This window comes from Magnolia sinica, chromosome 18, assembly GCF_029962835.1.
Source record: "Magnolia sinica isolate HGM2019 chromosome 18, MsV1, whole genome shotgun sequence".
Lineage (NCBI taxonomy): Eukaryota > Viridiplantae > Streptophyta > Magnoliopsida > Magnoliales > Magnoliaceae > Magnolia > Magnolia sinica.
The window spans coordinates 4142466-4214554 of NC_080590.1; the positions used below are offsets into that span (position 1 = coordinate 4142466).

The 72089-nt window shown below is 40.1% G+C and overlaps 2 protein-coding genes, 1 long non-coding RNA gene and 1 other non-coding gene across 5 annotated transcripts; 2 read left to right on the forward strand and 2 right to left on the reverse strand.

Moving 5' to 3' along the window:
* Window positions 1-9030: 9030 nt before the first annotated feature.
* Window positions 9031-18392, reverse strand: LOC131233104 (uncharacterized). Its single transcript, XM_058229706.1, has 2 exons — window positions 18006-18392; window positions 9031-9305 (listed from the first exon to the last, which is right to left on the reverse strand). Exon 1 carries the CDS (start codon window positions 18295-18297, stop codon window positions 18025-18027), a length of 273 nt encoding a protein of 90 aa, XP_058085689.1. The 5' UTR covers window positions 18298-18392; the 3' UTR covers window positions 9031-9305; window positions 18006-18024.
* Window positions 18393-22067: 3675 nt separating this feature from the next.
* Window positions 22068-22640, forward strand: LOC131233105 (uncharacterized). The gene is made up of 3 exons (XR_009165093.1): window positions 22068-22137; window positions 22250-22323; window positions 22459-22640. It is a non-coding gene; the product is annotated as an uncharacterized LOC131233105 (long non-coding RNA).
* Window positions 22641-41209: 18569 nt separating this feature from the next.
* Window positions 41210-53696, reverse strand: LOC131233082 (homeobox-leucine zipper protein ROC3). Of its 2 annotated transcripts, none has more exons than XM_058229685.1 (12): window positions 53554-53696; window positions 53082-53310; window positions 52806-52978; window positions 52582-52699; window positions 52012-52200; window positions 51409-51867; window positions 49245-49346; window positions 48709-48927; window positions 47559-47727; window positions 45986-46254; window positions 45277-45372; window positions 41210-42312 (listed from the first exon to the last, which is right to left on the reverse strand). In XM_058229685.1, exons 2-12 carry the CDS (start codon window positions 53223-53225, stop codon window positions 41887-41889), a joined length of 2364 nt encoding a protein of 787 aa, XP_058085668.1. In that variant the 5' UTR covers window positions 53226-53310; window positions 53554-53696; the 3' UTR covers window positions 41210-41886. The 2 variants fall into 2 exon arrangements, with proteins under 2 accessions (XP_058085668.1, XP_058085667.1); XM_058229684.1 differs by having other exon boundaries at window positions 53082-53321.
* A 7837-nt stretch (window positions 53697-61533) lies between these two features.
* Window positions 61534-61640, forward strand: LOC131234119 (small nucleolar RNA R71). The gene has a single exon (XR_009165529.1). It is a non-coding gene; the product is annotated as a small nucleolar RNA R71 (small nucleolar RNA).
* Window positions 61641-72089: the final 10449 nt, after the last annotated feature.

The following is a 72089-nucleotide window of genomic DNA, read 5'->3' on the forward strand; positions in this document are numbered from 1 at the left end:
AAGGTTACACCCCATCCACGATCCATATTAGGTTATCACAACCTCTGTGGGCCCCACTGCTATTTGTCCACTTGGTACGAATTTTGCTGGGGCTCACTGTAATGTTTGTAAGAAATTCTTTCAAATGTTCATTAGAACATAAAATAAAAAATGAAACATATCCAAAACTCAAGCACGCTGCATGATAAGAAATAGTGGAGATTAAAGAACCAACCGTGAAACATTAGTAGGCTATGGAAGTTTTGTATCAGGCTAATAATTTTATTTTTCAATCCATCCCAATAAGAATTACATTATAAACAATTTGAATAGCACCTGAACATCTGCATGAACTCCAAAAAAGTTTCATCAACAAATGAGCATTCCCACGTATATTTTTTTAAAATCTTGCGACTAACTTGAATTTTGAGTCCACCTCGTTTTTGAGCTCATGTTCTTATATGAACCAAAAAAAATGGACAGATAAAGTGAATTGATCACAAACATCGCGGCGCACTTAGCTTCCCACTCCAAGAACTCCGCCCATCAGATGTAACCGATGTATGACGTGCAGCGTTGAATAGGTCATGAGCAATAAATAAATAAATCAGATGTATCGGAAAATAAGGTGAGCCACACCACAAGGAACAGTCGGTTGGAGAGAAAGAATAAAACTTTTAAGATTGTTTTGTGAGGCCTACCATTATGTGTATATGCGATCTCATCTGTTAATCAGACCCAGCACAAAAGGACGAAAGTACACGTCACACCTCAGATCCTTCCAGGAGTAAGGTGGATCACACCAACTAATTTTAGATTTTTTAATAATGTTTTTCAGAGTTCATTCAGGTGTGGCCCACCGCAGCGTTTTGCCGGGCTGATTTTGGAGATTTAGACGAACTTGAGCCCATTTGCCTGATAGACCGAACAGATATCATCCGTTCATCAAGGATATCGCCAAAAAAGCTGGCACTACCATAAGTAGCGATATTGTCGTCCGGACGCAATTCCGGATCTTGTCCCTTAAAATAAGAAAGAGAGAGAGAGAGAGAGAGAGAGAGAGAGAGAGAGAGAGAAACCTCTCTCAAAAAGCAGACTTGAGTTTATTCAAGTACTCCAGACGGTTGATATAATGGGCTCAATGACAGATACACCATGCCTCGAGTATCTTCCTTGATGGGCCAATCTTAGCCTTCGATTAGTGGAAAAGAAAAACTATCGGTTGAGATCGGATAGCTGGTAGGTCTAGTAAAAATACAAACTATTCTTTTGGTCTATAATTGGTGGGCCGCATCATCTCAACGATCCAGATCACCAAAACATGGGCCCCGTTTGCAAATACTTGGGCCTGGATATATGGCAAAATGGATGGACGGTGTGGATAAAACCCGTGCATCACGGTGGCCCTTAGTACCCAATCCGCGTCCTTATAAGAGCGGCTTGGCTATGAGCCGTAGCTTGGCTAGAGGCGACCCGAGCGAGGAAAGCGTGAATTGCTAAGACACGGACAACGGTCGGCGTTCTTGCCAGTTTGGCATGCGTCAGAGCTCAAACGCTTTACGGATTTATTAGGAGTGGCCAACGAATCTCATGGTGATGGAAGTGTCCACGTCACCTTTCCTGGGGATGAAAAAAAGTTCACTCACCTTTTTCTCATGTGTAGCCCCAATTCTCTCGTTTTCACACGTATAAGATGCTCTACGGAATTTAAAATCATGAGAAATGGTCAAGTGCATGTATGGCATGTGAATTCCACATCCATCGCCATCTGTCCCTTACACTTGTCATTCTTACAGGACATCTGAATCGTGAGAAAGATGGACCTCACAATAAAGACAACCTTCTGTGAAAACTAGATAAATCCTCTTATTATATGGGCCGGATCTCTATGCAATGTCAGACATCGTCTGTCTATTGATTTCAATTTTTTGGCCGACTAAGGATTGAAACATATTAATTTTATTCCATGTGATATTCACCTCGTTTCCTGCCTTTTGAAAGGCTCAGATTTTTCATAGATTTTAAAATATAGGTGGAGAGATGGGACTGTGCGTGAAATTCAAAAGGGTTTCGAGAACTTACGGTATATTTCAATGGTCAATGCAAGCGGCGGAGAGGGAGGACTAGAATCCTCCGCGACAGGTGTTGTACACCCGAGATCTATGGGGTCCACTGTTTCTGTAAGTATGACATCCACTCCGTCCATCAGATGCGCCTTCTATATTAGGTCCAAATATTAAAAAAGATGGAGTCTGATCCGGTATTATATGGGACACAATATAGGGAACAATGGGGATAGGAACACACCATGGAAAGTTCCCAGATGCTTTTTACTGTCCACCATGGATTTTAGATATCATCCAAACCATTAATAAGGTGAAACTCACGAGGATGAAGAGATACTCAAAAACAAAAATGAGTCTGATCCAACACTCGGATGGACTACAAATATTTTCGAGGATTTAATCGTGATCTTTCAGTTTACTACTGGTGTGGCCCACCTGATTTTTGAGACCGTCTGATTCTTGAGATCAACGGTGAAGATAAGGGGAAAAACCTTACGGACAGACCGGGATTGTAATTATTTATGAAAATGCCATATCTCCCACGTGGTAGAAGAATGATCTAGCCTAACTTTGACCGCGATGTGGATTGGACGTAGACGGAACACCTCAAAGACAAAGTCAGCCCCTGTAATCTAATTGGCCCGACTTCCATTGAATCTTGTTTGGTTTGGTGAATTTGATTAGACTCATGGACGTTTGGCGTTTGAACGAGATTCTACGCATGACGGTTGCGCCCATAGATACGAATGGTGTACGTAGGTCTTCATTTTGTACAAGTTGAACAACTTCTCGATCATCCAGACCGTTGTTCTAGGTTCACCATCTTAGATAGTCTATGCCCTAAAATTTTCATTGATCTGAAAATTCTGAACCTTCAATTGGTGGCCTGAAAGTAGATGGTAAATAAATGAAAGAAAGTGAAGTTTCCTTGTAAAATAAGGATAGAGAATGGCTGAGATCTTCCAGCACTAGAGATTTTTGAGTTATGGTTAGGGCTGTTAGTGGGCCCAAAACAATATCAAAAGTTTGAGTAGGGCCAATTGGACAGGCTCATCGGAACAGATCAGGCAAAACCCTACACATGACTAGGTTAAAAGTCATGGGTCTTGGTCAGTAGTCCCGGTTCCAATGGGTCGGTTTGGCGGGCGCGTCATTGGGTCAATAGGCCTGACCTACTTTTGAAGGAGGTTTGGGTTAAAACCAAACTCACAATCAGTCTAGCTTAAGTAAATGGGTTAAATGATCCAACCAGATCAATGGCACGGGTTAAATGACCTGACCTTATCCCAAATCCAAATCCAATTAATAGATTATTAGTATAAATACAAATGTAGAACTCAGGGCGTAGAAGCTGAATCAGAAGGATAAAAGTGGTCCACTCATATGAATGTCATGGTACTAAAAATAAGCCAACAGGTTAGAAAGCTTTAGCCGATTTTTACAATTGTACATCTGTACAGGTAATTGCAAACCACTAAACTAGTGGAACTACCTGATTCTTGAGATGAGTAGTCTATATAGTGGTTGATGGATGGCTTGGATATCTCGCATGTGTGCCATGCTGGGATATGTGGTGGCGTGTGCATTAGCTCATCTGTACACGCGCGTGAAATTAATTCCTCCACCCTATGGATGGACGAGGGCACCCGTTGAACCCGATGTTTTTACAATTCGGGCCCATCGATATGCAATTTGTCTTGTTGATCCGGTGGATCCGACGATGCCCGAAGAATCTAGCCACACAAATTTGCCTCCTCTTGCTGAATTTTCTTTCTCGACCGTTAATTACAATCTGACGACCGGAGGGTTAGCATTGTCACATTAGGAAGAATTTTGTTGCATGGTACATTCACGGTGGATTCCACATCGGATCAACGGACGAGATCTCCAAAGACAGCTTCATTTTACAAATTGAGGGCCGCAGGATGACATATACCTTGTTTCGTTGGACCTTATTATTTTGGTGAAATGATTAGGTCCACGATCGGGTGCAATGCATAATGACGAAAAAGGTTTGATACTCTGGTCTAGGGTAATGGTAGATACTCTTGCATTAAGAAATTGAACACGTAGCAGACAAGTTATTCAAAGCAAACCGCCCGAATCCGACCACAACTTTAGTTGGATGGTGAAATAAAAGTAACATTAATTTGATCCCCTAATCTGGCTACAGGTGGACATTCAATGGACGGTTGAAATGAAACGACCCAAATCCAACAAAGGATTTTCCAATTGTCAGTTCTTAGTGTCATTAATCAATATGGTTTTGGGATTCTAGCCTATCTACGATGTGTCCCACTATTCGAACGGCTTGATATAAGTTAAAACATGGCACGTGTGGTGTTAGCAAGTGATCACGTGTCAACCATCACACTATTTCATTTGATGGAAATGATTAGGCAGGCCTTACCCTTTTCCCAATCTTTCATTTCTTTTGTTGTGGATAAGCTGGGATGGATCCTGGGACCACAATCCTGTGGTCCACTTGCTATTTCTTATTTGGTAGGAGTTATAGGCAGTTAGAGATCTGACCCACCATTACTTTGGTGGGTCATATCTCGTCCCTTAGCAGGTAGAGAGATAAGGTAGGAACCCCACCACTACATTTGATAGCCCCACAAAGAGAGAGACAAGAGGGAGAGTGAGAGAGAGTGTTTGTCGGGTCTATCAAATGGCCCAGAAGTTATTGTGCAATCCCTACCGCACATTCAAAAGGGGCTCCGACACTCTTTTCAAAAAGAGGTTGGGGACCCTTTTTTGGTTTACTGTGGCAGATCTTGGTATTACATTATTTTGTGTATCAGATCTGCGGTTGTCCACTGTTTCCTTTGATGTGGTCCACTTGGTGAGTGGACCCATCTGATTTTATTTTTATTTTTATTTTTTCATTAAGTGTTCCTGACGGTAAGGATAACGTTTTGGACGGTTGGACACACTTCACACCTAAGCATTTATGTGCTAGTTGGAGAGTAACACTATCATCCAACTGATTGTGTGGGAGACTTAATAATGGGAAGTTATTAGAGATGGATGATGGGATTTTAGCATTCTACAAAATAGACAAAAACAGATAGGATGCAGTAAAAGCATTTACATGAGTATGTCTCAACTCGACAATAGACATTAATCATTAATGTCTAGACATGAATCTTAGATGCAGTGGGCCATTCTATTTAAAGGACTCACCTGCACGTTGGTTACTGTTTTGTAAATGTTACCATCCGTACAACAGATTGGTGCATGTGGAGATGAATCTGAGCCGTTCCATTTGTGGACCATTCTATTGGCTGAGCCATACTCAAAGAGGTTTGTTCGACTACATCCCAACCCAGTACAACTAGACACGTCATGATTTGGGTCATATATATATATATATATATATATGTATGACACACACACACACACTGATGAGTATGGACCACAACCTTCTCTGTCGCTTTATGGGCCATTGATTCAAAAGTCTAAAGATTTCCCAATCTTGAAGATTTTTTAGGTCGCCCAACATTGTGATTCGTCAAAACAAGAGCTTGAATTATAGACACGGCCCCAAATCCAAATACCTAAGGATGTATTCAATCAAACTTATAGATAAAAAATCATGTGGATCGAAGCATACAACCATCTGATCTATCACTCATTTTTTAAAATGGTATTTTACATCAATTTTCTAGATTTTTCGGGAAATGGCCCATCCATGAGATGGAATGTTGATTGCACGGTCTGGATTGATTGCCTTGTTGGCGCAGTAAAATTGTGGATAGAAAGTGGGAATGTGGAGTTTTGGTGTGACCACCAACGAAAGTGCCGAGCACCGAAGGCGGGTTTTCTTTGGGATAAAAGTTCCTTCTTTCCATTATATTCTGAGAAAGTGGGGGAGTGCTCCTTTTTCAGAGCCACTAAGCATGTTTTTCTCTAGAGCTCTGTTAATGGGGCACGAGGGAGAAGGCCACACCATCCATCTGCACTGGCTCCAGAATCAAGGCAGTCCGTTCATCAAGTGGCCCACAAATGTACGATAAGGATGGACAGTTATAAATGATTCAGTCACCCCAAGTATCTCCCTATTCACTTATTTGAGGGAGATGTGTATTTATAAATGTTTATTAAAACGATTTAAAACAATTTACAGAGTTTTTGATCTATTTCCAACTGAAAATCGGATGTCAATCATGAAAGATATGTTGTGTGATACGCCCATTTCAATCTTTGAATGAGAGGCACCTTTCTTTTCTTAGGCTCGTTTGGATGCAACTCTTGCAAAAAACAAAAAAGGCTTTTGGCGAAAGGGGGGTCCTCCTGCAAGTTTGTTGATTCATGTGTTGGCCCGTGGGCTTTAGAGCCTGTCTAAGCAAGTGGAGGATCATACACGGGTTACAAAAGTGCATCCAGATGCACAAGAACTGGGGTTTGGCTCAAAAATGGCATTCACACATCAAGCTTTCCTTTTGAGGGTGTGCCCAAAGGGGACCTTAGGGTCCGCTTGGACACACTTCGAAAAGGTTAGAAGCCGGCTTTTTCTGTCGACTCGGTAGAGATGAGATGGTGGTTTACAAAGTGCATCCTAGCACATAAGATCAAGGGTAGATAAAAATAGTGTTTATACCTGAAACCCCGTTTGAGTGGGTGCGTCCAAATGGACCCTTAAACCTTTCTTTTTTTCCCTTTTTATATGAAAATGGGAAGGTGCCCAACAGGCCTAAAAGCTGGGCCCATGCCCCATGAGATCATATTCGGAGCTGAATAAGCTTAGGTTGGTCAGACCCAAGAACTTCATTAGCAGGCCCAGGTTGGGGGGGTCTACCCGGACCTTTGCCATATATTCGGATGTTTTATCTCAGATAAAGAGATGTGTACTCTTTGGCAGGCAGCATAAATGGGCCAAGCTAGCTGGGACGAGGATTGTCTAATTGTAGGGTGCGAGGCTATGACTAGGCCAAGAACAAGCCCACTAGGAATCTATCTAGACCCAGGCCATTGGCTAGTTACCCATTTTAATAGTTTTAAATAAGTTGAGCCACGCCAACCTGCCACGTCAAAGCAAGGTCTAGCGTGATTAGCAATCAGACCTCAAACTCACACCCAAGCACAGCCCACAGGCCTTCAGCATCAACCCAAATCCAGCCCAAAGCAGGACCGTTCACTTTATTGGGGTACCTGGGCCCATAGGAGGTCCACTTCTGCAAGCGATAAATAAAAACTGCAAAAAGATAAACCAAACCACAAAGTACAAAAATGCCGTAGGCCAAATGCCAGAATGTTGATGCCATGGGTTTAATTCTAGATTTACCTGAAAAAAAATAAAAAAAAATAATCATATTTACCTTTTGCAAGCACGGATAGACAAACAGAAGAGGGGGCTTTTTCATTTCCTCCTTTTTCTAGCCACCATACTGGCAACCATTACACCATCCCTTTCTGTTTGGAACATGTCTGAAAACTCACTTTAGTTCAAGAAGGCAAGGGTGGAAACCCCATTAAGAACTGAGCAGAATGGTATAATATCTGTCAGTGCAATAATTCTCAAACACACTGACATGACTCAAAACTCGGCCAACTCAACTCAGTGAGTTTTCAAGCTGTGTCATCAGGAAACTCACTCGGTGCAAGGTTTGACTCGCTTCCAACTTGGGAAGATTTGTCAAGTCGGCCCGAAGACATGGTCAAATCGACACGACTTGAGTTGACTCAAACCAAGTCACTCTCCTTGTCAAACCAATTTACCGAAAGAAAAAAAAAAATTTAAAAATAAAAAAAATCACGAGGGGGTAAAGGAGAGTTGGGACTTGAGACCTCTGCCTGGATATGCAACCTCTTTGCAAGCAGGCTACACAGTACATCTTGTTGTTTGTTATTGTATTCTATATTCCATATACAAATATAAAAGTTTTAAATATTTACTACTAATTCTATAATTTTAATTTTACATTAAACATCGTGTCGAGTCAGGTCGAGTCTTCAAGTGAACCTCACCTGGCTGTACATCGAGTCCAGTGAGTTCTAGGGTTTTTGAACTATGGTTAGTGCAAAAAAAAGCCAAATTGAGCACAATTGCCTGTTGTGCTGGATACAAATAATAGTATCTTCCAAACGCAGCCTAAACATGTTTCGATTTTCCTTTTGGATTGGAGGTGAAATGGTTCTTTTCTTTTTCCTTTTTCTTTTTTAAAAATTATTTGTTGTTCTTTGCAGGTGAGGTCAAGTTGGACACATTAACCTCACATTGCACATCTTACATGGTAACTGATATGAAATAAGGTTGGACTGCAAGAATTATGATTTTATTAATTGGATCTTTCTTAATTCTCTTTGTCCATAGACGTTCAGCTGATGCCAGGCAAAAACCAGACCAGTCTTGTCAAAGCAGTCGAGCCAAAGACCAAACATCTCACTATCTTTTTTGTCAGATTCAAATTATTAAAACACGAATTCCAAGATTACTGTTGTTTAGTTTTGACAGATTACCTAACTAGTTTTCATCAATTTCAGAATGCAGGTATGTAGACCAAATACCCTCTGTTTAATTTGATGGGCTCCAAAATGTATGTTTCTTTGACTTTAATACTCTCTTAGAATTTCTTGGAATCAATCAACCTTTATTTGTGTTTTCTACTGTCCAAATACATATAGAAAAAATGTTGGAATTTAAAACAGTCACCATCCTGAAATAAGACAAGGAAAAGATCGCCTTGGTCTTGCTTAGAAACAATACAATAACACTTACATACTGGTCTCCTGCCAAATTGGGATGATCCCATTTTCAACCACAAATGATGATTTGAATCAGAAAAACAAAACAGTGGTGTGCCCTCCTGATGAATTCCTTGAAGCCTTATGAATCCGGAGCAAGTTGTCCACATGGTACGTGGCAATGAGGCCCATAAAAACCGTATAGCTCCAAACCCATATGAGAGACATTGGACATACCAGAAAAGCTTGATAAACTAGACTTTTATGCTACATAAAGACAATCCATTTAAGGACAATGTGAAAAACATAATACTAGTTTACTAGATAACATCTCCCAGTTTGATATGGAAGCAGCTAGATTACAGGCATTTGGAATGATAACAGTCAAACTTTTTAGTAAAAAATTGAAGATTGGCAATACCAAAATGATCACCTCTCATTTCATCAGATAGTTGCCTTTCTTGTCCTCGAGTTACTAGTAAGTTGATAGGGAGTTTCTCGTACCTGACTGTTAGCTTAGCTTCAGTAGGCCCTTTCAATGCAGCACAAAAAACTGATCTGATAGCTGATTATCTAAAAAAAAAAAAAAAACACACCAGGAAAATACAAAGACAAGCTGAGAAACATCATGGTGCTTAGAGAAAAAAGGCACCAGAGCAATAATGCTGCTTAAACCAACTAGACATACCCACATACAGGCAAATATTAATTTGAACCACAAATAAGACATGAAACTCAGCCGGGGGCACGTTTCTGGATTGAATAATTCTAGTACTGGGGTAAATTCAAACCAACGTAGAAAAAGAAAAAGAAAAAGAAACCAATAACTAAAATTGCCACTCTTTGAGTTATACCCCTCAGAGCTGTTGTTACATTTCTCATGACGGAGCACGGTTCCGATGCTTGGTGGCACCTCAGCTTTTGCAATGCCAGGATTTCTTTCTTTCCTTTTTCTTATTTTCTTAGTTTATTATTTTTTCCCCATAACTTGGGATTTCCATATGTAATATATACAGAACAAAAGTTGCTTCTGGCCATAGCCCCAAGTGCACTATCAGCTCCACAGCAGCACAAAGACATACAAATACCCTCAAACCACACCATTGAGTTTGTAAGAAAACAGTAAAGAAGAAAAAGGGGGAAAACACCATTACTTCAACAATCCTCCAGAAAAAATCAATTAATTAAACAAATATAGTGAAAGAAGAAATGATGACAATGAGATGACCTGAACTACTTTCTGGACATCCACAAATCTCTTCAATTGGGAGGCATGAGACAAGAAACTTCTCATAGATGAGATGAGGCGAGCCACTACAGGCTTACTTTGTAAGCAGAAATCAAGGATAGATATCTTTCAACCTTTTGGGTGACCATGCTGTTTTCTGTCCAAAACATCATGCCACATGTACAAAGGAATTTTTAATTACAAGATGGTAGTTTCATGTCATTACTAACTCATGTAATGTAGATTTTGAAGCAGTGACTCCACAAAGTAAGAAAAGTGGAGGCAGGCTTCGAATTTCCACGGTTCTTCAGAATGTGGAGAGTCATAGGCAGTTAGTTCTTTGAGAAGAATGGATTTGATGGGGGCAACAGCAAACTTGAGCAAACAATAAAAAAGAGGACTGCAATTATATCCGGGCCCAGATGGATTGCGCTTATTGTAATAGCCTTACCTTCACTTGACCATCAGCCCTTACCATTGGATTGCTCAGAGCCTGAGGATAAAGGACTTGAAGCATTTGCTACTCTGAAAATCTATGGAGTGTTTGCTCTGATTCCCAAAACATTATTGAAAAAAAAGTATTGGTGTTCAAGCAAGGTTACAAGTAGAGTCATGTTGGCTCCGCTTGTGGTCAACCTGAACAACTCAATTATTAACCCGAAGCTGGACCCAAGCTGACTTTCTGGATTCGGGTAATGAAACTTGATGTAGACAATTGTAGATCCCCACCACAGATTACCACAAACTCTTCTATATTGGAGTCGGTTTGAGTCAGGTCAGGCTATGACTCACCCTGAATCTGATCAGTATTTAAATCAGGCTATGAAAATCCAACCTGAACCTAACCTAACCCAAGTTAAAATCGGGCTGTGTCAGTTAAGATTCAGGTTGAGTCCAGCCTATGTTGCAGCTCTACATAAACTAAAGAAATGTGTAGGCAGCTTTAAATATTCGTAATTGAATTGTGTGACTTGACTAGCTGATTGACGAATACAGTGCTACAGAAGGCCAAATGAAAGTCGATATTAAAGTTTTTTCAGTGGACAATTGCAAGAATCGAGAGGAAACCTTTAGGCCAAAAATAAAAAATAAAAATCATCGAATAGCTAAATGGCTACCTAAAGCATGCGTATTTCATTATCACGCTCCACGTGAGTACCAAAACTCGAATCCAGGGCATCAAAAATCAAGATAGAAGTCTGAAAATTTGTTGTCACATGGTTTGAAATTGTCGTTTGCATGCCTTAATATTGCTAGAGGAAGATGAACTGCAAATGAAGAAGACATAAAATCAATGGTCTTCTCACTGCGTGCTCACAGTAAACCAGGAGTGGTTATTCCTACATATTTCTATCATCATCATTGGGATATTTATATGTGAAAACAGAGATTTCTGGACTACTATGCAGTGAGAGATCATTCAACGTAAAAAGCCTTCCGAACTTAATCATCACTGACAATTCATTATCCATATTTCCATTGAAAAGGAGATCTCAGAAATCTCAGCATCTAATTAAATGAATTTCTCTATAAAATGGGTATTCAAGACATCCAATCAATCCTCTTTGGATGCTAAGAAGCCATCCTAAAAGAGGTATCATTCAATGATTGACCTGAGAGTTTCTAAAGTGCATTTGAAATTTCAATTTGTACAAGCAGAGCCCCATGATTCGGTGATACAAACCATTCATATGATAGCCAATGTTTAAAATAACAGTATTGGTAGGTGTATTGGCCAGGTCCAAAAATGATACAGTACGGCTCATATCGGCTGAAATTTTTTAGCACAAAAAATCTTGAAAAAATAAAGGAAAATAGGAAAAAAAATGTAAAACATCATAATCTATCTTCTTTTTCTTGTGTTTTTAACATGTATTCAATGGTGTAACAAACCATCCTCTGATAAGAATGATGTCTATCAGCTTGACTGCTGAAAGTCAACCAAATAGGTCCTAATCGAACAAAAATCAAGCATGATTTGGTGGGCTAGGGCCCATAATATACGAATACAACAAAAAGAAAATGAAAAAAAGAAAAAAAGAAAAAAGGTGATGGACCCTTCTTCCAATATTTCCCAAAATGGTCCATTCCACTTTGGTTCATCGAATCCCCACTCATGGTTTCTAAGCTTCCTTCATGATTGAAATAAAGATAGAAGTGGAAAAATGAGAGAAATTTTGAAAAAATAAAATAAAATAAAATGGGGCCTTTATGGTTGTATTGGTATGTGTTGCCTATAATGGCCAGATTGGAATTCAGTTCTAGTTGAGTTATCAACTTGAGAGGACGAATTAAGTTCAAGTTCTATTGATTGGAGCTTTCTGGATCCTTAGTCATTTTTATTAATCGTTTTAAACCCTTTTTGCTTTGCTAGATTAAAAGCCCAAACAAACCCCGATTTCTTCTAAATGTGTTCTCACCAATTTCCTTGTAGATCGACATCGGTCTCACCAAGTTATTGCTGCATCGCAGCCCTGCGCTTGTAGTTGTCAACCATTGGGTTCAATCATAAGCCCCACCATGGATGACCCATGCACCAAAATTTTCACACATTTGGAAGATCCTTTCCATTGAATCTTTGGCCTTTTCATGTGAATAGATCTAAAGATCATTCAACGTTTAAGCTTGTTTGGATGTGCTATTCAAATCGAATTATGAATGAATGACCTTCCTAAGTACCTATATTAAGGAAATAATGCTCATAATGCAAATTCAATTCCTCTCTATTTGACAAATGCAGAAATTCAATTCACTAGTGCATCCAAACGTGCCCACAAAAAATCCAAATTCTTAAAATTTCAAAAATGCACATAAGTAGGGGTGTACATCGAGTCAAACCAAGTCGAGCTGGCCTCAGCTCGACTCGGCTCGGCCACTTGCTGACATCAGCTCGAACTCGGCTCAGCTCGGTCGTCGAGCCTGACTGGCTAGCTCAGCTCGGTTCAGTCAGCAACTCGGGCCATTTTGAGCCAAGATCGAGCCGAGTTAGCCATTGCAACATTTTCACAAACACTTGGACTGCACCTTCAAAATCTCACTGTATTTAAGAGAGTAGCAATGGTTTTGACAGGTATTTTATCAAACACCTTCTAAGCAACAAAAAAATTAAGAAAAGAAAGGTGTTGGTTTCATATACATACCTTCCTTGCCACCAGCCACACTTCTTTGAGTCATTTCATCAAACACTTGGTGAGCAACATCAATATCAAAGTAACCAAGTCACCGAACTGGTTCGATCCGAGTTGGATTCAAGCTAGGTTCCATCCAAGTCGAGTCGAGCTGGGGCCAGCTTGAACTCGGCTCGAACTCAGCTTCGAACCGAGTCGAATCGAACTTTTTCGAGTCCATTCGAGCGAGCTAACCGAGCTAGCTCGGTTCGTGTACACCTCTACACATAAGAAATGGGATATAAGGTTTTGTCACAAAGAGAGAGAGAGAGAGAGAGAGAGAGAGTCTCACTGTATGTATTTGGGAATTTTGCCTTTCCTTAGAAGGGAGAGAGAGTACTCCACAGCATCGACTAGATTGGCGATGTTGTGGAGAGATCGTTCATCGGACCCGAGCATGAAGATGGTACGGATCTCTGCTTTCTTCGCCAAACGTGCGGCTAGGTTTAGAGGGAGTTCGAGGGAGTTGAGGCTCCGTAGGAGTTGCCGGTTGAGTGACAAAACCCATCCTCGGTTCCTCGCCATATCCTCGGTCGTTGCCCATATCAGGCGTCGCCCCATTTCCAGCACGGAAAAGATCGGACTGAAAAAATCGGCTTCCAAAGAGAGACTACGACACGTGTGATCGAAATTAGGTGAAAGTCAACACCCCTTTATCGGCAGGGTTCGTTTTGCCTCCGTCTCGCATCAGAACCCAGCGTATCTCACCGCTCACTGGGGTCCACATGATGAGCATTAAGATGATATGAACCGTCTGTATTGTGGTATATATTCCATAATGGCTAACGTGAGAAGATTTTTCTAAACAGCTGATTAAGAACATGACTATTTAAATGTATTTAAAGCAATGAAAGGAAAAGTTTCAATGGACCAAATTTGACTATAAAAATCAAAGTTTTTAATTATAAATAAATAATGATTATATTCCAATAGCTTATCTATGACAAGAACTAGAATATGGACGGTTCGGATCATTCAACCATCCCAGCACGTGGGCTCCAGTGGGTGGCGAAACACGCTCTATCCCTAGTCGCAAGAATCCAGAGGAAACCTTTAGGCCAAAAAAATAAAAAATAAAAAATCATCGAATGGCTAAATGGCTACCTAAAGCATGCGTATTTCGTTATTGCGCTCCACGTGAGAGCCAAAACTCGAATCCGGGGCATCAAAAATCAAGAACGCGCAACATGAGAAAATCAAGATAAAAGTCTGAAAAATTGTTGTCACGTAGTTTGAAATTGTCTTTTGCATGCCTTAATATTGCTAGAGGAAGATGAACAGCAAATGAAGAAGAGATAAAATCAATGGTCTTCTCACTGCATGCTCACAGTAAACCAAGTGTGGTTTTTCCTACATATTTCTATGAACATCATTTGGATATTTATATGTGAAACAAATAGATTTCTGGACAACTACTCTGCAGTGAGAGATCATTCAACGTAAAAAGCCTCCCAAACTTAATCATTACTGACCATTCATTATCCATATTTCCATTGAAAAGGAGATCTCAGAAATCTCAACATCTAATTAAATGAACTTCCCTATAAAATGGGTATTCAAGACATCCAATCAATCCTCTTTGGATGCTAAGAAGCCATCCTAAAAGAGGTATCATTCAATGATTGACCTGAGAGTTTCTAAAGTGCATTTGAAATTTCAATTTGTACAAGCGGGGTCCCATGATTTGGCGATACAAACCATTCATATGATAATGATAGGCAAGGTTTAAAATAACAGTATTGGTAGGTGTATTGGCCAGGCCCAAAAATGATACAGTACGGCTCGTATCGGCTGAATTTTTTTAGCACAGAATCTTGAAAAAATAAAGGAAAATTGGAAGAAAAATGTAAAACATCAGAATCTATCTTCCTTTTCTTGTGTTTTTAACATGTATTCAATGGTGTAACAGACCATCCTTTGATAAGAATGATGTCTATCAGCTTGACTGCTGAAAGTCAACCAAATATCCTAATCGAACAAAAATCAAGCGATTTGGTGGACTAGGGCCCATAATATATGAATATAACAAAAAGAAAATGAAAAAAAAGGTGATGGACCCTTTTTTTGATATTTCCCAGAATGGTCCATTCCACTTTGGTTCGTCGAATCCCCACTCATGGTTTCTAAGCTTCCTTCACGATTGAAGTAAAGATAGAAGTGGAAAAATTAGAGACAATTTGAAAAAATAAAAAATAAAAATGGCGCCTTTATGGCCATATTGGTATGTGTTGCTTTTAATGGCCCTTTCTCATTGCCTATACAGGCATATTGGTCTCTATCAGCTGATAAGGACCTTTTTCTTTTCATAACAGACCAATTCACCCCCATAACACGTAACAGGGTCACAGATATTGTCTCTATCAGCCGATAAGGTCCTTTTTCTTTTCCTAACAGACCAGTTCACGCCTGTAACATGTAACTGGTTCACCCCATAACATGTAACAGAGATCATCGATACCATTACATAATGGTTGATATGGTTGTAAATATGATTAAATTCAAAACCATGATGATAGGCTGATCAAGCCGAAAGAGTATATTTATCCTCTCGACTGCACTAGTTTTAGATGCATTCAAGTACTAAATTGATTACTTAACATATGTTTTCTACATGAGAGATAATTCGGAAGCCAAAGGTGAAATCATACTTAAGAAGGATGAATTAGAGCTCAAAGAATGACCAAGTGAAGGATTGGATGTTTGGAGGATAGTATTGAAGAATTCAAGTGCCAAAGATTCAAGAAAACCAAGAGCCAAAGATGAGGAAAAGTTCGGAAATCACACAGTCAAGTAACATAAATAATATACTGTTTGGTCTCAGCTAAGGTAGGTTCGCTGCCACTGAAAGTGCCAAAAATAGTCCAACAAGAAACAATGATTTCCAGAGTTAATTCGGCTCGATAGTTAGGTGCGGCCGAAGTGATATTTGGTGCCACCGAAGGTACGTTCTGTGCGACCTAAAGGATACAGAGAGTTCAAACATAATTAAGAGAAATTCAGTTGCAACCGAAAGTTAATTCGGCTTGACTTCGGTGCGACTGAAGGCCCACTTCAATGCGACCTAAGCGTAACAAAAGTGTGAAAATTTGAAGTCGGTCCAAAGTTGGTGTGAAAATTCTCCATTTAAAGAGGTGTTTTAGACCATTCTAAGCATGAATTAGGGCTTAGGAAAGAGACCAAGAGGCAGTAGAGCATCTACGGAACCGTCCTTCTTCAATCCTTCGGTTCTAGTTTGTTTTTTACGTTTTTCTTTTGTTTTTGTTTAAGATGTTAGTCAAGCTTGGCTAATCTCTTAGCTAAGGCTAAGGGATGAACCTTTTGGTAGATATTTGATATTTAATCCTTTTTCAATGAAAGTTATTAGTTTTATATGTTGAATTGAGATTGGATTCCTAGATTAGGGAAGGAATCAATCTGCAAAATTGATTGATCTATTGCTGCATCCGGTACATTGGATGCTTTTGATTCCCTGCGATTGATTAATTAGATCTTCACGAGAGATCATGCCTATCGCGGTTCTAATTTATGTTGGTTATTTGTGATTAATTCTATTGCTTTATCTTCCTACCAAAATAGATTGGAATCCAGTTCTAGTTAACTTATCAACTCAAGAAGACAAATTAAGTTCAAGTTCTATTAATTGAAGATTTCTTAATCCTTAATCGTTTTTATTAATCGTTTTAAACCCTTTATACTTTGGTAGTCTAAAAACCTAGACAAACCCAATTTGTTCTAAGTGTGTTCTCACCAATTTCCCCGTGATCGACATGGGTCTCACCAAGTTATTACTGCATCGCAGCCCTGCACTTGGGGTTGTCAACCCTTGGGTTCGATCATAGGCTCCACCATGGATGACCCATGCACCAAAATTCCCACACATTTGGAAGATCCTTTCCATTAAATCTTTGGCCTTTTCATGTGTAACCATCAAAATTTTGGCCACCAGTCGAAGGGTTAGGTTTTTGCAACCTGGCATTTGTTGGCGCTCGGGCTCTCCATGGTAGCGTCCTTCATATTAATGGGTCAAGCATTGCATAATGCCTCACCCGATGAGAGCGGATTGCGTACTAAGTAACTCAATACACTATTGCGTACTGAGTAAACTTTGTGGGGCCTATTGCAGACATATGTCTTATGTATGTTGTCCATCTATTTTTCTAGATCATTTTAGGGCATGAGCCCAAACTTGAAGCACATCCAAAGCTCAAGTGGACCACACCACAGGAAACAGTGGGGATAATGACATCCATTTGTTGAAACCTTCCTAGGGCCCATAGTGATGTTTATTTGTCATCCAACTTGTTCACAAGATCACACAGACATGGATGAAGGGAAAGCACAAATATCAGCTAGATCCAAAACTTCTATGGCCCCCAAGAAGTATTCAACAGTAGGCATTCAATTCCCACTATTTCCTGTGGTGTGGGCCGCTTGAGCATTGGATACGCTTCAAATTTGGCATCATGCCCTAAAATGAGCTGGAGTAACGGATGGACGGCATGGATTAGACATACATGATGGTGGCCCAACAGAGTTTACTCAGTATGCAATCTGGTCTCTCACCTGACACATCTTCAAAGTTACCATCACATCTATGTGAATAGATCTAAAGATCATTCAACGTCTTCAGCTTGTTTGGATGCGCTATTCAAATCGAATTCTGAATGAATGACCTTCCTAAGTACCTATATTGAGAAAATAGTGCTCAAATTGCAAATTCAATTCCTCTATTTTTTGACAAATGCAGAAATTCAATTCACTAGTGCATCCCAACGCGCCTCAAAAATCCAAATTCTCAAAATTCCAAAAATGCACATAAGAAATGGGATATAAGGTTTTGTCAGAGAGGGAGAGAGAGAGAGAGAGAGAGAGTCTCACCGAAGGAGGGAGAAGAATCTCACTGTATGTATTTGGGAATTTCGCCTTTCCTTAGAAGGGAGAGAGAGTACTCCGCGGCGTCGATTAGATCGGCGATGTTGTGGAGAGATCGTTCATCGGACCCGAGCATGAAGATGGTACGGACCTCCGCTTTCTTCGCCAAACGTGCGGCTAGGTTTAGAGGGAGTTCGGGGGAGTTGAGGCTCCGCAAGAGCTGCCTGTAGAGTGACAGAACCCGTCCTCGGTTCCTCGCCATATCCTCGGCCGTTGCCCATATCAGGCCTCGCGCCATTTCCAGCACGGAAGAGAGCGGACTTAAAAAAATGGGCTTCCAGAAAAAGGCAGGGTTCGTTTTGCCTCTGTCGCGCGTCAGAACGCAGGGGCCGCGGGCTTTCGCAGGAAGTTCCTGCGCAAGGATTCAGTGTGGGGCCCACTTAGATGTTTGTGAGAAATCCAACCCCTCTATCCGTTTTTGAAGCTCATTTGATGAAGTGAAACCAAAAATTAGGATCAAAAACTCAAGTGGGACACACGAAACATTGGAGATTTAGTGACCACCGTTGAAACATTTATATGGCCATAAAATTTTTGTAGCGGTCTAATTTTTCTGATTTTTTTCACTTTATCTGAGTGAAAATGACCTTATAAACGGTTTAGATGGCATATAAACGGCAAGGTGGAGCCTAGGAAGGTTTCAACGGTAGGCATTCCTTTCCCCGCTGTTTCATCTCATATGGCCCTCTTGAGTTTTGGATCTTTCTCATTTTTTGTACCATGCGTTAAAATGAGGTCGAAAAACGGATGGACGGGTTTGATTTCTCACCAACACCGTAGTAAGCCCCACCCAGAATTCTTGTGCTGGAACTTCATGCGGAAGGCTTTCGCAGGAAATCCGCGTCCGCCTATTAGATATCAACCCCCTTTTTTTTATATTATTCTAGATTGTTGGAACAAAAATAAGACATATCCAAGGCTCAGGTGGACCACGCCACAGGACACAGCGGTGCTAAGGACAGCCGCGGTATCTTTCCAAGGCGCACTGTGTCGTTTATTTTCCATACAAACCCCTGTTATGGTCATATATAACTCGATGAAGTGAAAAAACAAATAACGTCCTGATCCAAAACTTCTTTGGTCCCTAATAATTTTTCAAAAGTAGGAAATTATTAACCACCCCGTGACCCATTTGAGACTTTGCAACAAAATCTTCAAGGTTTGAACTTACTTAATGCTGATGCTGATGTCATGACATGTTCATTATAATATGTGATGTTTACTGACTGAGGTTTTCATGTCCCAGAATATGGAGAACATTGATTATTTCTACCCCAATTGCAAGGCAAAGTTTAATTTTGAACTATCAGACACTGAAAAGTGGCGGCGATAAATTAAGTATGTCTGTTGAATTGTATTGATCCCTGTTTTGTTTTGTAGAAGTTGGTTGATGCCTGCATATGTGGGATTCAATATCATTGCTGGGTGTTCTTCTCAAGTTCTTATTTATTTATTTATTTAATTTCTTACTAATAGATGTTTGAACTTGTAAAACAGATCTAATAACAACAATGGGCCATTCGTGCTACCCGACGAGATAACTATTGTGTGTTTTGGTGTGAAAGGCACATACTCTCTGAGTCTCCACTTGTAAGCTTCAAATGTTTCATTTTTTTTTTTTCCCAAGTTCTATGAATCCCTTTTGTCTTTTTGTACATGACTAAGAAGGAGAATTGCCCGGCTAAAATTCGATGATTAATAAATCTTTCTTCTATTTTGGGAACAGTTGCAATTGGTGGTTTAAATGCTTCAAGGTAAGTGAACCTTTTTGCATCCTACTCAAAGATCTCGGATTTCCATCAAAGCACCTTTCTTAGAATTAAGATCTGCTATATGATGCTTGATTGAAAGAAATGGAATTTTCTTGTTTGGCCCTGCACTGTAATGCTGGGGCTCAACTTTGGGTAGGCCTTAACACTTTATCAGGTTGGCCGCACTATTCTTGAATTAAAATTTTTGAAAATTATATATTCTCATGCATTCATATCTGCTGATCTGATTTGTGGACATGTATTTGATGGTTAAAAATGCACAAATATATATATATATATATATATATATATATATATATATATATATATATATATATATATATATATATCCTAAGATCCTATTTCATCAGCTAAGAACTGCAGAATGTGCATTGGGGACAATATTTTCCCCTCCTTATCACGTTTCCAAAGCTATTGGTGGGGACATTCACAATGCAGTGGATGTCGTTGAAACAACAGCTTATGTCACTAGAATGTTCTGCTCAGGTTAGAAATTCTGGATAAAATCTGGTCCCAATTGATCATGGGCATGGATAATGCAAATAGCTTATATTTCTAAAAAAATAGTGATCGATATTATCATGATTTCGTAGTTTCATAGTGCGCCAACCTTTTTCCCCTTTTCCGTCTTGCGCTTTTGTCACTGATGCACCCCCCAAGACAATGATTGAATTGGAAAGTCCAAGAAATTTCAACTAAACATTTTCGGTAATTTAGATAACAACCATTTATTTGGGGTTTCCATTTTGATCATGGCCAAAATCGAACATTTTTGGTAATTTAGATAACAGCCATTTTTTTGGGGTTTCCATTTTGATTATGGCCAAAATCAGTCTTTCTTTGTAATTTAAGTTCAACTCTTAGAAACCTACCAGTCAATTAGGAATTTCATCTAGTTGACCCAATTTATCCAGCCTTCAGTATGGAAATCCAAATGCTGATTTAAATAAAACAGGACGATCAGTTGAATTAGGGGACTGAAATACCTAGTTTATATCATATTCCAAGTTTTTTTTTCCATATTTCTTTCAGAATTCCTTTTTTTTTTTTTTTTTGCAATATTCTGCTCTTTAACTGTAGGTCTGGGTGCAGAGAGCTTTCAATTAATTGAATAGTTAGTGATCCCTGTTATCCTGTGGAAAATCATTGAGAATTGGATATTGACAGCACTTTATAATTATAGGCTTGCCTTTAGGGATCTTGATATGTTTGCGTGCATAATGGAAAATACCCTCATGTATTATTGAACATCTGTCCTTTGTATTATAAATTTAAGCATACATTTTCGCTGTTGGTGTTTATTGCAAATGATGTTATTATGTCATACTTTGTTTCTTTCTATACGTCTTGCAAGGTGAGTTTCAGACTGAAAACTCATACAAATTGCTTGGAGTATGTATCAATTTTTGTATGGACTTGTCTGAACGCTCAAACTTCTTTTCATTCCCTCATCAGCAATCCTGTTTCTCATCCATTTTGCAAACCACCACTTGCCTACTCCCACCCCAGTATCTGTTCCATCTCTCACTTGTGCGAAGTGAATGAATCGTTTTCGTAGAGATCTATTTTGTAGCCCTTATTGGAACTAGCCTTCTTTGTTGAATTGTACTCTTCTTAGATGGCGAAGCTTCAGTTTTTTCTTCTGTAGTAGTTTCATCATGCTATTACCTTTTTGCCTATAATAAACGAAGCTTTATTGTTCAAAGTTCTGTGATGCAAGTGGAATGGAATGATGAATTTCACCTGATAGATTTGAAAATTAATTTGTTGATTGTTACTTCTATTTCAAGATGGATTCTCAGCCAAAGGTTATTAAAGGTTTGATTCTCACAGAGGCTTGATTTTGAAGGCTTAATTAGAACTTCTATTCTAATTAACAGTTCTTTTTAACTTCTATTTATACATTACAAGCCAGAAAATGTTTGTTTATTTTGAAACTTCAACTAATTCGTGCTTTCTCTGCTGGATTTACAACTTGGGTTGGTCAAATCTGTTTCGATCTCTTTAACAAGGGCCTGTTTAGACATCTCTCGAAAGAAATTAGGATTTGTTTGGATTTTTTCAGGGGAATCAATGATACAAATCCACCTTATCATTTGGATTGGGTCACAAAACAGGAAACACATTGGGCAGGCTCCTGTTTTCTTGATTTTTCTGCTCCATAGCAGTTGCTTGCCTCTCGACATGCTATTGCTAATAAAACCATTATCCTGTGCAGACAACATATGGCTTGGTTTTGTAACAGACAATTGCAACATTTTTTAGCTGTGTTATGTCTGCTATTGGAGGAAACAGTGCTGGTCCTGGTCGGAATATTGTATTAGTATTGCAGTTTCTTTCTTCTGTTCATATTTTGAGATCATACCTTTTTGTCATGCAATATAGAAGGGAACTGATTTAAGGCATTTGCTTTTATAGGCAATGCTGTGGTTAATGTGTACATCAAGCACGAGAAGAAGTTTGCTTTTGTGGATATGAGAAATGTTGAAGAAGTGAGCAATGCAATGGCATTAGACAGGATAACGTTTGAGGTAACCGTGTTCGCTTATTATTATTATTATTTTAAAGGTACCTTGTTCTGTTAATTTCTAAACAAAGTATTTTCTGCAATTTGATTTTGGTGATAGGGAAGACGATCCATGTCCTGAACAAAAATGAGCATGCTCTTGATATGGCTGCAGCACTTCATCACCAATTAGGAGATACTGACAAGCCAAACAATGGCAATGCCTCAGTGAAGTAGAGAACTGATGTGTTACTTCTTGGTGATCGCTTTGGAGATCTAGGAATGTCTGATGGTTTGAACTATGAGAACCACATTGCTGTTGGATTCTTGTAAGTAAATCACTGCCTTTCTGTCATTTGTAGTTATAAATTGTCAGTTTTCCTTTTTCCTGTGAACTGTTTCTTGTAGATAAATGGTCTTAGTTGAATTTGTTGGGGTTATGTTTCAAAAGCTTGTTCCATCAGCAGAATTCCAACCAGAATACCATATGCTACCCTAAAATCAGTTAGAATATTTCACAGTTTCAGACGAAGTTGTAGATAACTAAACAAAAGAAGTCCTAGGAATTTTATGTTGATGGGAACAAAGCCTCAATTGCATTATTTTCCTTTTCGGAGTTCATTTTTCTTCATTTGTTTATTATCTCTTTGGACATCCAATTTAAAAGCCTTTACCATTAAATGATAGTTATGGCTGTTATAACAGTTAAATTTGAAGAAAATAAAACATAGAAAAGTCGGCAAAATCTACAATATCTGTTTTACATCAACCATTCCAATTTCTTCCATTAATGACCATTAATAAGATGGGTGTTTTTGAAGAAATGGCCGCTATAGCAGTTTCTACAACCATGCTTTTAACTTAAGCTACATTCGGATGTGCCGTTGATTTAAATTAAATTCCAACAAGTAAGATATCCAAAATTGGATTACTCCCACTTTATTTAGTGAATGATGTGTTCCAAGTTGCAATTGCATTTATTTTAAGTTGGACTTGAAACAAAGACAATTGCAGCAATGTTGAGAGAAAACTGCATCTATAATCAGAAAATTGTTGCGATTGTTTATTTCCACTCTGTTGCATCTTATTATCTTAGTTGAAGTTTGTATGTCAAACCTTATTGTAGTTTTGCTTTGAAGAAAACTATGCTTGCATTGCAGTGTTTTAGATTTTTCCTTTTCCTTTTTCGAAGTTGGATGTTGTATCTTGGATACCATTTCTCATTTTGGTTATTGGATTGGCATTATGAATGCAGATGGAAGGACAATCCAGTAATACAAGATTCGTGAATTCCCAATATGTTTGTTATCCTTGGGTTTTCATATTGCTTTATGGGAAGCTGTGCAGGCATTGAAATTAATTTACAAGATCCATGTTTGTAGTTTAAACTTTCTTGAAGAATTAGATTGTTTTGAGAGCTTATATAATCATCCCTAGCGATTTTTTGCTATTTTTTCACTTGATTTTACAATTGATGTGGTCTACTGTCATACAAGTTAACTAGATGGTACTTTTGCATGTATTGTTTTATCTGGGAATTTATAAGTCATAGAGAATCTAGGTGTGCGTGTGTATGTCATAGTCTATCTTTATCAGTAGAAAAAAAGTGGTAGATGGCTCTGTCCTTTTCTAGAGCCACTCCCTCTGAATGTTTTAGAGTCTGTGACTAGAACATATCTCTCAGGAAGATTGGAACTATGCCCAACAGTGGTGGCTTGCAACCAGCTTCTCCTTTGATGTCAGAGTCTATCTTCTTTTTTTTCTCCTGCTGTAAGTATCCATAAAATTACATGTCCTCTGAGATTTGGATGGTTATAAGCACAATTGAACTGGTATGCTCCACTATACATGGACTAAAAAAAAATACCTTCCTAGCACATTTGAAGTGCCAACTATTAGGTCCCTAATCAAACAGTTTGTGAAGAACCATGGCGTGTGCATTGAATAAACTTGAGTGAGATGTGTTCAAGAAGGTCCTGCACACATCTCACTTAACCATTGCCAAGATTCCGTTGACCTGATGTTCCAACAAGTGAAAAGCAGAGTTATTTCTGTTTTTGTTTTTGGGTTCAGTCACTTTCTCGGGTTGTAATAGGGAAGATAGCATGGGGAGTTGTGTTCATTTGACACATGGATAGTCACACACAAAATTATTGCTAATGGCGAGTTCTTCTTCTTTGCAGATGCTTTCAGACAACCGAACAAGCTATAGTTGTTCATCAGCCAAGCAAAAGTCATACCCAAATCTTGCGTTGTGACTTTGTATTATTTGTGGAACCTAATGTTGTGTAATAGTTTGATTGAGTTTGTTTTGATAACTTTAAATAGTAAACAAGTGAGATTGATTGTTTGATTGAGTTGTTAACTATTTTGTTGGTATTATGACTTTCATGATTGATTGTTTCATGAGTGGATTGAATGAATGGATTAGTAATTTAAATAAATATTTTAAAAAATTGAACATTTTTAGTCTCAATTTGTAACCGAGGCTTGGATTTAGCCTCGGTTGTTGAGAACCAAGGCTGAAATTCCCGTGGCTAAAGGCTTTAGCCTCAGTTGTTGAGAACCAAGGTTAAAAATAGGTTTAGCTTTAATTGGAGGCAACTAAGGCTAAAATTTGGATTTAGTCTCAATTGGAAACAATGGAGGCTAAAATTTTGATTTAGCCTCATTTCGAGAAAACTGAAGCTAAAATGGTCTTTTAGCCTCACTTGAAGAACCGAGGCTATAGAAGTCATTTTAGCCTCAGTTGCTAAAACTGAGGCTAAAGCCTTTAGCCACGGGGGTTTCAACCTCGGTTTGGATAACTGAGGCAAAATTGAGGCTAAAGGCTTTAGCCTCAGTTTTTAACCTTTTTAGCCTCAATTTTGAACCAAGGCTAAAGTCCCTTTTTCTTGTAGTGAAATATATTCTCATGCATTCATATCTACAGGCCAAGATACTAATCCTAACATGCATAATTTGATTTATATAGTATGTCGAGGCTACACATATCAACAAGGGTGTTGATATTCATAGGCAGCAAGTCATGGGCCACCCGGTCTTTGTCAAGGTTGGGAATGTCAGGATGATTACGAGGGCGAACCTCGTGACACAGGATGGTTAGAGTCAGGGCTTGATTTGTTCCTTTGTCATCTTGAATTTTGAATTTTGATTTGATGGGTGTCTTATTTTGAATCAGATCTGTTGTATATGTTCTTGTCTATACCGCAGGATCTTAATTTCATTGATCACACGAGCGACATCGGATGGAAGGAGTATGCAAATCTTTACTTATTATTATTATTTATTTCTTTCGAATTTGTTGGGCATTGAAATTGGATTTGTTTTTGGGTCCTGTAGATTTCAAAGGGTGAAGCCTATTATCATCGATCCAGGGCTCTATATGTCAAAGAAAGCAGATGTCTTCTGAATTACCCAGAGAAGGAGAGTCCCAACCGCATTCAAACTATTTACAGGTGTAGTGATCTTGCCATTGATTTGGATCTTATTTATCCTTCTCTTGAATTTTGAGGGTGAATTTGGAAGCTTAGTTGCAGTTGGTTGTGAAAATTCAGTTAAACATAGAGGAAAGGACTAAAATGGAGGTGTACTGTTTCAATACATTGTGATGGCCAGCCTTTAAATGCAATTCCATGTGGTTTAAGTTCGGCATGAAATAATCTGAATTGCTATTTGGGGCTGGATCTTCTTTGTGGATGGAAAGGGGTTATTCGGTCATTTCAATTTCATTGAATTGAATGATTTCAATTCAATTGAGCATCCAAATGCACTCTGGTGTGTGCGATTTATAGTATTACAGTCTTTCTTAAACATGGTCTCCATACTCAACTGGTTTACCAATCTTTAAAATAAAAAATAAATAAAAACCCTCAACTAGCTTACCCCATTTGCAACAAATGAGTAAATTGAGCAAACTGAAAGTGAATTCCACGCTCTTGTATTCGTCAGAATTTGCTTGTTGGTTTGGAGCTGCTAAGTCCTAACTAACAAGAAATTCTGACTGTTTCCAATTCGTGCACATAAGCACATTTGGTGGGATGTAGTTAGGCTTGGAAGATTCAAACAAGAAACATGTAACTGTGGACTAGATAAGTTGGATTCATGTTGAACAAATTGAAGTTGCAAAAAAAAAAAAAAAAGTAATAATGCCCTGAATTGAATGGACTTATTTTGCAAAGTGATATCAGCAAATTGAATTCTATAGGCATCCCATGAATAATTGTTGATTAATCCCATTCAAATCAATCATAAAACTAAAAATTATTAGCAATATTTCTATCAATATGATGTGTACGTGCTTTTGTTATTTGTGTTGTTAGAAATTTTGACTATTGAGTTTTGAGCAGTGGAATGTGTTTCAATCTAAATAGAACTAGTCACCAACAAATGGTCCTAGGGAATCTAAATAGAACTGATCACCAGCAATTCATGGTGAACCATGGACGTTATAAAGGTGTTAGATTGGCATCAATCGAGATTTATTTGGCCCATCAGCTAATTGCAGATCCGTCTTTTACAGTTTGACCACAGTCTTCTGGTAGCTTAGATTTGCAGCATGGGAGTTCTGAAAGTTAAAATATGAGAGATGTTAGACAAGGTTCAAGCCCAGGTTCAAAAGTCACTAGGGGAGAATGTGTAGCATGCACTTCCATACAACAAGAATTTTCTAACCTGACAGTGGTTTTTCCTCCTAGATGTCAGTTCTGCTCTTGCCTCTACTAGTCTATTTGTACAAAACATGCAGCTATAGTCCATGCCACTTGGATTTTTTGCTTCTTTTACCAATGCATTTTCTTTTGGCAACATGTATCCAATCACCAGTGTAGTATCTAACATGCATATGAATTTTTGGCTGGAAAATTTTCTTCCTGCAGCTTTGCATGCTGAGTAATCAACCTCAGTTCGAGCTCTCCAGTTAGGCAGCAATATAGCAGTTTGTCCTCCATGCTTGTAAGTTTTACCACTTTTTCAAGGAAGATTCAAAAACTAAGCATTCATAGATAAAATGAGCATGCCTAAAACATTTGTGTAACATCCATGTAGTCTTTGTGTGGCATGAGGCCCACCCCACCATTTGTGTGGCATCTAATTAACCTATCCAATAGGATTGCTCTATCAGAATTGGGGTTTTCATCTTTTGGTGATTTTTCAATTGGGTTATTTTTTCTTTTTGATTTGGATGCAGAGATTTCCAATAAAATCCTTTAAAAAAAAAAAAAAAAAATTGGTGTTTTAATACGATTTTGATCTTCTTCTTCTTATTGTTTTTTAAATTTTCGTTTTATATTTGGATGCAGGGATTCCTTGCGAAAGAAGTTCTTTTTCTCTTTTTTTCTTGTTCCTTCTTTTTTATTTGTTGACAGTCAACCCACTGATTGGGTTTTGCTTTTCATTGGTGGATTTTTTTTCCAATTGGATGATTCTGCTCTCTCCTCACACTTCAGATTATTGTTGGATTTGGATGTTTTAATGACCATGGATAAATGAGTCTACTTTTGGTTTCAGGTTTGTAGGAGATTGGTTTAAAGGCTTGTCTACGAAACTTAATGTAAGAACTTAAAACTTGACTCACCTAGAATGTTTGTTGAGTCAAGCTGAGTTTAGTGACTCTGATGAGTTCCAGAGGCATTGTCCGATCAGATGGCTTGGATTGTTCATCCACAGTGTCCCCAGTTGTGTATTTTCCATCCAACTTGAAAGGACCACACAAATATCAGCTTGATCCAAAACTTTTGTGGGCTCAATTATCACTATTTCCTGTTGGTGGTATACCAGATTTAGTTATTCTCATTTCACAGTTGTCACCTCATTTACTTGGATGTCACAAGACACCACAGTCTACACAGTTCTATTTCAATCCAAGAATATGGTTATAAAACTGATGCTTTTGCAATTATATGTGAACAGATGTAGTGGGTCTCTTGGAACATGTAGCTAATTTAAAAAGAAAAAGAAATAGAAAAACACAGAAAAAAAACCACGTTATTTTTTATTTTTATGACAAGTCATCGTTGTGGTCATGTATGAGAAAATTTTGCTGCCACTCCTTTTATTCTGATAAAATTTGGCACTTGTGAGCATAGTTAATTTGTTGTTAAAATTTCAATTATAGTATTTTGTAGTTTGTTTAGATGCTGATTTACTTGTCCTTATTGTCTCTTTGGATTCTCATTACACAGACATACACAACTTCTCTGCTGATTTTATTATTAACATGTTTTCTTTCTTGTGATCTAAAAGATATGCAGCGAGGAATACAATAGGCCCACGTGCACATTGTTAGGTGTTCAAGCAGAGTTATCAGTGATTGTTTCAGACATGACTATGGTATTTGTTCAGTTCCATCTAAATTTAGAATCCAGGAATCAGCTTTTTCCAAAAGAGAACTGCTGAAGTGATCATTTGCATGAGGAGAGATTGAGGAGGTTAATCGCCGTGTTGGCACTTGTGTGGGATCCGGGCCATGTTCGAGGTGGGGTTTGATGTAACATACATTGTTGCAAAATCTAGGCTGGTCGAGGGATCAGGTTGTCTTCATGTCTAAGTTGAATGTAAGTCTTGATTTCTAACTGTCTATGCCTTTTACGAATGCCCACCCAATGAGTGGATTGGTCTTATTATGAGGGCATGTTCGCAGTCAGCCACACTTTAAGAATGGCCATGATCTAGCACACTTGTGCCCAAGTTGGCACGTGTTGTGATTCACTTCTCTCTCCTCACAAGAATCATCATTGCAGACTCTTTCTGGAAAGGTTAAAGTGGAGAGATGGGCTAGTACCTCTGAAATACGGAACCGTTTTTGGATATCTCTAACATACTTATTTATGTTGACTGTACCAGATTCTGGGCATCGCACATGGGCTCAATCTTCTTTTTGGACTGGACCTGTTCATGTGTGTCTCTTTTCTCCAATTGATGTTGTGCTATTTCCACTATTTATCACCCTCTTGGTAAGATTGACTCTTCTATCTAGCACTGATGCCAAGTAGTTATATACGCATATCTTGATGGTTGTAACTGGTGCTTGATTTTTAGGACAAATGCAAGATGGAAAAGTTGTTTGGATATCTCTAAAAAAAATTGTATTTAGGATTTTGCTTCTTTGTAGTCAAGCTATCGGCACAGTCCTTGGTGATATGATCCAGATCACCACATTTGAAGCAACCTCTGCCTGTGTCCAGAGTACAAAATTTTTCTGAATGTTTCACTTAAAACTGATAGGTAACTCATATGTTCTTGAAGTCATACAAGAAGCTGCTACATGGTTTCTTCTTTGTGAAAATTTATTTAATTGAAACCACAATGTGTTCCTTATTTTTCCATATCTTTGATCATGTTAAAAGGGTTCTCCACTAATACAATTTTTAAATAAACTGCAATTGTGAAAACAATTTTAGTAATTATGTAATTTGTAGAATTTTCTCATGTCAGGTTATGCCTTTGTAATGCGACCTGAAAGCTTGCTGAAATCATATCAAGATTTTATCTTAAAGACAGGACCAGCTGCGGAACCTGTATACAAGGCTGTAAGGGATAGCTGTAGAGGTGGTCCTGTAGATGTTGCTGCTCTTTCTGTTTACTTAACAAAGAGAAGGTGTCCCAGCTCTGTCAACTTGATGGAATATCCTTCCATCATTCCAGGTTCTATAATTCATCCAGATACAATGTCATGTTTGGCTCACAATTCTACTGCAGCATCAACAACTTTCAGGAAAACATTTCCACTATATTTCTCATTAAAATTTGTACCATTTGTCGTGCTCCATCTACAAAAGGTATAAATGCCACATCTGTGCTTCAGTTTGTTGGTTCAGGAATTTGCATATTTTATTCTAACAAGAGACTGCTTTTTCCATCTACCCTCCAGATTTGAATATGTTTTTTGAAGAAACATGGGAAGATTTGCAGAATCTCTCATCTTTTTTTATTTGCATTCATTTGCATTTGCAATTCATGATGGAAAAAGCTCCCTTCACCTTGGAGATACATTTCCTAGCACCTTTTTGACAGTTTTTTCAGCAAAAGTTTAATGCGTTGTATCATTTTCAAACCATTGCATGGAAATTCATTTCCTAAAATTGTTGGCATAGGCTTTATTATTGATGCAGGCTTTTCTCATGTGCTTAAAATTATATAATGTGCTACTACAATTTTATTGGCTTTTGCTCGTAGTTGTACGGTTTTTGGGTTTAAAACCATTTTGAAATAAGAACAAATACCATTTCCAAAGACTAAAAATTGGGTTAGAAATTGAAAAATTGCGACGGTTTTCAACCGTCCCTAATTTTGTGCGATGCCCTACTACAGGACGGTTCACGGTTTTCAGCCATACCTATTTTTTTCGTGATTAGCCACGGTTTAGGAACGGTTTTCAACCGTTCCTAAAGAGAGATTTTGGTGTAGTGACCTTCCAATAAATTTCCACACATCAATAAGAGCCTGGGACCGTAATTAGGAATGTTTAATTTTAGATATATCTTGTATGTTATTTCTAGTTAATTTTAAAGTGCCTATCTCTCATCCATCATACTTTGTTAAGAGTATTAAACTAGGCCAAAGTTTAAACGGCCACAACTTCCACTTTGGAATATTTTTGAGGAATTACCCACCCACGATAGGATCCATCTGATGGGCCACACGTATTATGAGTTGTGTGGTGCAGCAAACTATATTAATGTTTTTGAGCGAGGGCCTAAAAAATTGCAATGGGTAAAAATACACTAGGCAAGGGGAAGAGGTCAACTCAAACATTTGTACTCGTTGCGTGATCAGCCAACGCCAATCATGACCAATGAGCTCCTTAATGTTTAAAAATTGTATTATGTTGTAATTTATTGTGTGACGCCGAGCTCGAGGTCGAACTCCTCCACGTCCCATGCATCGTACAATAAAATGAAGATGAGGGTCATCCCAAATTTCGTCTTATTTCTATCAAAGAAGGGAGCTCGGTCTTAGTGCTCGGATACGACGTCCAAAGGTATATTGGCAGGTCAGTGATCTGTTCAATGTTAAGGAAAAATTTGATCACGGCTTACTAGAGAATCCAAGTCGGCAAACTAATCATTGGGACGGCTATGTAGGCCACCTCGGATGCTCGACCTCGGCCTCCTAGTAAATGTTTCTTTTGATTCCGATCTCTCAGATCTTATTGAAGAAATATGTTCGAAATCTTTGCCGAAGATCTCAGAAGATAGCCACGGCACCAAGATCTTTGCCGAAGATCTCGGAAGGTAACCGCAATACGATCAGGATACGATTCCCTCTACAATATGCACTTAATAAGGAGATTATCATCTACACTACCAGACCTTTCAGCTATAAATAAGAGTATCTCCAATGGTGAAAGGTACGCACAAACCACACCAAAAAACTATACGTTCTACTAGACCTAACTTGCCTATCTGACTTTGGCATTAGAGGGTTTTCTACTACACTCGGGGTCTCCACCTTTGTCTTCTTCGTGAATAGACACTCAAACGTCCACTAGGGGTTAACTAGATTTCTGCATCAGCAACAATTAATGAGATAATACCGCAATGATCCACATACACATTAAAGTAGTCCGGCAAATAAACGGTTGGGATCTTCCAATCTGGAAGGTTTCCACATCCACCATCAGTCAACATGTTTAAGGTGCTTGCTTGTCAGTTTAGCCGTCCATTTGTGCCCGATATGGCTTATCTAATGAAGAGATCAACCTGATCCTGGAGATGAGACAATAAATCGGAGAATTATCAGCCTTCTTGATGGCATGCTTGCCAACGTGTGTGTGCAGTCTGTAAATTGTCTATTCTTGGGCTCTTTCATCTTGTCCGTTCATCAAAGAGGCCACTTGAATGCTATATAGGTGGCGAGGGACCAAAAAAAAAAAAAAAACAATGGTCCATAATCACGATTCATAGTACCAATGTAGCTCACCTTTGTATTCCCTAATTTTGGACCACTTAACACCCATATCATGGAGACGATGGTTTATGGGCTGGGCCACACACGAGCTTTCGGACCCCAGTCTATGTTGGTCAGGCATAGGCTTAACTTTAGATACCCCTTGCATAGAACACAATTGAGGGGTTGCATGATTAGGGGTAGCAGTGGGTCGAGTGGGCCGTCATGTCAACCGGCAGGGGCGCTTTTGAGGCAAGTTAAGGCCGAGATAAAAGAATAACGGTCTAGTCAGTGAGTCTTAATAGGCCAGGTTTAAGCCGGGCCTGGCCTGCACTTAAGGTCCCATAATGGATCTAGCACAACAAGCCCAAGCCCAACCCAGAAAATTTTGTCTGGTGTAGGCCCAAACCTACAAAGCCTGGCCCGAAAATCTTAGAATCCCTACTTCCCACTTAAATGTTTCCCCGATTGATGAAATAGGTCACACATGCACAGAGAAATAGAAAGGCTGGACGAACAAAATCAACAATATACATTCAAGATGCATAGGTTGCCTAACCAAAATATTTGAATAAAATATTAGCATACAAGACGTACGAACAAAGTTAGGTTAGGTCAACCTAAAATGACTTGAGCCCAGCCTAGCCCGATAATTGATCCATTCAGCCTAAAACATCCAACCCCAGTCCAAAGCCAGGTCAGACCATCTAGAAAGTCATAATAATTAATCATGGCGAGTTAGTCGACCGTGGGTGCGCTATTACATAAAGATTGATGTAATAGTATTGTCATCAAAGTTTGAATGGGGTAGTATTGTTAGAGTGGGAGGTTGCCTCATTTCAGCATATTATAATCGGTGCAATATACTGCCTGGCTCAGTTGTCTTAAGGAACCAAGAAGGTAAGGTCTTCTTACATTCACGAAGTGGAAGTCCCTGCTCTGAAAGAGAGACGGATGATACATGAAGGAGCTTATAAAATAATTAAGAATGCCTCATCTGTTGGAATATTTAGTTGAATTAAATAGACTACTAAAAATCGAGAACCAAAAAAGGAAAATAAATTTTGAGAAAGAAGAACTTATTGAATGAGTCGAGGTGTGACTGAGTCACTCGGCTTGAAATCGAATTTGCTCCCCTTGGACAGCGTCCCAAGTGCAACAGGTTCCCAGAGCAATCGACCTCCAGGATACAACGACTATGACCCGGTCCCAGCGGTGCACTCACTGTACACGGGCTCGAACCATTTGCAGTTTAATCCGAAAGTGCTGAGTTGACTCAGCGATGAACTCAGTAGAAAATTGCTTAAAACCGAATATCAGAGAGCGTTTTATAAGAGAAGAATTTTTCGTGTATTAAAACTGGAATCGATAGTTTTTATATAGACTCCGAAGTGGTGCATAAGCACCCTTTACAAAAGGTTAGGTCCGTTGGGTTTAAACCCAACAGGTGCGACCAACCGGAAGGGACGCATCTCTCTGGTTTAAAACGAAAAGGCGCAAGTGTGAGTACACTCTTACACATATAGTCCTGCGAGTACCCATACACACACCCACGCGAGTATACACACCCGCACCCACGCCCAGCCCAGCCCAGCCCGTCCCGTCCCGTTGCGTCGCGTCGCGCACGCGCACGCGCACACGGACACGGACACGGACTCGGACTCGGACTCGGACTCGGCTCGGCTCGGCACGGCACGGCTCGGCTCGGCGCGCGCGCGCGCGTGTGGTCATTGGCATAGATTAGAGCTATTGGCATAGCCCCCCCACAGGACCAAATTCACATGCCTCCTGAAAGGGGCTCAAGCCCTAAGCAAAAATACTATCTTATATACAAGATAGTTTACCTTTTCAAATCCGATGTGGGACAAAACCTACAACACAAAAATACTACAACTTTTCAAAATTGGAGGGAAATTACCAAAAATTTAAAAATTTAAATTTTAATGCTATTTTAAAATAAAATACAACAATCCCCCACATGTTTTAAAATAAACCTTTTCGGATTAAAGCGTAATAGTTGTGCAATGGTGCCGGTGTCATCATAGACTTGAACCGACATTAGAGTAAGCAAGACAGGTCTACAGGAATCAGGTGACACCATAGTCTTGAACCTGAATCCTTTTAATGTAGATCGCAAGTACATGCCACTCACACAACTCTTCCTCTGCAAGTGATTCTGCGGTTCGGTGCGTTTCGGCCATACACCATTACCTGGATTTCATGAGTGCTCTAGAGAATTCGCCTAGATTCTCATAGGAAGCGGCCTCCACCTCCACACCCATATAGGTGAATTCCATCAAGTGTATGCAGCAACTGTATACACCACCAAATATATGGCTATGGATTCATTAAGAGTTCTAACAACTCATCCTTCTGCGTTGCTGCTCGCACTGTACACCATAGAAGGGGCTCATACAACTCAGTACAATCGTCTACCTCGTGTCTTGTTGTTTACCCATTGAACCTATCTCATGGGATCTCCACTTGTATAGGTTGGGTTGCCGACACTGGCAGCTCATATATTAGGCTCAGCCCCATTCCCTTCGATGTATCATTGACTAACCTTTTAGATAGTCCTTTAGTCAGAGGATCTGCTAGATTCTTTTCTGACCTCACAAAGTTAATAGATATGACTTCATCACGCAACATATGTTTCACTATGTTGTGTCTGAGTCTAATATGCCTGCTCTTTCTATTATATATTTTACTCTTTGCTTTCGCTATAGCTGCTTGACAGTCACAATGAATAGATACGGCCGATACAGGCTTTGGCCACAATGGTATATCAGCTAAGAGATTTCTAAGCCACTCGGCTTCTGATCCAGCCTTTTCTAAGGCAATAAACTCGGATTCCATAGTAGACCGAGCGATACATGTCTGCTTGGTAGACTTCCAAGAGACTGCTCCTCCACCTAAAGTGAAGACATATCCACTCGTGGATTTTGTCTCATCTGAATCACTAATCCAGTTAGCATCACTGTATCCTTCTAATATAGCAGGAAAACCATTATAATGTAAACCATAGGCTATACTGCCTTTTAGGTATCTCAAAATCCTAGACAAAGCATTTCAATGCTCTTTTCCAGGGTTATGTGTATATTTACTTAGCCTTCCTACTGCAAAAGCTATGTCTGGTCTAGTACAGTTTGTTAGATACATAAGGCTACCAATTATTCTGGAATACTCCAATTGAGACATACTATTTTCTGTATTCTTCATGAGAGTCACACTATAATCATAAGGAGTATTGACAGGTAAACAGTCAAAATGGTTAAACTTTCTCAATATCTTCTCAATGTAATGAGATTGAGATAATATAATAACACCATTTTTTCTGGTTACTTCAATACCCAAGATTACACTAGCCTCTCCCAAGTCTTTCATATCAAACTTAGATGACAAGAATTTCTTAGTTGTATTAACTAATTTAATATTAGTTCCAAAAATAAGCATGTCATCAACATAAAGGCATATAATAACATAATCATTTCCAGAAATTTTACTATATACACATCTATCTACATCATTTATATGATAACCATTTGATTTTAAAACACCATCAAATTTTTCATGCCATTGTTTAGGAGCCTGTTTTAAACCATATAATGATTTAATTAGTCTACATACTTTATTTTCTTTTCCTGATATCTTATAACCCTCAGGTTGTTCCATATATATTTCTTCTTCTAAGTCTCCATTTAGGAAAGCTGTCTTTACGTCCATCTGGTGTACCACCAGTTTATATATGGAGGCTATTGCTATTAAGACCCTAATAGTTGTAATTCTAGTTACAGGAGAGTAAGTATCAAAGTAATCTATTCCTTCTTTTTGTTTAAAGCCTTTCGCTACCAACCTAGGCTTAAACTTATCAATAGTCCCATCTGGTTTTAGTTTATTTCTAAACACTCATTTACAACCTATTGGTTTATTTCCAGGTGGTAGGTCTACAATTTCTCAAGTGTTATTAGATATAATAGATTCTAACTCATCATTTATTGCTTCCTTCCAAAAGGTTGCATCTGGAGAGTTAATTGCTTCTATATAGGTTGCAGGATCATCTTCTACTAAGAAAGTGAAAAAATCATCTCCTAGGTTAGTTTCTCTTCTAACCCTAGTACTTTTTCTTGGTTGTATTTCTTCTACTACTTTCTCGTATGCATTTTTACTAGTAGATGCAATATTTGATTCATTGACTTCTTCTATTCTTATAGATTTAGATTTCATAGGGAATACGTTCTCAAAGAACTCTGCATTCCTAGCTTCTATAATTGTATTAGGATCTAGAATATTATCCTTAGTTTTTAAAACTAAAAACCTATAGGCCGCACTATTTTGTGCGTAACCTATAAATACACAGTCGGTCGTTTTAGGACCTAACTTTCTTTTCTTAATTTCAGGTAATCCTACTTTAGCAAGACACCCCCACACTTTAATATATTTATAACTAGGAACATGATTCTTCCATAGTTCATATGGTGTTTGTTCAGAATATTTAGAAGGAATCCTATTTAGAATATAACAAGCAGATAGAATTGCTTCTCCCCACATATTTGAGGGTAAGCCTGAACTATTTAACATAGCATTCATCATCTCTTTTAGAGTTCTATTCTTACGTTCTGCTATTCCATTCTGTTCTGGTGTATAAGGAGCTGTAGTTTCGTGAACTATTCCATTCTTTTCACATAATTCTCTAAATTGAGAAGATTCATATTCACCTCCTCTATCTGTTCTAAGTCTTTTAATTTTTATATTTAACTGATTTTCAACTTCAATTTTGTATTTAGAAAAAGCATTTAAAGCTTCATCTTTGTTCCTTAACAGATAGACTCTAGTAAACCTAGAGTAATCATCTACAAAAGTTATGTAATATCTTTTTCCACCTCTAGACATGTGATTTCTAAAATCACCTAAGTCACTGTGTATTAACTCTAATAGAACAGATGATCTTTCTATTTGTTTAAAGGGTTTTCTAATGAATTTTGATTCGACACATGTTTCACATTTGTCAAATTCTTCATTAGATATATTAGGTAATAAACCTAATCTTTTCATTTTTCTTCAAAGATGTTATATTCACATGACCTAATCTACTATGCCATAGATAACAAGGTTCAACGGTATAAACAAAACTGAATGTCTTCTTATTATTATCATTGGATACATTTATAATGAATAAGCCATCGCTACAGTACCCCTTACCAACAAAAGTTCCATTCTTAGTCATTACAAGCTTATCTGAATCAAATACTAACTTAACACCAACCTTATTGAGGAGTGAACCAGAGACCAAGTTTCTTCTAATGTCGGGCACATGTAGGACATCATTCAACATTAGAGTCTTTCCAGAAGTGAGTTTCAGAAGTACTTTCCCTTTCCCTACAACTGGAGACGTTCTAGCATTACCCATGAACACCTCTTCATCATCTCATGATACTTGGTAGGAGGTAAACATGCTACGATCCTTGCATACGTGCTTAGTTGCACCAGTGTCTAGTACCCACTCCAAGTTGTTTACAAGGAAGACTTCTGACACCACAGCTACTATCAAGTCAGACTCATTGCCTGTTTCTGTAAGATTAGCTTGCGGCTTATCTTTGTTTTTCTTAAGCCTGCAGGTTTTGACATGATGCCCAGGCCTTCCACAGTTGTAGCAGTTTCCCTTTTTCTTGAATTGATTGTTTGCATTCTTCTTTTTGAGCCTGCATTCATTTGCATAATGTCCAGGTTTGCCACAGTTATGACAGTTGCCCTTTTTCTTATTATTTGCCCGACTTGATTCCACAAGATTCGCCTTTGAATCTATCTCATTTTTATTTTCTTTTTGGTCTCTGATTCTATTGGTCTCCTCTATTCGTATGTGTACGATAATGGTTTCTAAAGAAATACCGTTCTTTTTATGTTTCATTCTATTCTTATATTCTTTCCAGGAGGGCGGTAACTTTTTTATTAGTGCTCCTGATAGAAACACTTCATCCAACTTAATTCCTTCTGTTGATAGTTCATGAACTAGACTTTGAAAATCATGAATCTGATTTGTGACAGGTATATCGTCTGTCATTTCATAATGAAGGAAATTGGCAATTGCATGTTTCTTAGCGCCTGCATCTTCTAATATGTATTTCTTTTCCAAAGCAGTCCATATGTCTTTGGCAGACACGTAAGAAGCATACACGTCATATAGTTCGTTTGATAAAGAGTTTAGAATATAATTTTTACAATTATTTTCATCTGTTACTTCAGTTTGATTTGCTGGATCTATAGTAAATGATTCAGATAAAATGTATGAAACTTTCAGGGTGGTCAGAGCGAACATTAGTTTCTGTTTCCACCGTTTAAATGATTGTCGAGCGAACGATTCGATTTTGGCTAACTCAGTAGAAGCATTTACTGTTACTGTAGCCATAGTCTATGTAATTCAACAATTTCGATTTCAAGATTGTTATAATATTTAGTTGAATTAAATAGACTATTAAAAATCGAGAACCAAAAAAGGAAAATAAATTTTGAGAAAGAAGAACTTATTGAATGAGTCGAGGCGTGACTGAGTCACTTGGCTTGAAATCGAATTTGCTCCCCTTGGACAGCGTCCCAAGTGCAACAGGTTCCCAGAGCAATCGACCTCCAGGATACAACGACTATGAACCGGTCCCAGCGGTGCACTCACTGTACACGGGCTCGAACCATTTGCAGTTTAATCCGAAAGTGCTGAGTTGACTCAGCGATGAACTCAGTAGAAAATTGCTGAAAACCGAATATCAGAGAGCGTTTTATAAGAGAAGAATTTTTCGTGTATTAAAACTGGAATCGGTAGTCTTTATATAGACTCCGAAGTGGTGCATAAGCACCCTTTACAAAAGGTTAGGTCTGTTGGGTTTAAACCCAACAGGTGCGACCAACCGGAAGGGACGCATCTCTCTGGTTTAAAACGAAAAGGCGCAAGTGCGAGTACACTCCCGCACATACAGTCCTGCGAGTACCCATACACACACCCACGCGAGTATACACACCCGCACCCGCGCCCACGCCCAGCCCAGCCCAGCCCGTCGCGTCGCGCACGCGGACACGGACTCGGACTCGGACTCGGCTCGGCTCGGCTCGGCTCGGCTTGCTCGGCACGCGCGCGCATGTGGTCATTGGCATAGATTAGAGCTATTGGCATAGCCCCCCCCACAGGACCAAATTCACATACCCCCTGAAAGGGGCTCAAGCCCTAAGCAAAAATACTATCTTATATACAAGATAGTTTACCTTTTCAAATCCGATGTGGGACAAAACCCACAACACAAAAATACTACAACATTTCAAAATTGGAGGGAAATTACCGAAAATTTGAAAATTCAAATTTTAATGCTATTTTAAAACAAAATACAACATCATCTGGCACATAAGTAGTTCAAACTAACTGTCCACGTCATGGATTTGAGTTTAGTTGTATTATGAACCAAACATCACCCTTTATTTTATTGTATTTTTATTTCTTTTAAAAGGAAGGTGTTTATTTTATTGTCTGACTATCCGATTCGGGGACATTTATTAGACGGTTCAAATGAAAAGTATCCAACGGTCTTGTCTCCGCAAAAAAAGTGTCCACAACGAAGAAATGAACCGTCATTTATTAGACGGTTCAAATGAAATAGGATTGCTGAAATAATATTCTCGTCCCTGTGACGGTTTAGTTTGAGTTGATGCGCGTTACGTATATGTTACGAGTGTGATTTCTGAGTACCTGCGTTTCAACCGTCATGTGTTGCCTGAGTACCTAAATTCCATTGAAATTACACCTTTTATGTAGTTACTTGCATCGAAATTGTTGCTAGGGGCTAATTCGTGGCACACGTGCTAACATAGCACGTCAGTGATAAATCCATATTGAAATAAAATGGGCTACAATCACTAGATCAAAGTCGAGCCGGTTAACTCAGGTGTTTCACATTCGAACGTACAATTTAGACATCTGGTAATCTTTTTTTCGGACGGTTCATTTCTTCGTTGCACATGCTACTTTCTCGGCAGGGAATAATATGACACTGCCCAATCTGGCACGTGCGCCACTAACCACCCTGGCACTTCTCTTTACATTTTTGTTTGTTGTTTTTTATGCTTGTCCTTCTTGATCATGCACGTGCAACCCACTGGATTAGTTGACCAGAATGGATCCTGGCCAGGCAATGTTTTAAGTGGGACCCACTTGATGTGCTGAGGAACAGGCAATGTTTTAAGTGGGACCCACTTGATGTGTTGAGGAACTAGGGAAGCGTTCATAGACAAATCAAGCAAAGTACACGCAATTGCACAATTAAGTCTAAACAAGAATAATTTGAATTAGATCAAGCAAAGTACACGCAATTGCACAATTATGTCCAAATAAAAATAATTTGAATTTTACCTGAAGAAAATTTGTGAAAAATAAAATAAAATCACTATACAAAACAATGAGTAACACACTATGAGAATAAAATTTACAAGAGATAGAGTCTCATTGATTTGAGTAAACCTCGATTCTAATTCACAAGCATTAGCTATGCTATTGAATCCTCGGGAATGAATTTAAAAAACCCTAATACACTTCTCTATACCAAATCCTGATTACATTTGACACACACACACACACACACACATATATATATATATATATATATATATATATATATAAAGCGTTACAACTTAAATAAGAAGTTACTTATGCAATTTTGTACACATTTTCGATGGGACCTTTGATGATATTGATAACCTATCGAGGATCTGTTGATGGCATCAAAGTCCATCAAAGGTATCAAGTAGCAATACAAATGTTTTAGCAACCAATGTAAAATTTTTGAATTTTTCTTATGAATTCGAGTATATATGTCAATAGCATCGAGTGGTCTATTACTTACACCCAGAGACCATGTTATTGACATATTTAAGACACCAACAAAATAAGGTAATGTAAAACAATATCTCACACAAAAGATGATAAATAACCAACAATGCCGGTAAAGAGAGGCAACCAAACAACAAGAAATATAAATGAGAATTAAATGATTCACCAGCACATATTAATTAAAAAAAAAAAAAAAAAGGAGAGACCGACAAGCAGAAGTCAATTCCCGAACCATTACCCTTGCTGCCTGGTGAGGCCAGCGCATCTAGCGCACGTTAGCCTTACCAGGAAGCAAGGATCACAACTGGTGCGTTCTTGACTCCCTCCCCTCCTCTCTTCCACTCACAACCCTTTTTGTCCAAAATAAATTACTGTTTTCCTATCTTATTCCCTACGATATCCTACATTTCTCGTGGGCAATTTCGTCCTTCTGCGTGGCTTGAAATTACCCAAAACCTCCGTCTCTCTCTTGGAGGGAACATGACCGATGTTGACAAAAAGACCCAAGGCTGAGCCGAAATGACGAAAATACCCTTGAAGCATTGGAGGTTACAAAAAGATTCACCTTAATCCCCCATTTACATCCATTCACAAAATGAACAGAGGGCATTATGGTGAATTCAAATGGGCAATCTCTTCTGCTAGAGAAAATATGGAAATTGGCCGATTTTGCTATAACAAGGAAGATCTCTCCTCGTGCTTCAAGGGTGTTTTAGCCACATATCTATTAATGGCAGGGGCATTTTGGTAATTTGGAGGCGAGAGATGGACGTTCCGGGTAATTCCACCATTCCTGCGCTATTGATCGGGCGGCGCGGCAGCCGCTGGCTCAGTGGCAACGACTCCACCACTTAGAGCAGCGTTGATTTGGTGCACCGTGTTGCAAATGTGGTTGTTGATGGCGCTGACGCTCGAGAGGTTGAGCTTCGCCGACGGGACCGTGTTCGCCAGCACCTGGAGACCCACTGTGAGAAGGCAGCCGGAGGTGGGCCCGTTTCCACTATCCGACGGAGACATGGCGTTGCTGTTGCTGTGATTCACGGGTCCTGCCGGCAACACGACGAATCCGATCGGGAGGAGCGGTATGTAGGATGGGTCCTCGCCGCTCATTGCCACCTGGACGGCATCGACATCGACTGTTGCATAGACGACAAGGCTGCCGGATGGGTCGGTGCAGCTCTCCTGAAGCATCAGTTCCACGTTCTGAGGGGAGTTGCTCGCGCCCTGCATGCATGCATGCATGCAAAAATACCAACCCCCCCAAAAAATTAAAAATTAAAAAATGAGTTGAATTGCTGCATTTTAGTTACTAATAATTCAAGGAGGAAAATTCTTATAGTGCACCCAGTTGTATTGGTTCACTTAGTCAAATCAATTGATCTGAACCATGCATCCATTCACTTTTCACGTGCTACAACGCAAAGATCAGGTGATCCCACCCATGGCTTGGAAAAAGGATGGCTATAGAACTGTGATTATCTAACAAAAGTGATTCTTTAAGATCATGAGCAATCCATGAGACGGTCGGTATTCAAATGAAAAGAAATTTGGGTGGAAATATTGCAAGAAGTGTTTCTTTATTTCATAGTATTCCCCATCTAGGCCCATCATATGATCCAACGGCTGTAATCCCATGCATCCTGTAACAAAAGGTCTGAACGTAGTAAATTAATCTACCTTTATACAGTAGAGGGGGTTTGTTTGTTTGATACCGTAGAAGGATCGCGCTTCCCTTGGTATGCAAGCACTCAGAAATTGTACACGTGGCATACATTACATCAAATTAAAACAGCTAAAATTTGGAACCCCAGTCTCATGATTCATATTCCCGTAATCAGATTGGTTGAATAATTCTAACCTTTGATTGTTTTAAACACGTCTGTGGAAATCAGATGATATTTTCCTTTCTCAACCGGAAGCAGACTGCGTCCTGAGTAAACTCTATGGGACCTACCATAGATGCATGTGTCTTATCCACACCATACATCCGTTTATCCAGATCATTTCAGGATATGATCCTAAAATTGAATTATAACTAAATCTCAAGTGGACCACCCCATGGGAAACAGTGGGAAGAATGATGTCCACCGTTGAAACCGTCCTCGGAACCACAATGATATTTATTTGTCATCCAACCTGCTCATAAGGTCACACAGACATGGATGAAGGGAAAATGAAAGTATCATATTGATCCATAACTTCTGTGCGCCCAATAAGTTTTCAGCCGTAGGCCTTCATTTCACATTGTTTCCTGGTGCGTGGACCACGTAAGATTTGGATATAATTCAATTTTTGAATCATGCCATAAAATGATATGGTGAAACGGATCAACAGCGTGGATAAAGGGCGCGGATTGGATACTGACAAGGTCAGTAGCCAAATCGCTACTGAAGTGACGTCACCAAGCTATGTGGACCCCACCATGATGCATGTGTTGTATCCATACCGTCCAACCATTTTTAGAGATTGTTTTATGGCATTACGAAGAGAATGAGATAGATATAAAGTTCAAGTGGACCCCACCATAGAAAATAGTGGGGACAGTGACATCCACCGTTCAAAACTTCATAGGAGCCACAGTAGTTTCCGATGAAGCTGATATTTTTGATTTCACTTCATCGATCTCTATGTTAACTAATGAATAGGATGGATCTCAAAAATACATCACTGTGGGCCCTATAAATGTTTCAACGGTGGGTGTGTGACGGCTCCCACGGTTTTCTGTGGTGGGTCCACTTGAAATTTAGATCTATATCATTCTCTTTGTAATGCATTAAACGATCTCTAAAAATGATTGGACGGCATGGATACAACACATGCATCATGGTGGGGTCCACAGAGCTTGGTGACGCCACTTCAGTAGCGATTTGGCTACTGACCTCGTCAGTATCCAATCCGGGCCCGTGGATAAAATACGTAAATCCCACAGAATTTAGCGTATTGAGTGACTTACTCGGTACGCAATCCGCTTCCCTTTCAACCGTCCAATACATGTCGTCCGATCCAATTAGCAAACCGTCAAACTTCCAAGCGGAGCGGATTAGATGTTTTCGTTACTATGGGGCCCACCTTGATGATGTATTGTAAATCCACGCCATCCATCCGTTTTTCAAGATCATTTTAGTATGGGATCCTAAATATTAAGGAGAGAAAAATATCTGGTGGACCACACCACAGGAAACAGTGGTGATTAAGAACTACAGTATTAAAAATTCCAAAGGGCCCATTTAATCGTAATGTTTATTTTCCATCCAACCTCTCGATAATGTCAAGAAGACCTGGATGAAGGGATACAAAGATCAGCTTGATCCAAAACTTTTGTGGCCCACAAAAAGTTTTTAATGATCATTCATCACTGTTTCTAGTGTGGGTTTATTTGAAAATTTTATTTTCTTCAGGTTTGGGATGGCATTCTAATATGAGATGGAAAAACAGATGGACAGCGTAGATATACAACAAATACATCAAGGTGGCCCCACACGGTTAGGGTAACAGCTAATCCGCTCCCTCTTCTAAGTGCTCAAGTATCATATACATCAAACTCTACAAGAGAATGGGAGTTCCGCTAATTCCAAACGCGAGTGGGAACCTCGTCCATCACTGGCTGGCAAACATTCCTGGAACACGTGTGCAAGATGTGAGATTTCTACGTGGGCTATAGATCTTCTTGTTAGAAATGAGGCCATTCTGACCTCATGTTTGCAACTGCGGGCAGAAGAAATAGATGACAAGAAAAAGTCGTTTCGACTGCCAGCCGCGTGAGGACTGAAACTTGAAATCAGGCAGAGGATATCTTTCCAATATTCTCAAACGGATGGAAAGCTTAGGTCACGCACACGTGTTCTATATTGGCAGGGTGTTATGCCTGCATGTGGATGCGCTGGTCCCACACTCATTTGGAATGATCAAACATAGGAACCGTCCAACCGGCACTGCATGGTCCACAATGCCGAAAAAAAGGAAGAAGATCGGATGATCCTATCCATTCATATGCTAGCGTGAGTTTTTATAGCCATCCATTTCCGAAGCAAGGAATTGTATGTTTAGGATGATCCGATTGTTGTGATTTTTGCCTGGTGGCTCATGGATTTTGGGCTGGACCTGATGGATGTTCCAGATCAATTGAATGAACTTTCAATGTGTTCTTATGCAAAGAGGAGCAATGGAATTATATAAATCACTACTCACATTTATGCGTAGAAGCGAAATGCAGTTCCCTGGATGCGAGCCATTTGCGATGTGGGCCACCTCATTGATAGAGTTTCCACTGGAGAGAACATCCAGCTGCCCAACCAAAACATTAGATGATTTTCAAGTGATCTACTCAAGATGATCCGATCATCAGAACCGTCCATCTTCATGATCTTCTTGAGATGGGCCATAGTCCAATACTATTACTGAAAACATGATCCCAACCGTTGATTTGTGGAGCTTAAAGCAAGCAGTGAACATTTTCTTTTCCAAGGGTCCACATCAACTGTACAAATCAGTGATCAACATCAGCCCTTCAATGTAGGTTTTGGACCCCATGTCCCATCCAACATATAACAACCATAAGATGAAAGGTTCCCATTATCTGACCATCTCTACATACGGTCCCCAACAAAGCAATGCTTACCATAGTTTCCATAGTTTAAAAACACCAAAACTCGACTTTACTCAAAAACTCGGATGAGGTTCTTCTGAGTTTCTTTTTCAGTAATATTTAATATTTAAAAACAATAAACAATGTCGAGTTTTTCTCGAGCCTCAGTGAAATCTGGTCGAGTCGAGTCGACTCAGCGAGTCGAGACCAGTTTTGAAGTTTTTAAAGTATGATACATTCTTATAAGCCTCATGTTCAAGATAGGCAAAAGGAAATATGGATGGAGATAAAGATGGTGTAGCTTCTACATACCTGAGATCTCCGCCGTTCATCCCTTAGAAGATCGAACACTTGGTCATGAGAGAACGGAAGCCACGTCGTGGAAACAGCGCTGAGGATAACACCGTTGGGCTGGCCAGGGTCCATGTTCTTCCTAGTGGTGATTCTAATGGTGTCTTCAGGGGAATCGCTGAGAGCCGTCCATGACTGGCCCCCAGAGGAACTGATGTTTACACAGAACGTCCTGATCATTCTCTGGGCCAGCTTCATCGTATTCTTTCTCGCTTCCGAAGATGGAATGACTACAATTCACCAATGTAAGGTCAGGATTTTATAAGAAAAATGGTCCCACGAAAATGAATACGTGTACTTGCATACTAACATGTGCGGCGTGCATGTGTGGTGGGCATCTACAGAATTATTTTCAAATGCCAAACACACGCGCGCACACACACACACACACACACACACACACACACACACACACATATATATATATATATATATATATATATATATATATATATATATATATATATATATTGTCATGAAAAAGAGAGGAAATCATGTGGGGATGATATTGGTCATTCATCATTAGGGGCCGATCTTTAATGTGCACCGTTCATTATGTCGGGCCACCTTTGATATTGGCTATCCATCACATGGGGCCCATCATCAATGTTATTGTCCATCATGTGTGGCCCACCTTCAATATCTACCGCCCATAATGAGGAGCCCACCTTTGATGTAAACCGTCCATCATGTGCGCCCCACCTCTAATGTGGGTCGTCCATCATGCGAGGCCCATCTTGGATGTAGTTCACTCATCATTAGGGTAGGCCTTTGATGTGGAACGTCCATCATGTGGGGCTCACCTTGATGTGGATCATCTATCATGTGGAGCCCACCATTATTAATTGTCCATCATGTGGAGAACACCTTTGATGTGGATTGTCCATCATGTGGGCCCCTCATTATTTGACATGGTCACACAGGACCAGATGAAGGGAAAAATCAAAGATCAGCTTGATCCAAAACTTTTATTGCCCCCAAAAGGTTTTTAATGGTCGATGCTCAGTCAACACTATTTCCTGTAACGTGGTCCAATTGAGATTGGGATATACCTCATTCTTGGTGTCATACCATAAAATGACCTGGAAAAATATATGGACGGCATGGATGAAACACATACATCATGGTAAGGCCCACAGAGCACCGACCACCAGCCATTGGCTGCTGGCAGGGGGAGTAGCCAATCCGTTTCCTGAAAAATGCAGATGGAATATGGGGTCCACCGCGTTGTGTACATGCCATCCAACGCATTCATCAGGAGCGCCCCACTAGGATGAGAGACACAAAAACTCCGGTGGCCCACCACGCTACGTGAATGTATAAGTTTTAAGCATGAATGTAGATTGCTCCCTGTGGTGAGCCCCATCTAAGTTTTGCATTCTAATGGTTATTGTACAGTGAACATGAGAAGCCAAACCAGATGCACGGTTTGGATTCCACATCCACATCATGGGTGGGCTCCACACCGTCCAGGGAGTTGATCCCTCTAGTATTCAAGGTAAAACAACCAGATGAAGCTGAGGAGAAAGAAAACCTCCAAGGTCAGTAATATTTCGAGCCATGAGACTAGCCACCCTCTCGCACTGGCATTGAAGAACTGCTAGCCAGCGGTGCGCCCCAAATGCCATTCCACTTTTTACTATCCTATTGAATATCTGGTGCACCGGTTTATCCTCTACTCCAGCATGCTCCACCCATGTGACCTGCGCACGTACGCCAGATCAGAAATAATCCCTTCATCATGTCCTATCAAATGATGGTCACTCATTATAGACCGTCCACATTGCTGAACCTATTACGGATGGAGCAGATTGTGAAAATCGCCCTTATCAGATGATTGTAGCCAATTATCTTTTCCGCCTAATTTGGACCGTTCATGGTTTTCTTCAACCATCCCTCTGATATCCACCATTTAGATGGTCACCATCTCTCAAATAGTGTGTTTTCAAAGCCATGTTACATCTGCAACGTGCCTCACAGTTTGGATGGACTGGATTGCCCTAAATGTGTTCCAAGTCAACATCAGTTTGATAATGATAGTGACTACCACTAGACTCTTGTCCATCTCCCCATGTGGCAATCGTGCATGAGACCACGGCCTTTCATCAGTTGGAATGAGCATGATATGTGGCCTGGATCATAGTTTAGGCCGATCCGGTAATACGTGGGTTAACACGTGTATGTAAATGTCCACTGGGCAGTCGATTTTTATAACCGTCCATTTTTTCTTGACACATGCAGGTAACGTGACAAACAAACTGATCCGATCTACGGAATTTGGGAATAGAAGATTGGACACTCAAGTTGAACGGCCTGGATCTCGCTATCGCATTTGCACGTGTGAGGAGAGAAGGCTTCAGACCGGATGGAAACCAGCCATCGCGTCCCACGTAGGTGGGTGCAAGCCATGTACATGAACGTGCGGCACTATGGAGAGCAGGAACGCTAATTGCACCCGCTCGAGTGCGCTTGCATCAGAGGCATATGCGTGCGAGATCTGACCCGCTCATTAGGCAATTTCAAGAAAGTAGATGCCTAAATGATCATCAGGATAGCGCCACCTATACCAAAACAGATGGGCAGCTAAGAAAACTCGATCAACGGTTCAAAAAAGTTCAGGACGTATGTGGCCCACCTGATGATCATGTTCGCTTGATTTGAAATGCATGGAATGGGGATGCTACCTTTGAGTAGCCATTGGGCATGTCTTGAATAATACAACCAGATGGACGCCTCTTGTATGTAGGGAAGGCAGTTTGATGTTGAAGGCTGTCATGGAAGCTGTCCATGGGAAAATCGACGATGGCCCACGTCCCTTCTTCTAAGTTCTGTTGGCAATACCTGAGGAAATAGGCCTCTCGTGTGGGTACCAACGGTGAAAGCACCTGCAGTTCTCCATACATCTGCCAAAATCAATAGATACTGAATTAGTGTCAATGAATGGTCACGATCTGAACCATACTCCATGTAAGCCACATTTCAATGGATTATCCTGGCCACTGATACGTGGAGTTGAATGTGAACCATTGAAATGAAAATTTTATAAGCCGTTCATATTCAACTATGCATTATTGATGGTTAGGTTCATCTTTTACGCAGGATTGGTGAAGCATAGACCATCCAGTGTACCGTACGATGAACGGCTCCTATCATTTGATCATCCTTGCATGTGCAGCGAGAAAAAAAATAATAATAAAAAATGATGGATGGAGATGGTTACCAACTGAAGGGAGCCGCTCCCATGACCTGTAATGCCTGGAGTTATGACTTGAATCGTTTTTGCTCTGGAAACAATGGAAGGAAACAGCTCCATCCATTTGTTCTGCAAAATAGAGTTATAAGTCAAAGACTAACATTCAAGGAATAACAAAATAAAGAATGCCTCCTCACAGTTTTCCACTTTTGCTAAAGAAGAAAAAGAAGAAGAAGAAAAGTCCATGAGGGTGCGTTTGGACGCACTAATAAATTGAATTGCAGTAAAATTAGTTCAATAAGTCGAAAACAAACAAACTGCAATTACCTTAAAGTGCAATGTGGACAGCCTCACATGAAAATGATTCTTTTTCAAATGCCGATGGTTGTGATGACAACGGATATATGGTGTTTGAGAGTAATACAACAGGCCAGTATAAGTCTTGCGGATACACCCAGATTCATAGCTCAACTGGTACACTGAGTGGAGATACCTCGTTTCAACACTTGAGGTCTTGGTTGTGATGAGAATGGATATATGGTGTTTGAGAGTAATACAACAGGCCAGTATAAGTCTTGCGGACGCCTAATGCTGTTTGGATCGCACGAGTCCATATGAAGTTCAAGTGCATCTTATGCATATTCAAGTGTGTCGAACTTACTTTTTCTTTCCTACATATAGCTTCATTCCAATCTCATCAATTAATGTAAGATAGGTAAAGGACTGCACAATGGAGGGTAGTTCCAAAGGTTTGGTCAAAAGGGTCTGATTGGGCTGAAAATGCCAAACCATGCATTTATAGTTTTGATGGTCATAAGTTTGTTGCCAGTTGTCTGTTTTGGGCTTATAATATATTGGAAATTTGTTGATAAGTTCTTACATCCTGACGAATCGCCCAAGGTTCATTGTCCTCAAATGAATTTACAAAATTTAATTATTTTAGAAATCAAATTAAAATTTTAAGTTGATATTTACTATTTTTCAGTAAATTTTATTTCTCTATTTCTTGGATTTTAAAAATAAGTTATAGCCAAAGTCCTTGTTTTAGTTGTCTAAGAGTTCCACGTGAGTTTGGATCGGTTTAGGTAAAACTTTTTTTTTTTTTAAAGTAATTTTTACTATTTCAAAAAAAAAAAGAAGAAGAGTATATATTTCTAGTTTAGGAATATTTTAGGGTCTTTTTTGCTTATATAAGGATATCAGATCGTAAGTAACACTTTTATTCAATAATTTAATTTCGTTTTTGCTTTTGAGATTCTATTTCTTCGTAAATTCAAGGGATATGCTCAAGAGGAAGACAGTGGTTTCTTTTCTTTTTCAATGCACAGGCTACATTATAGATGAACTTACAAATCGTACTTAGAAGCAGCTAAATACATTTTTGTGCCTTCATATAAGCTTTGTATCAAATCCAGCCCCGATCAAAAAACTGCCCTAACTAATTTCAAGTTAGATGTAATTAAATGTAACCACAATTTGAGTCTACCTTCTATGCTGTTTGGATGATGCAAAACAACATAAATCTTCCTCCATTAAGCTTAACGCACTAGATGGGCCTAAGTGCATCTTGTCCATTTAAATGTGTTTAAGTGAATCTAAGTGTGTTGCACTTACATGAACTTAGACGTACTTACAAATTGTATTTAAATGCGCTTAGACACATTTCTTTACATGTAGATTATCGCCTTAACCACAAGACTGCCCTGATTTCAAGTTGGATGTGAAAGGTATGCTACTGCAGCTTGCAGCTACCTCTCATTATGGATACAAGGAAATGCTATTTGAATTTGTCTCATGGGTAAAAAAAATAAAATAAAATAACATAACAGTTTGATATTCCAATTTGCACCCTCCAAACGCAGCATAATGTAAAAGGAAAAGGGATTATTTGGTAATTAATGTTGTTAATGTCTCGAATCTTTCCGCAACAGGTCTATTGATGCCATCGAGAGCCGTTCAATGCCATCACCAGCTGCTCGATGCCATCCGAAAAATTTGGAAATTTCACAGTTGGTTGCTGGACACTTTAGGTGTCCAGCTCGATGCCATTGATCATCTCTGTGTGCTTCCGTGGTCCCCAACAATTGGTACTTAAATTTGAAAAGATTGTCCATTTCTTCAAATTGAAAAAGGTTATTTGGTAATCAACCCTAATAAAAACTAAAGATGTTTACGACGGTGAGACACTTACTGCATCCAAGAAAGCGTCGACTAGTGTGATGCTGTTCATTATAACAAGAGCAGTGTCCCGCGTCGCTTCAGTTCTAAACTCGTTGTGATGTTGCTTGAGATTCATCGGCCATAGAAACATCTTCGCATGCTCTTCAACGTCGAGCATCTCTTTCAAGCCATTGGTGCTTCTGGTCCAAAGTGGCTCGTTCGTCTGGCACATCCTCTCCAGCTCAGCTACCGCCATCATCGCAAGCTCCAGCGCCATTGGCTTCTCATGCTCCAAGAGACCGTCGGTGAAGTGTGGATTATCCGCCTCCGGTATCATGTCAGTGCAAGTACCCAAAGGCTCATGGAAATGCCTGGAGTAAATGCCCATGTCAAGATCCAATGACGGCATTAGCAGCGCAGGTGGCGGCCCGCCTATACCATGCAGTGGCCGATTGGTATACCGTGAAGTGAGACAAGAAAGGCGGTCCAGCTGCGAAAACATGACAAGTGCATCAGCTCCAAACTTCAATTCTTCATAACAATGGAAGAAATCAACATAAATCGAATGCATGTGCACATGTGTGGTGCAACATGGAGAAAATGTGGTGGATGCAAAGAAGAAAATGAATACTACCTCATCCTTGAGCCGAGCATTTTCAAGACGAAGATGCTGCTCATCAAACGAGATCTCTCCGAGGATGGCCGGCCCACCGCAGTTGGGACAGATTACGTTACGGATCGCTGCTTGAAGCCGGAAATTCTCGTTTTTCAGGTTATCATTCTCAGCTCTTAATATCACATTATCTGCTCTGTCTTGTTGGGCCTGTGAGGAAAAACAGATGGACACATGAACGAGGAGAAACCCTTATCCTACGCACGGTGCGTATGATATTTATATCCTAACATGTCGTTAAGAATGTCTTTATTTAGCATAAGAAGCTCTTATCCTACGCACGCTACGTAGCATATTCTTACTCCTAAGCACTAAAATCATGGTACATTTAATAGGAGTTGCTTTCTACAACGCTCCAGATGCGCAGTGCGCACATGCCTCGTCAGTTTTGGCACGAAACCCCGGCCCTTGAAAGTGGCCCCCCGTTTCGTGTAAAAAGCACGACAGCAGGATGTTTTTATGAGAGCCCCCAACCACCCAGCGCGCACTTTAGACTAAAAAAAAAAACCCCTAATTTGCTAACGTGCGCACCTTCATCTGCGTTCGCCGGTTTTGGAACCAGAACTTCACTTGGCGTGGTTTGAGTCCCAGCTCTTGGCTCAGTTTCATCCGTTGCTTGTCGTCTGGATGTGGGCATTCCTTAAACAATCTTAAAAAATGAAAAAATTAAAAATAAATAAAAATCAAAGAAAAAGCAAGAAAAAATCGAGAGAGAGAGAGAGAGAGAGAGAGAGAGAGAGAGAGAGGAATCCTACGCTTCCATTTCTTGAATCTGGCGTGCAGTATGCCGGTGATAGCGCTTCTTCTTCGGCTTCTGCTCGTTCTCGAGCTCGTCGCCGGATGCTGCTCCTCCTTCCATGTGTCCGCTTCCGGACCCACCGCTCTCCATCTCTTCTTCCTTCCCTCTAAGCAACCCTAACTCTTCTTTCTGGCAACAAGAAGAAGAAAACAAAAAAGAAAATATATATATTAGTATCTTACTTACCCTATCGTGTATTTAAGAACGTAAAAACAAAATGGCTTGAACTTACAGGAATGATATTTGAGAAAGGATGGAAGGGCATGTTCGTCATGAAGTTCATGTTCGGGCTTCGGATCGGCGATGAGAAGAGTGGGTCTGAGGAAACTATATTTCCACCTCCCATTGTAGACAGAACCTGGCAATCTCCATACATTCTTTTTACGATCTCTCTCGCTAGATTGAAACTTTTTTTTAAAAAAAGATAAATTATAGCCTTCTTCTCATCTCTCAAACCAGACCTTTTTTTTTTCTAAAAAAATGAGAAAAAGACAAGAAAAGAACAAACGTTAGTAGAGAAAACATGCAAAACATCTATCAAAATAGGGAGAAAATATGAGAGAAATTCTCAGAGAAGAGAAAATCCACCCAACAGTTAAATGAAAAGGGTAAGATCGACACTGGAAAGAAAACCCAAGTCCAGTTTTCAGTAAAACTAGAAAGAAAAAAAATAATAATAATAAAAATCCATTTTTCTTCCATACCTCTACAGCTTTGTCGGATCTTGGAGCTGCAGAAACGCCATGAAAGAGAGAGAGGGAGATAAAGAGAGGGAAAGAAGGAAAGAAGACGAGAAGAGACTTGAAGTAAATGCCGGTGTCGGTAATGCTTTGCTTGCTGGAAACCACACCTCTCTCTCTCTCTCTCTCCCTCCCTCTCTATTCTCTCTATATTTCTCTCCCTTTCTGCCATTGCTCGGTAATTATGAGTTACCGTACGGGGTAAATGCGACTTTAACTGCGTTGGACAGAAACCGATCCCTCTAGTAAATCCAACGCCGCTTTTACCGACACGTGTTCCTTTGCTAGAGGATGAGGGAGCGTTTTGAACCCCACAAGTCAACCTTTCCTTCTTTGGCGAAGTTCCATTGCTACTCTGGCCGTGTATGAAACTTAATACGCAGGCACCTAGAAACATTGCAAGAGGCTTATATGAACTCAAATTAAACAGACTAAATTGTGAAACCCACTGTTTATAACTTTCCGGTTGAAAATTAGGTTGGTCAAAAAATCCTAACCTCTGATTCGTGGAGACTTGTCTTTTTCTGAAACATGACGGTTGGATATTTTCATTTAAGCCGTCCAACAAATGTCCAGCAATCTAATACTTAGATTACCGTGAGAGTAATATTATTTTCGTGGTATCAAAACAGCTATCCATAAATTTGGACGGTTTTGTTTGAAATCTTGCATCCCCGGTATGCAATTTCTTATTAATTTCCAATAGCCTGCGTATCATCCATCACACACTGGCCGAGTATAAAAGATTTTCTCTTCTTTGTTTGTTTCCCTGATTTTTAACCGGTTGAGGGAGTAAGGAGGGTCCGTAACCCGCAGGAACAGGCACGATATCCTGAGTTCTCCAGAGGCTCCAATGCCCACCTTCTATGTAATGCGATCCGTTCATCTTGTAGGGCCCACACTGGATGAGCTGTGCTGCGTAGGTTCAGCTGATTGGATTAGTTTTTCCGCCGCATCATTAGCTTTGAAATACACTGAGTTTCACCATCAACTTATAACAAGCCAATTCTTAGACGGTTAGGATTCATTTTGCTCTCAACCACACACTCAACAACATTGATCAAAATAAAAATAGATAAAAGATATAAATTACAACACATAGATTTACATGATTCTCTTTCTAACAACGAGTTCATAAATTCACACTAATCCATTATGCTAAAAAATAATGAAGCATATGCTCTTAATACAATGGTATTTCTCTATTTCTCACCACACAATATATATATGTGTGTGTGTGTGTGTGTGGAAAAGGTACTTTATGCTCAACCGTATTATACCTTCCATAAGGTCGAGTACTGGCAGCACATTATTCATCGGATGGTAAAAGTTTTAAACAATGGAGAAATTTTATAGGAAACCGAAAAAACACGGCGTGGATTAGATACTAAAATAGCTAGAAACGTTATTGAAGTGACGTCACCAAGTTCCATGGGGCCCACAAAGATGTATGTTTTATATCCACACCTTCCATCCATCCGGAGAGATCATTTTAGGGCAATATGCAAAGAATGAGTTAAATCCAAAGCTCCAATGGACCCAACATAGAAAACAGTGGGGATAGTGAGGCCAACCATTGAAAACTTCTAAAGGCCACAAAAGTTTTAGATCAAGCTGATATTTGTGTTTTCTCTTATTTCATGTCTTTTTTAACTTTTGAACAGGTTGAATTTCAAATAAATATTATGGTGGGCCTTGGGATAGTTTCAATGTTGGGAATCACTCTCCCCACTGTTTTCTATGGTGAGAGTGAACAGGTTGGATTTCAAATAAACATTATGGTGGGCCTTGGGATAGTTTCAATGTTGGGAATCACTCTCCCCACTGTTTTCAGTGGTGGGTCCACTACAGATTTTTATCTGCCTCATTCTTTGACTCATGCCCTAAAATGATATTTCAAAATGGATGGACGGTGTACAACACATACATCATAGTGGGGCTCACAGAACTTGGTGGCGTAGCTTCAGTAGCCGACTTGCTACTCAACTGTGCGTACATCTACTTCCAGATTAAAAGGGGAAGCGAATTGGTTGGTGTACCTCACCCAGCTGTATAGCTGCTGTATTGACGTTAGCAAGTTTTTTTGGTCTAATCATAAGGTATGTGTTATATATATCCAAACCGTCCATCCATTTGGTGAGTGATGTTTTATTTAAACCAACACGATTTAAATGATATTTAAACTCGCAAGTACACGAATCAGATACAGATACGGTACGTATTACGAGATCATTCCCACGAGGACTGGTCGTCACAATTCAAATCTATGACTCTCCTTAACTAATCCAACAGATAATGGAATGAACTACTAAGCACAATTTTAGGGAAAAAAAAATAATTAAGAACAGGGAAGAAAATTCAATCAGAAAGAGAGCACTAGGACTTTCGAATCTACCCCTAATTATCCTAACCCTTGTTTTGTCTATTGATTCACCTTGATCTAGATTGATACCACTTAAATAGAGAAAGCACAATCTGTGTCCTTAATCGGGCATACAGACTGCCTAATTCCTGTAAGCAATGCCATGAATGACATATCCCATATCCTTGGTCGGGCATAAGGGATGTACAATTCATTAAAGCATCCTGTTTCTTCCTCTATAGGAAACCTGTTCTTGATCAGACACAAGCACCTATAATAAGCATCCAAACAACATCCATATATATACTTTGGTCAAGTTCATAGATGGAGAAGTATAGAATTTAAACCCATAAAGCCCACTTAAAGAAAGAAACAAATTAATTGAAATTCAAAGTAAATCAACCAATACAAGAGCTAATCAAATTAGGGGCTTCATCTCAGCCCTAGCTGAGAGATTAGTGACCCATAAAATCCATAAAAAATATTAAATAAAATTCATAAAAAAACGTCAAACCAAACAATCTCTCTCTCTCTTCTTTCTTCTCTTTCTTCTCTTTCTTCTCTCCCTTGCTTCAGATCTGGAATCCCCTGGTTCCGAATGCCTTTCCTACGTCCAAAACTCCCCTTTTATAGTTGCTAGATGGCTGGGGTCGGTGGCAGAGTCGTAGAAGGACTCGGAGTATAAATTTTCGCAGCCGTGATCGGTGGGCCCCACAGAGGTATTTTCTGGAAAATCCACCCCGTCCATTGGATTCAGAACGAAATTTTAGTCAAGAATGGGTGGTTTTGAAGGTCCATTAGCGCGGCCCACAGAAGAAATCTCAAAAAACTCGGTTTTGAACGTCCCGGGGCAGTCTACTTTTGGCCTCTGTACCGCACACGTGTGTACGCATGGGCGAGGAATATCAACATGGTTTTGAAGCTCTCGAAGCCCTCTACACGATGGACGGATCAGATCTTCCGGAAGGTTGACGAGTGGGGCCCACTAATTTCCGCAAAAACTGGCAGCGTCCGTGCGTTTCGCGGATGCCAAACCGACGGTGCGATGATGGTTGGGTCCATTATTGGACTTTTCACAGGAATCCACGCCGTCCATTGGTTTCAGCTCGAAAAATCAGTAGTAATTGACTGGTTTTGGGGTGGATTCTGTCTTGCCGTCCAACCTGCGTTTGAACGGCTGGGCTCTGATCTATGCGTTCATTTGAATTTTTGCCACCTAGGCAATGGTAATGGCTGCCCCAGGAAGTGGATGGGCGGTTTGGATTGTCCATTTGGACACTAGGTGGGCCCCACAACCGACGACCGCGGTTCGGTTCCACGGACGCTGCAGCGGCGAGAGAGAGAGACGGGTCAGCGCTCTCGCTGACCGTCCCAGCGGTGCGGTGCGCAGCCGGTGAAAACATGCAGTGTGCACACTCCTCATACACAGGGCCCACCGTGATGTTTACGAGAAATCTACACCATCCATCCTCTTTATCATGGTAATTTAGCCGTCAATACCAAGGTTGAGGCAGTTCCAAATATTAGGTGGGCCCCAAATTGGAGATTAATAGGCTGATCTGTCCGTTGGACCACTTTCCGAGATCTTCAATGGCTGAAATTTAATATGTACGGTTAATTTACGGCCCTCATCTCATGTATGAAGTTTCGAACTGATTGGATAGCGGGAACCATGTGATCTTGCATTCTGGACCCTTTTCGGGCCCCTTTGGCTTGCTTTCCTCAGATCCCAGGCACCAATAAAGAAAAGAAATAACTTTTCTGGAGTCCATCCCGTGCTCTGGAGACTTTGGATCATGAAATCCATGCCTTTAACATCAATTTTCAATTAACGCTCCTGACTTCATCCTGTAACAAAAATACAATTAAAATACTCCATTAAGCATTATCATATACGTAAAATCTGGTAATGATTAGGGTCTAACATGCAATATTCGACCCTGATCACAACCCCCAACCAGCATTTTGCTAGTCCCGAGCAAAACATGCGAAAAATAATTTCAGAAATAAAAGACAATTCCTGTAAACTCAAGTGACTTGTGAACAGATAGCTGAGATGTGAAAATTCTAAGATTCATGATTGGTGTGTGGAATTTTTCTCTTGGAATCAAGCTCTCGACAGATTTCATAATTAATTTCAAACTATTAATCCATTAATTGGAACAATTCTGAACATCGAGCTCCATGAATGTAAAGTGTAATCTCGACTTACAAACATTAAGAGATCCAATTGTCAATCTCCTGATATCATTGGTAATTCGTGACAACCAAGCTTGAAACCAACACTTATCTCACAGATTAACTTTTCATTTTACCAGCCTTTGATTTTCTTTATGAGCAGTAACGCAAATGAGGGGAATCAAATTCTTACCTATAGGGAGCAAACCTATGGCGAAAACTTGTCGCCTAACTTTTTTTTTTTTTTTTTTCATATGTCAACTATGGAGAATCAAATCTGCACCTATAGGGAGCAAACCTATGGTGAAGATTATGTGACTTAGCCTTTTAATTCTTCTTTTTACCAAGTTAATCATTCAGTTATCGAACCGAAAACTTAATGTGTAAGCGAGATGTGATATGTGAAATCATGGCTCAATCAATGTTTACAACTTCTAATCATGGATTAACAATTCAAAATTGACTGTGAAATCAAGCAGATGGCCGAATCCAAGAGTCATAAGTTACCAACATCACATATCTTATAATGTTAAAATCACAACTATCCTTCAAAATCACTTTGAATTCAATAGAAATTCCAGAAAAAATTTTAAATTTTTCACAAATTTTTCTCAAGACCAAGAAAATACTGATTAGGTAACCTAATCTCCCACCCCCAACCTAAAATTTACATTGTCCTCAATGTAAAAGAAATAATCATGCGATGCACATGGGACAACGAATAATAAAAGAGGAATGAGGGAAAGATAGTACCTGGACGGAGAATCAAGAGGCTTCCCAAAATTATCAATGTAAGAGCAAGTTAGGGCAAGAGAGAAATTAACAAAAGCAAAAATAACAAAAAGAAAAAGAAAAGAAGATCCTACCTATACCACTTTCGCAGGTGCTCTCGATTGCATTTAGCGTATGCAACAAGCCTTTAAACCCCTAGGTTACCCCTAGTGGACGAGTTGTAGTCTCGTGAGGGTTTGCAGTAATGTTACCCACAAACATTGAAGTAACTAACTAAGAAAAATGAAAATGAATGAAATAAAAGGCAATACAATAAAGCAAAAGGCTGGGTTGCCTCCCATGAGCGCTAAGTTTAACGTCTTCAGCCAGACAAGAACAGACCATGAATGAAATAATCTTTATAACCAGGGTCCGCCAAAAAAATTACCTCAACACTTTCATTAACCGATCCCAGACAAGTGATGTGAGTTCCCATGAACTGTGCTATCTGAAATAAGGCAACTGACACTGTCGTCAAATAATTTAAGGACTTCTGCTCGAACGACTTCTTCTATGTTAGGATCACGCTTCCTTTGCATGTTATGCGATATTACCACAGCATGATCCATCCATGCAGGGGGGCATACTCCCTGAATTTTTTCTATCTTCCGTTCAATTGCTGCCTTATATGCTCTAAGAACATTAAGCAGCCTGCTCGCCTTTGTCTTCTCAGAGTTACAAACTGTGTTGTCAGGAAGAGTCTCAGAGGGATGAAGAGGTTCCACTTTCGCTCTCCATTTTTCAGTCTCCAATATAAGAGTAGAGTCGAGCAATGCATTGACTTCATGGATGGGACTATCAATGTCAAAATCCATGCCCGATTGTGCTAAGCAGGTCTCAAGAGGATCTTCAAAAGATGTACGGAAGGAGTCCTGCACAAGGCTCTCGATCATGTCCACTTCAAATATGTCATCCAAATCTGAGGATTGTTGTCCTGCATTAAAAACATTGAGTTTAATATTCATGTTACCAAAGGACAATTTCATAACTCCATTCCTGCAATTGATAATAGCATTAGATGTGGCCAAAAATGGACGACCCAAAATGACTGGGATCTGACTATGAAGATTCTGGACAGGCTGAGTATCTATAACTATGAAATCCACTGGAAAATAAAATTTATCAACATGGATTAACACATCTTCAATAACACCCCGGGGCACCTTGACAGATCTATCGGCTAGTTATAATGTTACCTTAGTCGGTTTCAACTCACCAAGTCCTAGCTCATAAACCGAATATGGTAACAAATTGACACTCGCCCCTAAATCAAGTAATGCCTTCCCGATCTTATGATCTCCTATGCCGCAAGAAATGGTGGGAGCTCCTGGATTCCTAAATTTAGGAGGGGTGTTATGTTGAATCATGGAGCTGAGCTGCTCTGCAAGGAAGACTTTCTTATGAACATTCTGCTTACGCTTTTGAGTGCATAAATCTTTAAGAAACTTAGCGTAAGCGGGGACTTGCTTGATAGCGTCAAGCAACGGGATGTTGACTTGCACTTTTTGAAACACATCCAAGATTTCATCAAAGTTATTTCTTTTCTTTATTGGTGCCAGACGTTGAGGAAAGGGTGCTTTGGGCACATAAGGTGGCACATTAGTGGCTCTTGGAGAGTCAGAGAGCTTTTGGACTTTGGATGCATTGGTATGGCTCTCTGCTTCTTATCTTATGTTTTAGAATTTGATTCATCCCCAGGCATCTCTATTCTGTTATCAATCTGCTTGCCTGACCTAAGGGTAGTGATCGATTTGGCATGTTCATGATATTGCCCTTGGTTGGAATTAGAGCCAATCTCATACTGTCCCTTTGGATTAGCCTCAGGTTGGCTAGGGAACTTGCTCTTCTCTCTCTCACTCAATGTGGTAGCTAGTTGACCCATTTGTACTTCCAGCTTGGCAATGGATTGTGCATTTGCATGTAAGCTTTGCTGGTTGGCCAGTAAGGTTTGTTGGGTGTCTTTTTGGAATTGGAGAGAACTCTGCATGAAAAGATGGAGTGTATCCTCAAGAGATGGTTTCCTTGATTGTGTAGGCAGTTGTTGATATTGTGGAAACTGTTGAGGTTGTTGACTGCCAACTTGGAGGTGCGGTTGCATGGGAGGATTTCCAGATGGTCCTCCTTGTTGTGGTCCTTTTGCCCAAGAGAAATTTGGATGTCTAGCCCACCCTGGGTTGTATGTGTTCGAGTAAGGATCATTCCCAGATTTTTGAAAAGTGTTCATAGCATGAACTTGTTCAGAGAGAAGTTCTGGGAATGCTGCACTAGATGGACAAGACTGCATAGGATGGGCAGGACTAGAACATGTGGCATATGCCTCGACTTGAGCTGTTTGTGGTGGTCCATTATTTAATACCAGAGCATCAACTTTCTTTGTCAGGTTATCAAGCTTGGCACTCAGCTCTGGCATGACTCCTATCTCATATATACCACCTCTCTTTTGTGGTTGGGGACTTCTGTCACCTCTATTTGAATAATCCCATTGCTGGGAATTTTCGCACAAGGTTTCAAAGAAGTTCCACGCTTCGACATCACTTTTGGTCATGAATGACCCTCCACTGGTGGCATCAACCATGCGACGGTTCTGTGGTGTCAGACCGTCATAGAAGTATTGAACTTGTTGCCACTTCTCAAAACCATGGTGAGGACATTTAAGAAGCAAGTCCTTCCATCTTTCCCAACATTCATGAAAGTGCTCGCCCTCTTTTTATGTGAAGTTGGTAATTTCTCTACGGAGGGCATTGGTTTTGTGAACGGGGAAGAACTTGTTTAAGAACTTCTTAGACAGTTGGTCCCATGTAGTGATAGATCCAACTTCTAGAGAATTCAACCATGCTTTCGCCTTATCCTTCAAAGAAAAAGGAAACAGGCGTAGGCAGATCGAATCGTCTGAGAAGTTTTGGAACTTAAAGGTGGAGCAAATGTTTAAGAATTCTTTCACATGATGATATGGGTCCTCCTTGTCCAATCCATAAAAGGATGGCAACAATTGTATGACTCCAGGTTTAAGTTCAAAGTGTGCTGCCGTAGTGGTTGGCAACACTATGTATGGAGGCGCATTAAATTGGACAGGAGCTGAATAATCTTTGAGAGCTTTAACTTCAGTCTCATTCGCCATTTCAACAGGATTATTTCTCAATCTTTCACGAATTGTTCTTTCAATCTCAGGATCAAGCGGTGCTAGTTCTATATTCAGAGATCTACGTCCTAGCATAAACTATGTTATTGCAATGTGAGAAAGAAAACTAAACTAAGAAGCAACCTAAGAGAAATAAAACTAGACCTAGAAACTATGAGATTCTAAAACAAGTTAAAACTATGTAAATAAGAATGGGAAGAAAGAACCCGGAAAAGGAGATGATTGATGTCTAAAGAATAGGGAGCTCCTCCTTCACTTCCAATTTGGAGATCTATGTTAGAATTTAACTTAGAAATTTATGTCAGGATCCTACAAAACAGGAAATAAGTTAGTTTTTAAAATCAAGAAAAGAACTCTAAGTTAGAAAAAATCCTAAGCTATGAATTATGATAAGAGAGAATCCAAAATTCAATTTGGAACGAAACAGTCCCCGGCAACGGCGCCAAAAACTTGATGTTTTATTTAAACCAACACGATTTAAATGATATTTAAACTCGCAAGTATACGAATCAGATGCAGATACGGTACGTATTACGAGATCGTTCCCACGAGGACTGGTCGTCACAATTCAAATCTATGACTCTCCTTAACTAATCCAACAGATAATGGAATGAACTACTAAGCACAATTTTAGGGAAAAAAAAATAATTAAGAACAGGGAAGAAAATTCAATCAGAAAGAGAGCACTAGGACTTTCGAATCTACCCCTAATTATCCTAACCCTTGTTTTGTCTATTGATTCACCTTGATCTAGATTGATACCACTTAAATAGAGAAAGCACAATCTGTGTCCTTAATCGGGCATACAGACTGCCTAATTCCTGTAAGCAATGCCATGAATGACATATCCCATATCCTTGGTCGGGCATAAGGGATGTACAATTCATTAAAGCATCCTATTTCTTCCTCTATAGGAAACCTGTTCTTGATCAGACACAAGCACCTATAATAAGCATCCAAAAAACATCCATATATATACTTTGGTCAAGTTCATAGATGGAGAAGTATAGAATTTAAACCCATAAAGCCCACTTAAAGAAAGAAACAAATTAATTGAAATTCAAAGTAAATCAACCAATACAAGAGCTAATCAAATTAGGGGCTTCATCTCAGCCCTAGCTGAGAGATTAGTGACCCATAAAATCCATAAAAAATATTAAATAAAATTCATAAAAAAACGTCAAACCAAACAATCTCTCTCTCTCTTCTTTCTTCTCTTTCTTCTCTTTCTTCTCTCCCTTGCTTCAGATCTAGAATCCCCTGGTTCTGAATGCCTTTCCTACGTCCAAAACTCCCCTTTTATAGTTGCTGGATGGCTGGGGTCGGTGGCAGAGTCGTAGAAGGACTCGGAGTACAAATTTTCGCAGCCGTGATCGGTGGGCCCCACAGAGGTATTTTCTGGAAAATTCACCCCGTCCATTGGATTCAGAACAAAATTTCAGTTAAGAATGGGTGGATTCGAAGGTCCATTAGCGCGGCCCACAGAAGAAATCTCAAAAAACTCGGTTTTGAACGTCCCGGGGCAGTCTACTTTTGGCCTCTGTACCGCACACGTGTGTACGCATGGGCGAGGAATATCAACATGGTTTTGAAGCTCTCGAAGCCCTCTACACGATGGACGGATCAGATCTTCCGGAAGGTTGACGAGTGGGGCCCACTAATTTCTGCAAAAACTGGCAGCGTCCGTGCGTTTCGCGGACGCCAAACCGACGCTGCGATGATGGTTGGGTCCATTATTGGACTTTTCACAGGAATCCACGCCGTTCATTGGTTTCAGCTCGAAAAATCAGTAGGAATTGACTGGTTTTGGGGTGGATTCGGTGCAGCCCACGCGGCTTTCTGTCTTGCCGTCCAACCTGCGTTTGAACGGCTGGGCTCTGATCTATGCATTCATTTAAATTTTTGCCACCTAGGCAATGGTAATGGCTGCCCCAGGAAGTGGATGGACGGTTTGGATTGTCCATTTGGACACTAGGTGGGCCCCACAACCGACGACCGCGGTTCGGTTCCGCGGACGCTGGAAACGAGGGTCAGCGCTCTCTCTGACCGTCCCAGCGGTGCGGTGCGCAGCCGGTGAAAACGTGCAGTGTGCACACTCCTCATACACAGGGCCCACCGTGATGTTTACGAGAAATCTACACCATCCATCCTCTTTATCATGGTAATTTAGCCGTCAATACCAAGGTTGAGGCAGTTCCAAATATCAGGTGGGCCCCAAATTGAAGATTAATAGGCTGATCTGTCCGTTGGACCACTTCTTGAGATCTTCAATGGCTGAAATTTAATATGTACAGTTAATTTACGGCCCTCATCTCATGTATGAAGTTTCGAACTGATCGGATAGTGGGAACCATGTGATCTTGCATTCTGGACCCTTTTCGGGCCCCCTTGGCTTGCTTTCCTCAGATCCCAGGCGTGTAAAATCTTCATTATTGGTTCTCTGGAGTCCATCCCGTGCTCTGGAGACTTTGGATCATGAAATCCATGCCTTTAACATCAATTTTCAATTAACGCTCCTGACTTCATCCTGTAACAAAAATACAATTAAAATACTCCATTAAGCATTATCATATACGTAAAATCTGGTAATGATTAGGGTCTAACATGCAATATTCGACCCTGATCAGTGAGCTCGTTTTAAGACTTTGGACGAAAAATGAGACAGATCTAACTATCAATTGGACCACACTGCAAAAAGCAATGTGAGATAGAACGTCTACCATTGCAACCCTTTTGGGGTCACATAAGTTTTGGATCGGTATGAAATTTTTTTTTCCTCTTCATTCAGGTCCTTTTGACCTTATGAACATATTGGATAGAAAATAAACGTTATCGTAAGCCCAACAAAATTTTCAACAATGAAAATCATTATCTCCACTGCTATTTGTGGTGTGGTCCAGATGATCTTTGGATATGATTCATTTTTTGAATAATGCTCTAAAATGATCTCTAAAAATAGATGAACCGTGTAGATATAATAAATACATCAGTGTGGGCCCATGTAACTTTGATCTCTTTTAAACCGTTCATATAACTCGGAGCTGGAGGAGCGTCAGTGCTCGTCTCGCACAACACGTACCTACAGCAGCTATATGGCTGGTGTGAGGTACACTAGCCAATCCCAATCCACTTCCATTAGAACGCGGATTGTGTCCTACTACCTCCCGGACTGTAATCTGCTCTGTGGGGCCCAACGTGATGTAAGTGTTTTATATCCACACCGTTCAACGATTTTCTCAGATCATTTTAATATATGAACCAAAAAATGAGACAAGTCCAAGGTTTAAGTGGACCACAAGGTAGGGATTGAGCGTCCACCATTAAAAACTTCTTACGAGCTGGAGAAGTTTGGGATCAAGCTAATATTTATGTTTTCACTTCATCCACGTCTACATGACCTTATGAATAGGTTGGATGGTAAAAATTCAATAACAACTTATTTTTCCCTACATAACCATTACAGTGCGCCCTAGGAGTTTGTAATGGTAGAAATTCAATAACAATTGTTTTCCCATGGTGTAGTCCATCTGAGATTCAGATATAACTTATTTTTGGTGTAAATTCCTTAAATTATATTTCAAAATGGATGGACGACATTGATAGAAAATATACATCATGGTGGGGTCCTCATACCACCAGTTTTGTTTCTCCAGTTTTCCTATAAAATCTCCTATTATTTAAAATTTTTACCATCCAACTAATAATGTGCTGCCAGCACTCGACCTTATGAAAGGTATAATACGGTCGAGCGTATAGTACCTTTTCCCATATATATATATGCACATCGAACCGGTTGAACCGTGGAACCGGACCGGAACCGTTGGATCGGTCCGGTTTGGTCCGGTTCTATACAGCACCGGTTCCGATTTCGATTCCAAAATTCCAAGAACCCTTGGATACGGTTCGGTTCCGGTTTAAGAGTATGTAGAACTAAACCGAACCGAACTATTGATACGAACTGTAGACCTGAATCGTAGATTCAAACCATGGAAAACACGCTAATAGGGAGCTTATTTAACAATTTATTTTCTTTCATATCCTTCTCGAAAACAGATTGCAAACAAGGTCCAAGCTGTATGAATCCATCTTGTAAGCTATCTGTTCGGCTTTGGAAAGCTAGGTGAATCAACAGTACTTGAGGTCTACAGGTTGCATTTCATTATAGAAAGAGTTGCATGTCTTTAACCAATAGTTCTCTAAAGTGGAAGTGAACTAGTAATTACTATTTGGGTGTGATACAAAAGGCAATTGAATTTGAATGTAGCTTCGGACTGACATCATGAACTGAGTACCAATACAACCCTTTAAAAAATGACTTTTATTGGATTTTAAATGCATCTCATACCAATTTGGGCTGGATTTTTAAAAGACTTTTTTTTTTAAACACACACACACACACACTATAAGGCCCGTATCCTAATCCGTACTGTTCTGTAGACTTTCGCGACCCTTCCTGTCAAATTCCGGTAACCTTCGACCTTTATCCGACACTCGACTCGATCCGATTTTGAAATAGGCCTGACCCAAACTCAATTTAACTCAATACCGAGTCCAACATGCCTGACTCGATCCGAGTCCGATCTGGCCTGGACTTATTCAGACAGAGTCCGATCCGGTCAAAAGTGTTGAGGGTCAAATATTGCATATCAGACCCATTTATTGCATGAATTTACAAGCATGACACCGTTTAATAGCCTAATTTAATTGAATTTGTGATGCAGGGCGTCTTCATGAGCTTGGACTGGGAAAGGACACTAAAAAGCATGGATTTACCGATCTGATGACACTAAAGCAGGGGACGGACTTCAGAAGACCAAGAGCGACGGAATTATACACCAGGGGTCCGCGAAAATCGAGGAATCGAAGCTCAAATGGCCTGAAAAGTGTCCAAAATGCAAGCTCATAGGGTTCCCACCATCTGATCAGTTCGAAACTTCACACGTGGCTTGAGGACCATAAATAAACCGTACACGTAAAATTTCAGCCCCTGGATCACTGTGGAAGTGGCCCAATGGACAGATCAGCCCTTTAATCATTCTGTGGGGCCCGCCTGATATCCGGATATGCTTCAAAATTGTTCTACACGGTTTAAACCACGTGTCAAAGCGGATGGACGGAGCAGATTTCTCACGATCAGCACACTGGACTCTATATACACAGCGCGTGTACAGAGTGCACCGCTGCCCGCGCCGCACCGGACGGTCAGCCCGGTCAAAGACGGGCTGACCCGTCTTCTTCTTCCGCAGCGACAGCGGACGGACAGCGTCCGTCCGTTTTTCGGTAGTGGGCCCCACTTGCCCTCCAGATGATGGATCTGGACCGTCCATATGAATCAAAAGCGCCATACCATGCATGCCTAGGTGGACAATTCTCAAAAGGTCCTGAAGATTCATTTGTGATCGTCCAAAAGAAAGATAGACGGTGAGTAGATCTGGTCCAATGGGCCGTGCATAATTTAAAGAAACCCACCCTTCCTGACCAGTTTTTCGTCAGGAATCCAAATAACGGAGTGGATTTATCATTCAACTTCAATAAGTGGGTCCCACCGATAGCCAGCGCAAGAAGCGCTGGCTCTGTTCCGCAGATCCGTGAAATCCGGCGCTGAAGGACCGTTCTGTGATCAAGAGGTCGTCCGAATCCATGATCTGGACCGTTCACAGGCTAAAACGGGCACCCATAAGACTAGCCAAGAAGTCGGTTTTAAGTTCAGTGGACGGCGAGCCTCCCAAACGGAGGCCAAACACAATTCCTTTAGCGTTGCTGCGCACGCTGCTGCATAGCAGGTTGCGTAAGAAACTTTTCTAAGAGCCTCTGCAACCTCTTCTGGCAGGACTCAACAGCACTCCGCAGAGAGCATAAAAGGGGGCCGAACGTGGAGCGGTGAGAGGGGAAAACAAAAAAAAGACGGGAGAGAGAAGAGGAAAGACGTGAGAGAGAGGAAGGAGAGTGTGGCTGCTGTGCGTACGGGAACGGCTGGAGCAGTTGCTGCTGCTGTGTACGGTCAGGGAGAAAGACGGCAGGAGTGGACGAGCTAGGGAGAGAGAAAGAGGAGCAGAAGTTTGGTGGCTTGGGTTTGGGTTTTGAACGTGAGGAAGAAAAGGAAGAAGAAAAGTGGCTGAGTTGGTACTGTGCTATATTTATTTTCTTTCATTTTAAATTGTTTAAGAGATTCATCCACATCATGCCAATGTGTGGCTGAACCTCTTAGCTGGGGCTAAGAGGTGAAGCTTGTGGTCTGATGGGAGAAACTTTGCTGGTGCCTATTGTTTAGATGGACTGATATTGATTTTTGTTCAAATTAAAAAAGAGTACTTTCAGTTATTTTTAAGGGTTTGTTGTGACTGAAATTACAACGGATCTGCGATGATTTTGAGTATTTCTTTCTTCTTTTTGATGCTCATGACGTCAGGAAACCCTGTTGTTCACCATAGTCCCCTGGGCATGGTAGGATGATAGTACCCTTCCTGATCTTCATACATTGTTGAATGGTTGGTAATTAGTTTAATCTTGTTGTTTACTTTGTCTCCTGGGCATGGTTAGATGATGGAATCCATTCTAATTCATACACCTTTCATCTCTTGAAACCTATATCAATGGCAGTTCAGGAAATTTTCATAATTTGGGATCCTGGCATACGATCTCCCTGATCTCTACAAGTGGATCCTCTGAATCCCCAGTTCCCTTCCTTTGAATTACTTAAGTTTTAGATAATTATTCCACAAATTATTCCCTAAGTTTTATTTGATTTAGATCGCATCTTAGTCTAGTTCTAGTTCTGCTTGATTTCAGATAACGTACAGGTATCAGTCCCTGTGGATTCGACCTCGGTCTTACCGAGTTTATTACTACATCACAACCCTGCACTTGGGGTGTGAACAAAAAGTACTGAGTCGGGTTGAGTTGGCACTGAGTCGAATTGAGAGATAAGGGAGGGAAAGACCAAGAAAATGGAGAGGAGAGAGAGGAGGAGGATGGTGATGGTGGTGGGTGGTTGTCAGGCTTGGAAGATGAGGAGGATGACGGAGGGAGAGAGAGAGAGGGGTCGAGCTTGAAAGATGAAGAGGATGAGGGAGGGAGGAAGAGATTTTGGGATCGGGTCGGGATAGGGTGCGACAGGTAGGGTTAGAGAGTCGGGTTTCGGATTGAATCGGGTCTAATCAGATCAAGTTTCGGGTCGAGTTACTATGTAACTTGAACTAAACTCAGTTTGAGTTTGGATTAGGCGAAACCTACTCGGTTCGGACCAACTCACCCATTCGGTTCGGGTCGAGTCGGATCAAAACGAGTCGAGCGAGCTGATTTAGCCGGATCGAATTGTCCGATGCCCAACTCTAATATATATTATCCAAAATGAATTAGGGTTTACAGAAAATACCATGTGAAATTACAAAATTACTATGTAGGCAAAAACCTGGACACACAATAGTGTTAGATAGATGAACAATTCATCTCAGATAATCAGGCTTCATAGATCCTAACATATGGATCAATTAGGACTATGATAGGAATGGGTTAGGTTGGGATAAGCCCAAAACTAGTTTGATTACTAGACGGGCCAAGAATTTCAGTTGAAATCACACAACCCATTACAACTCATTCCAGCCCAATCAAACCCAAGAACTATTTAATTATATTCCAATCCATCTCAACTGACAGGACCAGACCCCGCAGACCAGAGTCGGGTTTAAGAATGGAATATAGGGCTGAAGGTATGCCGGCCATTGTCCAATTAGTAGATGCATAGAAACATTTATACATCATGTTTACGTATCTAACTTATTATTAATCTATTAAATTGTTTCTCATTTGGGTTGGGTCAGATTGAATCATTCGGCCGAGCTCATTTTTAAGCCATATGGGTGGACTGGGTCAAGGGCCAGGTGTTCGACCCAAACCCTACTTGAATGGGCCACATTGTAACACCTGAGCCTGACCCAGGCAGGTTGACCATTTGCCCGGACGGGCCAGTTGACCCTCTGGCCTATGCCGCCTGGTTTTGGATTACATGCACATGGCGAAGTCGTGAGGACTGTCAATGGCGCCAAACGCTCTTGGGAACTAGAGGGTTCGTCTAAAGTCCCGTTGTAGGGACCCGTGAATGGTATAAGCAGGGCCTACCATTCAGGATTGATTTTTGGATGGGAAATGCTCTATGTCGATGGTCCAGATCCAGTACACATAGACATTTACAGCCAACGGTGCATATTTAACAGGTAACTATTGAATGGTTAGGAACGTCTGATGAGGAGATTACTAGGCATCTCATGCAGGATTACGCAAAGCATTCGAAAGTGGGATCCACATGCACAGCTGCATACAAATACTACTCAAATCAACGGTGTACAATGGAATGATGGGATAGATCACGTGGAGAATAGGAATATGGCAGAGAATCTTTCCACTCTACACGTGGTAGGTCGAGACATAAATGGGCCATACATATACTCACGTAATCATCGCAAGCGTTCTGCGTGGGGCCCACCTGTGATGTGTATATTGAATCCAAACCATGAATCTGGTGTGCTTCACATTTTCACTGTACATCCCAACGAAAAATTGCAAATCCAAAACTCAGGTGAGACACACCACAAGGAACAATGTACTGTCTCACTTAAAATCTGTATATTCGCATGGTCTGGCCAACCTAAGCTTTGCAATGGCCTGAGTTTTTGTGGCCTTCTTCATAGTGGGGTCCACCTAATGAATGGATTGCGTGACATATGCACAACACGTATCCTTTGCCGTGCATATGTATTAGGCTGCATGACATACCACGTATGAATGACAGATGAAATTTTACTTGTGTTTCGAAGATATCTCTAGTGATACGTTACGACAAAGGACCGTGGGCTCTTATAGGAGTGTCAGTTGGGATCACAGCAACGTAGTCGATCGACAAACTTTGTTTGATTTAATTCCTTTAAGAAATAATGCCAAACGGTTGCTCCATATATTACTCTTCAGGAAGATTACTACGAAGAAACACATTCTTTACATCAAGCTGGTATAAGAGCCAATCCAAATTTGTTGCAATCGAAATGATTACCCACATAGGATTAAGCTTTGCCATTGGAAAAGTATCTTGTAAGTTGTAAGAGTTGACTCTTAAGGTGTCAGTGCACCCTTTTAGTAACCAACCGAGCCTTTAAGTGATTTGCTACCCCATCGGGATTGTACTTAACCGTTTACACTCATCGACACTTAATTGCCCGTTTTCCAACGGGTAAGTCAATTAGAGTCCAAGTTTGATTGTGATGGAGAGTAACCATCTTATCTTCCATAGCTCGTTTTCATCCATCATGACTAAGAGCTTCTTGGAAAGAATCAGGAACAAACACAGTTGCCAATGACAAAGCAATTTTACTAAAAAAGGAGATAAGTCAACAACAAAATAAAATAAGAAATAGGATGTTGAGTGTAAGAATGTATATCCATGCGAAGAGCGATGAGTAAGGAGCTGTAAAGAGATTCAAGAGGATGATGATCTTCAAATGGAGTTGGAAGAGTGGTGGAAGCCATAATTGGATGAACTTGATTACTATGCTTGGGACGTTTGGAGTAGAGTTGCAATGACAGAACTAAACGTCATATATACATTTTTTTCACAATCCGGATATGTTTGGCAAAGTTGTGCCATACAATCCTACTAAAATGAAAAGACTTCCTAAAGACGATCAGTAATTTTATGGTATTTATGAAAGTTTGAGAAATCAATTCCTCCCAAAATGAAAATAAATCAAAGGACATTGTTATGAATTTGAATCTAGCTAAAATACATATTAATCATGTAACCTTCAAGAATCTCTTTAGCCAAGTTGACAAGGAGATCCCGATATGGACCATCTCCCTCCGAAATTTATATGAGGAGCTTCCGATGAAGAGCTCATGGGCCTCACCAAATACAATCTATAACGTTGCCTATATTAGTTTTAGTTTTAAATTTCTTTGTTTATGTCTAAGACCATTGTAAATGTCAAGAGTTTAAGATAGTTTAGATCAGTATTGTCAAATATCATTGTTGCAATATGCTTAGGAGTAGTATAAATATCT

Excerpts from the sequence above, each read along its gene's own strand:
- LOC131233104 (XM_058229706.1), bottom strand. The coding sequence starts at position 18,297 with ATGGCGCGAGGCCTGATATGGGCAACGGCCGAGGATATGGCGAGGAAC.
- LOC131233082 (XM_058229685.1), bottom strand. The coding sequence starts at position 53,225 with ATGTATGGAGATTGCCAGGTTCTGTCTACAATGGGAGGTGGAAATATA. Across the intron at positions 47,728-48,708 it reads TGCCCAATGGCTACTCAAAG|GTCACATGGGTGGAGCATGC; the intron begins GTAGCATCCCCA and ends GTACGTGCGCAG. Across the intron at positions 46,255-47,558 it reads AAATATTACTGACCTTGGAG|TCATTCCATCTTCGGAAGCG; the intron begins GTTTTCTTTCTC and ends GGTGAATTGTAG.